This window comes from Melopsittacus undulatus, chromosome 6 (genome assembly GCF_012275295.1).
Source record: "Melopsittacus undulatus isolate bMelUnd1 chromosome 6, bMelUnd1.mat.Z, whole genome shotgun sequence".
Lineage (NCBI taxonomy): Eukaryota > Metazoa > Chordata > Aves > Psittaciformes > Psittaculidae > Melopsittacus > Melopsittacus undulatus.
Genome location: NC_047532.1, coordinates 28,906,297 through 28,977,498, shown reverse-complemented (window position 1 = coordinate 28,977,498; position 71,202 = coordinate 28,906,297). Strand labels below are relative to the sequence as shown.

At 45.7% G+C, this 71,202-nt stretch overlaps 1 protein-coding gene across 3 annotated transcripts; it reads left to right on the top strand.

The window, feature by feature from the left end:
• The first annotated feature begins 60,003 nt into the window (after positions 1-60,003).
• On the top strand, positions 60,004-69,912 carry GORAB (golgin, RAB6 interacting). Of its 3 annotated transcripts, none has more exons than XM_031047289.2 (5): positions 60,005-60,187; positions 61,064-61,409; positions 63,519-63,620; positions 65,444-65,584; positions 68,169-69,912. In XM_031047289.2, exons 1-5 carry the CDS (start codon positions 60,034-60,036, stop codon positions 68,638-68,640), a joined length of 1,215 nt encoding a protein of 404 aa, XP_030903149.1. In that variant the 5' UTR covers positions 60,005-60,033; the 3' UTR covers positions 68,641-69,912. The 3 variants fall into 3 exon arrangements, with proteins under 3 accessions (XP_033920205.1, XP_030903149.1, XP_005147136.2); XM_005147079.3 differs by having other exon boundaries at positions 60,006-60,187; positions 61,064-61,397; XM_034064314.1 differs by lacking the exon at positions 68,169-69,912 and having other exon boundaries at positions 60,004-60,187; positions 61,064-61,397; positions 65,444-65,588.
• Positions 69,913-71,202: the final 1,290 nt, after the last annotated feature.

Below are 71,202 nucleotides of genomic sequence, written 5' to 3'. Positions count from 1 at the left end.
TCAGATAGGAGCTTTTAGTCAGTCTTTCTTCTACAAATGCTAATAAAAATACATCTTTAAATCTCTTCCAGGAAGATGTCAGAGCTCTCCTGCAGAGTTAATATGCCCAACACAGAGAACAGCTTTGTCATTATAGGATAAGGCATAGGGGTTTAAGTCTTCCTAGGAGTTCATATATCCTGCAAGCTTACTACAGGAGGTGCTGCTCATTCCATGATGTGTATAAATGTATGTGTGTGGGTGTATATATATACGTATGTATGTATGTATGTATGTATCATTGTGTATAAGCTTATGCAGCTATCTATTTTCTCCCCATAATTCAGTAATTTTGCCTTCAGCTTTACAGACTTCAGGATCCTGGCCAGCTGGAGCAGGAGAGGTTGCCAAGTCCATCAGGTTGATGGAGCCAGCAGGCTGCTCCACCTGACTGTCTCGAAGCATTCTTTTGCTCTCCTGAGAGGTTCCCAGTGCATCTCCATTTCCTCTGAAAGAAGGTTCACCCATGACTGCCAGCATCTGTGTCGGGTATTATTTCCATGGGTGCTGCAACTGCAAAACCCAGAGACCACAGCCCTTCCCAGCACTGTTTTAGCCATCTCCTAGCTGAACAAGTCTTGAAAATTCACAAAATATAGCTAGTGAAGCAGATGAAAAGACACAGGCTCTTGGCTAGTGCTGTAGCTGCTTTATAGCTATATGGATAAAGGGGATGATCTTCTCAGGAATTCTAGCTCACATGATGAAGACAATAACAAACCATATTTTTCTGCTCTTTTAAAGGAGAACTTCTTTGTCAACAGCTGAGAAGATCCTGAAGAATTCTGAAGTGCATGAGGAGGTAACAAAGGGACAGCTGAAATTTATGTTATTGTTAATTCTCTATGCTAGTCTCAAGAATGATCATGCTGAGAAAGTAAATCTTTTGCAAATGTTCATGAATCTCTGGCATTCAGGTACCCTGCAGGAGCGATGCAGACACAGAAAAGATTTTCACCACTTGATCTCAGCAGGTGACTCTCATCTGGTGCTGTGGTCTGCCTGCTCCTTGTCTGGGACAGTGTTCAGAACAAGTGGGAAATTAAAAAGTGATCCATATAGGGGAGGGCAAGAATATTTCTGTTTTCCTCCTTGCCCAGGCTAAACAGATTGCTCCTTCTGCACCTCCCCTTCTGCATCCTTCTTGATGAATAATGGTTCTTCACAAGACTTGGAAGCAGAGGCTTGCACATCACTTTCATGGACAGTGCTGTTACCCATCTGTAGTCATGTCCTGCAATTGCACAGCCTAATGAATAATGTTATCTATTCCTGTGTTTCAGGCTCATCTTCCTATGAGTAAGTGAATACTTATCCTAAGTATGTACACAGGAGTGAGGTGGAGCTCCAAAACCTGAAAGAGGGTCAGTAGAAAGAAAGTAGAAGTGAAAAAAAGCACCAGCAACAAGCTCAGAAATTTCAGTGAATGCGTAAGCAGTACCATCAGTGTGCACTTGTGAAATATGGAGCAGTGAGTAGCCTTACTATTTCTTGCTGACTCAAACACTAGGTCTTTTTTACCTGTCATTAACATGTGAGATATTCATCCTGGTGAGGAAATCCATCACTTTTTGTTCAGCTCACTGTAGCTTATCACACAGAAAAAAGACATGCAACTCTCTCTTTTCCTTAACACAGAGGTTCCCAAATCATGGCAAAGATTCTGTCAACCTTCTTTATGTCTTTTGGAGCACTTACATTTTTATTGTTCAATTTTGAATAGAGAGTTTTTAAAAATAGTTGGTTCTTCAGACCAATTAGAACTTTTGTAACCTTGCCAGCCACTCATAGATCAAGAGTGGGAAGTGCTGTTTTGGCCAAAAAGGTGCTGATATTTATTATTTTCTCTTTGATTTTTCTAAAAAATGTAACAAGAATTCTGGTGAAGAAGAACTGCATCTAAAAATGATCTGGGGATTAATGAAGAAGCAAATGGGTGACATTTTTTTTTGCTTAAGTGGAAAGGGAGAGAAAACAGCTGCTTATGAAAACATGGAAGGTCTCCAATATAATGAATAATAAGAATAATTTCAAATATATTTTCTGAGATCTGAGCAGTATTTATATGCAAATACTATCTGAGAAGGTAGTGGAAAAAAATCAGTTTTCCTAACATTGGCTGGGAAACAGAATTTGCAGTTCTGGAAGACTTGTGATTTCCATAGGAACCATATGGGATGAAGTAGAAAGACTTAACAGAGGTGATTAAAAAGTATTTTGTACTGAAACCAAACTTTCTAGCTGAATGATATAAATTACATTGGCTTTCTAGTAAGCTTAAAAAAAAAACATGCCAGTATCTGCCCTTTGGTAACTCTGTTAGAAAACCTTAAAGAGCAGAGAGCTGAAGTGCATAGCATAACCTTAGAGGGACCAAGGGCACACCTTGGGGGAGGCACACTGAGCTGATAAAAATCTAGTTTATGCTACCAGAATTTTTACATCCTCTTAATATTCAAATACATTAAAAAATAAGTGAAATTGTTTTGAAAACTGTGCTTTATAAGTCAAGCAGGGTTCTTCACCATTTTCCTTGTTTTGAACAGAGATTGGAGGTGAGTGATGGGGGGAGAATTTCATCCTCACTGTCTGGTGTTCAGGAATTTTAACAAGCAAAAGAATTATAGATGATATCCTGCATTAAATATTTGCCTAATTTTGTGTTTCAGTTATCTTTGCAGTAATAATTTTGTGGTTTCTGTATTCACCTTTCCAAAGAAGGGAGCCATCCCAAAGAAGCAAGCTACCTCCTCTCGAGTGCTATTTATCTTTTGTTTCATTTGTGAAAAAAAAAAAAAACGCTTTGCTCTACCCCCTTGCTTGATATGTAATAAGATATTTTCATCAAAATCTGCTCTTGATTGAACTCATATTAATCTCAGTAGATTAATGCAGAAACAGGTTCTGGGTTTCTGGACAGTCAGGTGGATCTTGCAGTTAGACTTTGCTGGTGTGAGTTCAGTGGATACCACTCTAGGGACAGGGAACTTTCTATAGAAAATACATTGCAGGATAGAGGCACAAAAGCAAATGCATTTGGCATGAAGCACAATTAATTAATGCGTGGCTAAAGCTTGCTTATATGTGCTGGTTGTTCTCCCACTGAAGTTGATGGCAAAGCTCCCATGGAGTTCAGCAAAGTGGGATGGAATCTATACATTATTTTTCCCAGAACAACTTTGCAATAACCAGTGGATTTGCAAACTCCTCACTCTGACACATTGAAATAATCTGGGACTTTCATTCCATTTTGCTTTAATTGGACTTATACTACATCTGAGTCTTCCTAAGTGGGTTGCTGTGCCTAAAATATGTGCAGGCATGCTTGCACTCTCTGAGGGACCATGGAGGTTAAACTAGAAGGTGAGGTTACGTTAGCAAGGATATTTTCCTTTTATACTGCTTCCAAAGGCAACCCTGTTTTGAGTTTACCACTCTGCCTTGACTGCTCTGTGCTTCTCTGTACCAAATCATGCTGGGATTTGATGATAAAGCACATCCTCTTTCCAGGAGCCAAGCCAGCTCCTGCGTCCTAATTCACTGGTGTTCCAGTACCTTAGGCACTTTGTGGTCAAAAGACAGACTGCAAATACAGGTATTAGCCATGGTGATGCTGGAATGTCCAAATCCTCTGTAGAAAGAGAAGAAATTTCTGACAGAGCTGCTGTTGCCCACTTGATTCTCATTTCCTTTTTTTCATGTTTCTTGGACTGTGCCAGGTGAGATGATAGCTCTTAGCTCGGAACTAGATGATCTTAAAGTCCTTTCCAACCGAACTATGATACCAGCACTTTCAGGGCCTGATTTGGTTTATGTCTTCTATAAAACTTTTCCATCTCTGACCAACGTATTTCAGATCAGGATAAAAATGTGAGTAAATCAGAACTGGCATCTATCCCAGACATATCAATTCCCTTAATTCCATTTTTCCTGTGGCTTTGGGACAATCAAAACAGGGAACATTTCCATTGCTATACCTTTATGAAAGTACAATATGTGAATGCCATATCCTGAGTGAGTGCATCTAGTATGTTTCCTTACCTTAGTCGTTACCAACTGCACAGCTTTCTCTGGCAACTATGTGAAATGGAGCACTGCAGTGGAGTAAATCTTCTGGCAGAACTTGGTTCCAGGGAAGATCAAAACCCCCAATGTGACAGTTAATGAAACAAGGAGAAAGAAGATGGAAGCTATCAATCCCAGCCAGCCAGCACTAACAGAGTCTGAAGGCAACTGGAGGTGCCAAGGTGTCTGCTTGCAAAATTTGGAGAGAGCTGTGGGGGTCGTAGAAAGAGCTTCACTGAGGCCAGCTTTCCTGGCAAGAAAAGCTGCTTATGATAACAGAGTAGCAGTGGAGACAGATCATCCCCTCCAAGAACACACGTACTGTCTTTTTTAAGGTGCAGAATAAGCTGGCATTACTCTTCATCCCTTGAGCAATGATACTTTTTCATGGTGCTGACCTGGGTGGAGTACATGGAGCACAGCATGGATCCAGGGATATAAACTGAATGCGCAGTAATTAACAAGGACAGGACAGCACAAGCTGAGCAGTGCAGAGCATCTACTCCACAGAGGGAACAACCAGTGCCCTTTGGTGGGCAAGGTAAAGGAACTGAAGACACAATGGTGCAGTGTGCTACAGCATGAGCCAGAAAGCAGAGCAGAGAGCAAGGGCCTCCTGTGATGAGCCTATTTATCTCTAAAGCAGTGTTTCTCAGACTGTGATCCATGGGCCTTTGGTGGTCTATAAAACATCCAGTGGTGGCTCACAAAACAATAGTAAACCCTCTGTCCTCCCCTCCAACAGCCACAGAAGCAAGCACGCAAACAAAATGGGGGGAAATAAAAGCTACTATAGATTAATTTCCAAATTTTAGTCTTTTGTTTATTTGATTTGCTATATGAAAAATATACAAGATGGTCTTTGGATGTTTTTTTTTCCTGAAAAAAGGCTAATCCTTGGACTTGAGAAGTTTAAGAAATGTGTCTCTGAATGTGCTATTTTTGGAGCCAATTACAACAGCATTGAAATGTTGAAAGATTCCTTTTGTTTGTTGAAAGATTAGGCTGAAGCCCTTCGCTCTATAAAAGAATAATAAACCCTAGTGGGATAAAATACTTCATTGCGATGAGGATACAAAAGCCACCTCAGAGTGGTATGTGGGCTGGATGGAGGCACAGGGCTGTATGAGCTGGGACTGGTAATTACTAGAGCTATCAGTGTCCATAAAAAAAGAAGGCTGTGAGCTCTCATTTCATTCAAGTTATACAATCTCATCCTCCACCTCCTTCCATCATCTAGAGCTTATTTGGTAGCATTTGCAAAATGGTGAAACAGTTTACACAGTGTTCCCAGTCCCTGTAATTATCCTTCAGTCTTGTACAATCTACTCTGAAATGAGTTGTTAGAATGGAAGGATTGGCAAATTCATGTCTCGTGAAGTCTTGGCTTGAAAACAAGCTGACCTTTTCTTCCTTGCCAGTATTGTCATCTGGAATGTTCCTGGTTAGGGGACCAGGCACTGTACATCTTGCAACGGTGTGGAGTTTGCTTTTCAGATAATCCCACTTTGACAATAGTTTTGGGGTTTTTTGTAAACCATCTCAAGCTTCATCAGTAGTGAGGATTTGTGTAGCTTTGCCTGCCTCTGATGTTGTGCAAGTGAGGTGCAAGTGCAGCTTCCTGGAGGGGATGGCTGAGCTGAGGACCTTTCTAAAGTAGGTTCAAAGAGAGATGGGCAGTTCAAGGTGCAGAGGTTACATGAGAGAACAAAATTGCATGTGAAGACTTCATCTTGTCTGCCTGAAACAACATAAATTCAGCAGCAGGAAGGCAAAAAGCACTTCAGTGAAAGGGGTGGGGATGTGTGACATGAACAGCAGGTGACAACAGTATCATGCATTGTGGGCTGACACCCACATGTTTCTGCCCTCACAAGGAGCAAGAATTTCACAGCTGGTGAATCAGTAAAGGTGCTGCACGCAGGCATCTGCCTGATGCTTGATGGGCATCAGTGGGTCATGTCCCACAACCCCAACCACACTGTTGTTTTTGGAAGTTTTTCCCAGCCCTTCCCTTCCCAAGCTGAGTACTGATCCTGCCACAACATCCCATTCTCCTGGGGTGCTGTATTACCTGTCACACTGACATACGAATGGAGCACTAACAAAGCCTGATAAAAATCATATGGCGCCTGTTGCTGTTGTCTTAGCCAAGTTTCAGTGTGATTAATCACACTGTTCCTGCCTGAAGTTCCTCTCATTCACCACGATTTTAATTCATTTCATTTCTGACTGGTGTATTATGTTGAGCAGCACTGTTCTCATCTGTTAAATACTTGTTTCACGCCAGAAAGTGCCCCCTCTCCATAGCAAATGAGGTGATTCCCCTGTGTCTCTTATTTCTTCCCAGAACTGTGGTGAGGATTAACAAGTAAGCATTTGCAAACCACTTTGTGATCCTCTGAGTAAAGGGTCTACACAAGGGTGAAATGTTGCTGACCTTGTGCTTGTGACCAGGTCAGACTGCAATTGTGCACACCTTTTGGGCTGTAAGCGCGTACAATGTGTCATGAGCACAGAAAGGAAAAGCTGCCTTCATTCCTCAGCCATGACCCAAACCATAATTATCTCACATATCCTTGCCATCAAAGCTTGGCTTGGCATGCCAACAGGGATGAATCTTAGGGTGTGTGACAGACAGCTGGGGTCCATGGCACGTTCAGGTCTTACAAAACCAGTCTCAGTGGGGTTTGCAAAGTAGAAGGAAATCCACCTGCCCTTCGTGCCATGAGTTTGGCAGCAGAGTGGAGCCTTTGGGAAATGTGGGAAGCAAAAGGAGAACTCCAAACAAACTGATTTCTATCCCAGGTATTTCCAGCAGAAATGGAAAACAAACCTAAACAGAAAGATCCCACAAATGAAAAGAAAAACTAATGTTCCACAGGCATGACTGGGTCCTGCTCACGTGGTGTCCCTGCCTTTTATTGGGTTTACTTCATCACGCTTGTGCTGAGTCAATGACATCGGTTTGGAAGGCAGTTTAGACCCCTGAGCAGGATTAAGATCAGGAGACTGCTGGCTCCCAGCACCAAGAGCTACCCTGAGCAGAGTTGCTCCCTGGCCTTGTGCATCTGCTCCTGGACTGCTCTGGGGTTGCTGCCAGGAGGGCAGCCCAGAAGGGGATACATCCCTGTGTCTGTGTGACTCGGGTAACTCTTGGCCAGACTCATAGGAAGCTCTGACTCCTTCCATGACGAGCTTAGGGTTGGAATAAGAATGATACAACATGCCTAATCCACACTTACTAATTTGGTTAAATTTTGAAACTCAGCCTACCCTTTGCACTGAAGCAAAGCTATAAAAGCAAGTGGGTCTGTGAAATCGATGAAACCAGCTTTTCCTATGTCTACCTGCTGGCGTCTAATGCAAGTGAGGTTATTCTTCATTGCTTAACATGGGCCCCCAGTTTGGATCTCTTTCCCTCATTTGGTACTTTATTGTCATTTATTTATTGCTTCTGAGATGTCTGCCCCTTTGGCCCAATGGGTTTCAAAACTTACGAACTGATTCAAGTCTGATTAGGAAACCCAGGAAGAAGGTTAGAGCATCAGTGGTGTTTCTGTAGGAAACTGGCCTGAAAACCCATCCAGCCACTTACCACCTGCCCAGTTTCAGCTTTGTTTTGGCTCAGCATTGAAGCCCCTTGGTGAGCAGCAGCTCCCATGAGTGGCAGAGACCATCTCCACCATGTGCAGCCATCATGAGCTTCCAGGCAGCCCAGTGTGGTTCTGCTGACTCCAGCCAGCTCAGAATTTGCTCCAGCCGTCCAGTATTGCATGGCAGTACTGGGCAGCCGTATCTACCTTCCCCCTTCTCACCACCAAGCTGATGATGAACCTGGGCTAAGCAGGTGATGTTTGGATGGCTGAAGTTTTTTGGACGTGTCCTACTTTTCTCAGGTTGCATGAATGGTGCTCCAGGGGCAGCACTAGGAATCACTTGTCTAATTCTGACCTGCCAGATTTAGAGGATTTGGGATTTCAAAGTGTTCTAATGGATAAGAGCAGATTATAACTTCAGGCCACCTCTCCTCCCAGTGCCAGCCCAGCACAAAAACACATGAAAACACACATGCACACATAAACCCTGAGATGCAAAGATGGGGCTGTTGGATGGACCCTCTTGATGACAACAAAGCACAGACCTCTGTGGGTGACAGTCAGTCATTTTGGTACAGAAGAGAGGTGGTGAGAGAGATGACTCAGACACTTTGCTGTGGGCTGGGAAACCAGGAAGGAAATCAGGGGTTTCCAGGACTTGAATTAATTCCAGAGAGGGAGGATTTCATGGAAGGAGGAGAGGTCAGTTATTCTGGATAATGCCTTGGCTTCAACTCTTCTAGGAAGCTGCAGCCTAGAAGACATCTTCCCTGCCAGCAAGGGCCAGTACAATGACTCCCTTCCCCCAGGCCTCCACCCTCTGTAATGCAGTAACTGAAAAGGATGATTATTTTTTTCTGTGCCATGCATTAACACTGCAGCTGCTGGAGCAGTGTTCCTGTGCTGGGTCCGTGCTGCCATGGCACACTGGCAGCGCTGTAGGGGAATGTGCCTGTTGCTTCAACTCTGCTCCCTGCTCCACGGTTGCAGGGTTGAGTGAATGGGGCAGTGCTCTGTTGGCCTCCAAAAACCACTGCTGTGCTGGAGGCAGCAGCAAAGGGTGAGAGCTGCCTCTCCGCAGCTCACATTGCTGTCCCCTTAGCTCATAGCTGCTGAGCTCTGAGCTTGCACAGAAAGGCTTCTGCCTTTTCCTCTGTGTTTCTTCCTCCCCTGTTGCCTTCCATGTCCTTTTTATCACTGCAGTGGGTCCCAGCTGCATGGATCAGACTGTGAATCTGCTCAGAATTAAAACCACCCCATGGCTGCAGCTTATCCCCTGGCAGAGACAGGCTTGTGGGGCAGTGAAGTGTGAGTTTCTGTCTAATGGGACTTCCAAAGATAGGAGCCAAGCGCAGCTCCCAGTAACCAGCCATGGGCTCCCAACAGAAGAGGGAAAATCCACCTCCAGGGTCTGCAGCCTGGCAGGGGGACTCTTTGGAGAAGCCCACTCTCCTCCTGTCTGGGGGAGGGCTGTGGATAGCCAGGGGAGAAGATGCCTTTTGGGGAGCAGGGAAGCATCACTCAGTGACACCATGTGTCTTGTAATTCTCCACTGTATCCTGGCACTCTGTTTAGGGAGCCTAGGAGAAGTGTATGGCTGGGAGGCTGCTACTCTCCTTCCCTCAAAGAGCAGCTGTGCTTACTAGCCCCCATGTTTCATTTCCAAGTGAGCTCCTCTACAGGATGCTCTCTGGGCATGTGAAAATAACCTAAAGCCTACAGCTATGGCAAAGCGCAACACAACTACTGTGCAAGCCCTGCACAAAGAAATTAGTTTCATCCCTGACCACTGCCCCTGCAGAGAGCTCCTCAAAAACATTCCCGGGTTTGCACCAACGCCTCTAAGGCAAAGCTGCTGCAATTGTTAACCCTGTGCTCAGAAGACCCAGGGTACCAGCTGCACAGGACAAGTGTTGCCCATTTCTTTGTGTGCCATCCATCGCACTGGAGGAATAGACAATAATGTCATTGTGGACATCCCTGGTGTGTCACAGCCACTGGGACTTGTTCCACATGGCTTCTTGGGTCCCACTGTGGGACAGGCAAGGGTGGGAGCTAGCTCTGCAGCTGCTTGTGGCAAGTGATGCTACTTTCATCATCAAAGGAGGACCCCTGGCAGCATGTGTGGGGATAAGTGTCAGATCCTCTGTTTGGACCAGAAGTTTCAAGGCCTCCCAGCTCCACCCCATCACCTTCACCAGCCATGTTTGCCCAAGCTGTGCTACCGCTTCTCAAAAATGAAGCAAGGTGGCTGCAGGCTTCCTGGACACAGCCACCAAGATGCACGAGGCAATAAGGACCCTGTCCCCCATCTCCAAGCAGAAGGAGCCAGTGGTGCGAAAGGGTTAAGCATGTTGTTGATTGTCACATGGTGCTGGGAATGCAAAGGGAGTGAGAGGCTAGGGAGCCCAGAACAGCAGCACATCTTGACTGCACATGTGGCCTCTACCACAAACACTTCAAAGTGCTTCCCTCAGACTGATGGAACAGCCTGACGCCGACTGTAAATGCCCTTGACACGCAGAGTGGAAAATATCAAACGCTTCAGCATTCCCCCCGAAACGCTGCCTGTTTTTGCTGGGGAAAGCCTTAATGAACCTGCGCGGGAGAGGAGGAGGGAGGACAGGAGGTGCTACGGGTGGTTCTCATTTAGCCCGTGTATGGGTATGCGCCAACCCGGGCAACTGGACTTAATCTGATGCAAATCCAAGTGCTCCAGGACATTTTAAGAGAGACTGGGACATCAGCTCCATGAGGCTCTGTGTCAAGACCCCACAACACCTTCCCCCCCCCACCTGGCCCAAACTGTGCCTGTGGGAACAAAAAGGATTCCAAACTGGAGGTTTTTCCCTTTCCTCGAGGGAACCCCATCTTCTTCCATCCCTGTGCTGCCTCTGCTCCACTGTCCCCCAGCCCTGAAATGTTCACCCTGACTGGGTGCTTTTGTGACACTGATATCCTCTCTAACCCTGGCACAGAGTAAACACTGGAGGAAACCTCATTGTGGCCTCATCCCTTTCCTGGGGCTGTGAGATAGGGCAGACCTCTCATCTGCTCTCAGCAGGAAAAGCCTCTCCTGGGACACAGTCTTGCTCCAGTGAGAATGAAAGCCTTGAGGATTGCAAGGATGTATCTCCATCACTGGTAATATCAAAGATTCACTGAGTCCCTCTGCCGTAGCCATGCCTGGAGGCAGCATCTGCTCCCAGTTACCCTTGACATTCCAGGACATGCACTCCTAGCTGGGGATACTCATGGCAGGGTTTTATCTCATACCTGTTTGTTGGGTGATGCCTGCCAGGTTCACTGCTCTGTGGTGGGGCAGGCAGGCAGCCTCCAGCTGTGAGAACAAGCCCCATGTCCATACCACAGGACATGACCCCCATCTTGTGATAGAGGGCATCAGCCTCGTGGTTGCTTGAGAAGCACGCAGAGATACAAAACCCAGGGTAAGGGCAGCAGCTACAGTGTTTGGTTCCCAAAACAACCAGTGTTCCCCATAGGCTGTGCCTTCTCCTGGCCAAGGAAGGAGAGGGGCAGAGAGCTTGGCACAAAGCAGGCATGGCCAGGTAGGCCACCCCTGTTGGGCCAGTAAGTCTCTCCAGCCCACACCCCCATGGCCTCAAGATGCAAACACGATGTTGGCAGTCTAACTGGAGCAAGACAGGCGATGGCCCATCTCAGCTGGTGGCTCTGGCTCCTGTGGCTGCATAGATGTCATCAGCCAAGCAGCACAAGGGAGCAGGGGAACATGCCCAAAGCTTTGAGGCCATTTCCCCAGGATGGAGAATGAGAAGGGACTCCAGTCCAGGGAGAAACACCACATCCTCCCTGCTGCATGGAAACCTGTGGGCAGAGGCCAAGGCACTGCCTGTGCTGGTTTGTGGAGAAGACATGAGTTACTGAAGTGTGGTTCTGGGGACTGAACCAGCATCAGAAAGACACTGTCTCAAATGTCCCCTTTAGAGGGTGACCCAGCAAACTCAAGGGGAGTATGAGCTTGATTAATGGCCAATGGAGCAAACGTATGAATGCAGACACAGATCTTCTGCCCAGCCAGATGCAAAAGAGGGGACAGAAAGATGACAGGCCTGTGTGCTGTCTTCTTGGCTCCAGTGCAACACACATCACTGAGAGGCTGAACAGGGCTCTGATGACTGTAGGCAGGGATCCATTGGTTATGACACATTTGGCATGAACAAAATTATCTCATAAAATACTGCTCAGATCAGCAAGAACTTGGGGGATCTCAGGAGGGAATTGAAGGAGAGGAAAATTCAGGCAAACGGTGGCAAGTTCCCTCCTTGCATTTTGGAAGCAAAAGCAGACAGGGTGGGAGACCACCAATGGGCAGAAAGTGTAAAATGGAGGCAAAATGAAGGTGTTTCAGGTCATGGAGCATCAGGTCTGCTTCCTGAGGGAGCATATGAGCTGGACCACCTTCATCTGTCTGGGAGAACAACCAATATTCTGTATAACCAATGAGGTAGAGCAGTTAAAAGGTCTTTAATGGAACATCTTTGGGGAACAGTATTAAGAGGGTAAACAGAAGACGTAGGCGCCACCATAAACTGCTGAGTCCTGGCAGCACAAATGTTAAAAAGCAAACCCAGAAGCCTGTGCAGTAAACAACAGGAGGTAGAAGTAGCCCCTGATGGCAAAAAAAGAATGGCTTGGTATTTCTGAAGCCTCATAGGAGGGTTTAACCCACACACTGGTCATACCCTCCATTTGCAAAACATGCCATTACCTTCTTAAGTGTTGGCTTTTCGGAAGGGCAGGAGGTGGAGTGCCCACTTTGATAGATCACAGGAGGATGAGCTGAGGATGAGCTCAGCTCAGCTGCTGTGCTCTCAGCCTTCTGACTGCAACACATGCTGGGAAGCGTGAGCCGATGGTGCCCTAGACAGTGGGCGCCTGCTCCAGGGGAGCAGTGTTGAGGGTGTTGAAGGAGGTTGGGTCCGGCACTGGTGAGGCCCTGGGGTGCTGCCGCAGGCAGCTCTTGGGTTCATAGGCTGGCACAGCTGAGGTCCTCCTGCTGACAGATAAAGATAGATTGATCGCTGAGTTGCAGATTGATGACTGCTGTCAGCTGGTGGCCTGCCTCACCAGCCAGGGAACGGAAGCTGACTCCATGCCCAGTCCTTTAAAGGCTTTTTGCCTGAGGATATGATTTATTGTTAGAAAACAAAGGATGTTTAAGAAAAAAAAGCCAACACAAAATAAAACATCTCAATTGATGAAAGCTGTCTTTGGTCCCCAATGGCTTTTCCCCCTCTTTTTGAGCCTGGGAGCAGAGGAGGGATACATCTCTCTCTCGCTCCACCCCCATAACCCAAAACCAGCTTCCTCTGCCTTTTAGGTATGCAGCTCTCTGGTCTCATGATGGGCAAGGACTCCATAACCTATCCGCAGGCTGTCTCCCTGCCAGTGAGCATGACACTATGTGCAAACACAGAAGAGCTCTGGCCAGTGCTATTTATATGTGATAAGAGACCATATTTTTAAAAGCACAGAGGTGCCCAGCCTTAGCCCCTGATTCTGGAAAAAGAGCAACTTCCTTGGGCTGAAAATAATTAGGAGTAAAATGAAGGAGTAGAAGGAATTATATAAACAAAATTTAATGGATGATAATCAGGGAGTGTTTAAGGCTATCTTCTGAGATGTTGTAAGGTAATTGTGATTCTAGAAGCCTGAATGCTGTTTTCCATAAGCAAGCCCAGCTAAGAGAGAAGGTGGAAGCAGTGGTACTGCAGGTTTAGCATACATACATATTCTGATAAATAGCATCATAGGCATAAATATGTGTCACTGATGGCACTGATGTGGGTGTAAGTTAATGGCAAATAAAAAAGAGGACTCTGATAGCAGTGAATAGAAATTGGTTAAAACATGCTGATACCTGGGAAGAGAAGCTAAAAGCGGGAGTGAAAGATTTGTGGCCACGAGGGTTAATGATATTAAGGAATTGTTTAACTGTATCAAGAAAAGCCAAATCCTACAATGATATCACAGACAATAATGGGAAAATATTCATCGTGTGAGTAGAAGAGACAAAGTTATTTGTTCAACATTTATTTTTCTCTTTGGAAGGAAGTAGGATGACACATTCATACTTTACAGAGATAATAAAACACTTTGTATTCTACCAGTGACAAAGCTGAATGTTGAACAGCAGTGATTAAAGTTAGACATTCTGCAGGATCAGATAACTTGCATCAAAGGATAAACAAATTGGCCTGAGAGCTCTCTGAACCATTACTGTTGATTTTTAAACAAATCTGGGAACACTGGGGAAGTTCCAGAGGACTGGGAGGAAAAATCTAACACTGGGCAAATAATGCAGTAAATACAATGGGCCATGAAAACAAGCGATGTTTGGCAGGATGTGGATCCAGAAAGACTGATCAAAAAAAAGTCTTTGTGGAACACAGTCCATGCAGACTCACAGTATGTCACATAATTAACGTCAACCAGCTGCAGTTTGCAGAAAATAGAGCCTTTTTACTGGTTGTGCCAGTATAACAATCTTAAGTGACAAGGTGGCATCATCCACTTAGGTTTTTCCATGGTGCTTGGCTTACATCTTCATGGCATCCCAGTAAAAAAAAAAGAAAAAAATGTAATTCCTGTATGAAACCAATGCAGTTGGGTTTTATGGCTCTATAATCAAGTTAGTTGGAAAGTTTGAAATGTTGTCTGGTGGGGTAGTTCCTCATGGGACCTTACAAGGCTCTGATTAATAAGAGGGATTGATCACTGCTGGAGAAATGGGCAGAAAGTCAGGAAAGGGGTAAAGCTCTACATGGCCAAACAGGTCACCTGAGCTCTGTCTATGCTAACCAGTCCTTGTGTCTTGGTCTCCAGACCCTGCAGGGTAGGGGGCTATTGAGATGTGCCAGCATTCCCATCTGGGTTTCTGCTGTCTGCAAACTGAGGCTCTGGGGTTGTTAGTACATACCCAATCTGGAGTTGGTACACAGCCAAAGCATGCCTCCAGATCTGAGATTTGGGAGGCATTCCGGGATAACTTCATCTAGGCACAGCTTGGGTTCCTCAGCCAGGAGGACTCCCCTCAACAGTATGTGTCTTAACCCAGCTGCATGTGGAGTCTTCTGTAGCTTGTGGGTTTGACCACCTGGCACCACAGCAAATCTGTTAAGATCATCAGAGCAGCGCAGGTCCCTGCAACCTCTCAGGCTTGTGAACAACAGGATCTATCAGCCAGAGCAAAAATGTGTGTGATAACAAGCACTGTGCATCCTTCCCGGAACTGCCCCACAGTTCAAAACCAGCTGTTCCCAGTCATACCCATTTATTCTTTCAAGCTGTGATAATGATCATCTCTATTTCAGTGTGTGTGACAGTCTGTCTATTCCCTTCAGCCAAGTTTCCACAACAGCGGTATTTACAATCAAACGCTTGAACCCAGAAGTATAGGCTGAAAGGCTGGAACAAATGTTTTGGGAAGCAGAGAGCCCAATTATTCTAGCTATGCTGTTTTCAACTTACTATTTGGGCAGTTTTCTTGAGACCTAAATGACCCTGCAGGGCATGGAGAAGGTCAGGCTAGGAAGCAGCTCAGGTTTTACACAGTGCCTTTGAGCCTGGGAGCTTTCAGCAGTTTGATGCTGTAGGAACACCACTCTATGCATGGCTGGAGCACACCCACCCATCCTTAGGAGCAAATGCAAGTGGAAAGCTGGGTAGGCAGAAGGTAACTAACCCAGGACAGCATCTCCCTGGGGTGACTCCCTTTTCCTGGGGAATGGCCTGGCCTGGAGCATTGTCATTTGTGGGAGCTAGTGGCCACGACCATCTGGCTCAGTGATGCATTCAGGGGGTCAGAGAGACGTGAAACCGAATTCCTTTTCCCTTGGCGAGCTGTGTGCTCTATAACTCAGGAATGTGAACGACCACATGTTTGGCTGAAAAATGATTGTCCTCAGGAAGGGAACAGGTCTATCATGCTAAGGGATGGGAACAACTCAAAGCATGACGTGCAGAAATGACACCTCAGGGCTTCAAATTTGTTCCCCATCAATGCAGAGGAAGAAAACTGATCTAGATGCTGTTAAGGTTGACAGGTCTTAAATTTAATCTGCTCTAAAGGCAAGATGTGACCCTGTTCCTGTGTGCTGCATGGCTGCAGCTGTTTTACCCATCAGCCACCTCACAACCTCTCCAGCAGAGCAGAGAACTATTCCTGTCTGTGCACTGACTGTCAAATGTGGACTGCAGCTAGGACCATCTGGACCAAAACCCAGCCCCAAGAAGGGGGCTGTTGCCTGAAGATGCCATCTCTTTCTCGGACCTGGCTGCTCTCTGCTGAGCAGGATGCTCTCGCCAGAGCTGAGGCTTTCCTGCCCAGCAATTGCCAAGGTATGCCAAAGCATCTCCATTCACCACTTAGCCCTTTGGAAGAGGTCAGGTGGAGACTGGCTTTTGCAGAGCCCTCACTCTCTCCCATGCTCAGCCTTCCTCAAGCAGGCACATTTTTCCTGGAGCCCCAAGCTGGGGTTTTGGGATTGGTTTGTCTGCTGTTGCTGCTTTTGCCTTTCTCTCCTTCTCTGTCATATATTTCCAGGCAATTCTAAATTTGGATCCTGATTTCTGCAGCTAAAAGTGGACTCTTGATCTGTTCAGAGCCATGCCAGGCAGTTTGACCCCCCCAGACCTGGGAGGCTTTTACTGGTGCTCCCTATGATGCTTAGGGATCTGTGGGTGCAAGACCTTGCTGATGGTCTCAAAGCGGCCTGAGGTTACTGCAGGCATGAAGGTTACCTTTATTGCCCTTCAGCTGCAGCCGCTGGAATAACGACAGGGTTATTTTGTTTTACCAACAGAGCCAAAGCTCTGGAGAAGAAAAGGTTCTGCCAAGGCAGCAAAACACATCCATCTTCCCAGTGAAGCAAACAAAAACAGTTTTCAAGTTAATCGATCTGCCCCAAACAAAGTATTTTGGTTTGGCCTTCCTCATGTCCTTGTTTCCTTGTCTGTTCTGTTGTTGCAACAGTTCGGATCTAGGATCTGCTGGAATCAACCCAAAGCCACCAAGGGGTCCAGTCCACTTGAATTAGTACTTCCCAGCAGAAAAAATCCGTATCTGAAAACTTGCATATGCTTTTAGGTTCACTAATTTTCCCTATCAAAAATTCTCTCCTTTAACCTTGGTCCAAATGCTGAGCTCTGCAGGGCCTTTGTTTGTTTGCATAAGATGCTTTTCTCTTTCAGGACTGATTGCTCATCAAGGCAAGAACTATATTTAAGTCGTACCCTGTGTTTACGCAGTTGGCCAACGTGTTGTTGTGAAACCATTGATTGAAGTCCATTAGAAGATGGAGAGCACTCAGTGCAGATGGGCTTTGTGCTTCATCCATCTACCAAACTCCAAGCAGCCTCTGCTGTTTCAGAGGCTTGTGATCTGACTGACTTCGGGCGCTGTCACGGGGATGGAGAAAGGCCCATATTCTCACTCAAAGGGCACTTCTTGCCAAGCCTGGAGGCAGTGCTGCTTCTCAGTAAAATGGTTGTAATAATATTTTAACATGGGCAAAAGAAAAAAAAAAGAAAAAAAAGACCTCCCTAAACCTTGTTCAAAGGGCTGGTGGAAATGGAGTCATGGAATCTTTTGAAAAATACAAAACAAAACACAGCCTGAGGCAGAAACCCAGCATGGAAAATTGGAGCTCGGTTAAAGTCTGGCAAAATTGTAAGTGGAAAAACTTCTATTCTATTCTGTTCCATTCTAATACTAAAAGTTGCCTGATGTCTTCTCTTGGCTGGAGTAAGTACATGATGGGTACTCACCTTGATACGCAACTAGAAGGTGTTTGCATTCATCATGGGATGATGCAAGAGTACTGGAGAGCAGAAGAGTATGAGATGTTCACCAAAGGTTGGAGGCCTTGTGGAAGGAGCAGGAAATGAAGAGACACCAAGTCCCAGTCCCAGTTCAGCCACTGATCTCAAGGTAGTGTGGGAAATGTCAGAATTCACCTTTCTGTCTTCTCTCCTGACTGTCCTTTGGACATGAACTAAGCAAAGGACATTCACAAAATCACAGAATCCCAAGGGTTGGAAGGGACCTCGAAAGATCATCTAATCCAGCCCCCCTGCAAGAGCAGGATAACCTAGAGTACATCACACAGGAACTTGTCCAGGCAGGCCTTGAATATCTCCAACATAGGAGACTCCACAACCCCCCTGGGCAACCTGTTCCAGTGCTCTGTCACTCTCACAGTAAAGTTCTTCCTGATGTTCACGTGGAACCTCCTATGCTCCAGTTTACACCCATTGCCCCTTGTCCTACCACTGGATATCACTGAAAAAACCTAGCTCCATCATCCTGACACCCACACTTTACATATTTGTAAACACTGATGAGGTCACCCCTCAGTCTCCTCTTCTCCAAGCTAAAGAGACCCAGCTCCCTCAGCCTCTCCTCATAAGGGAGGTGTTCCACTCCCTTAATCATCTTTGTGGCTCTGCGCTGGATTCTTTCAAGCAATTCCCTGTCCTTCTTGAACTGAGGGGCCCAGAACTGGACGCAATATTCCAGATGTGGCCTCACCAAGGCAGAGTAGAGGGGGAGGAGAACCTCTCTTGCCCTGCTAACCACACCCTTTCTAATGCACCCTAGGATGACATTCCTACCTTCCTGGGGCTAGTTTGCAGAGCAAGTGGGCAGATGGGGTGAGAGGGGGCTTCAAACATGGCCACAGCCCCATGTGCCTCTGTGTCCCCTTGCAAACAATGCACCCCATCTGCCAACACATCAAGAAGGGAGAGTCAGGGCAAAAAAGACTGTGTAAGGGTAGTGACAGAGGGGATCTACTTAGTAAAGCCAGGAGGAAATGTGGTTTATATCTGTAGGGACATGGGGGGACCAAGTAATATTCCTTGCCCAGACAATATCTCTGTCCGGACATCGCCATGTGCCCACAGTGAGTGAGGAGGGCTGTGAGCCTGCATGTCCCAGGCCAGCCTGGCCACTTCCTGTTTTCTCCATCTGGGACATCCCCTGCTAGTGACTCAGAGGCTCTCAGGAATGCATGTCTAAGCTGCTTCCCCTCAGCCATCTGGGAGTGTCCTCTTCCTGGGATGCAGCCTCATCCTCATGAGGCTGAAGCCTGTCCCTTCCTCCACCGTTGGTGCAGCTCTACTTCAGGCACATCTACACATGACCTCCCTCTGCTTGCTGTCCCTATGGCTGCATCCGAAGCTCCTGGATTGTCTTGCATGGATTCAGTCACATCTGGACTGCTCCATTACCCTGATGAAATGAGACTTCTCCTCTCACTGTTTCAAACCTGGGGGAATCAGTTGTGGGAGAAGGTGAGGGAAAAACTGCCACAGGATATCCCAACACTCAAGAAGCAATGGGACCCCCAAAACTGCCTCAAATGGGGAAAGTGGGACAACAGGGAAGGCATGGCTTCTGTTGATTAATGCACAAATAGGTCAGAGGAATTGGTGAGCAGATCAATCTGTTGCTGCAAGGGGCCAAAATGAACCCAGCTACGGTTCATACAAAACTTGATGGATGCCATTTCTTATACCATTTGGGTTCGTGTCTCATGTTCAGATTAAGCTGAATCAGAGCCAGCACATTGCCATTTGAGCTACTGCAAATGCTGTGGCATATGAAGATGAAAACAAACTATGAGTCTCCTGTCTGTTCAGGCCCTGGGAACACCAAGCCTTTTTTGGGGGGAGGGGAAGAGGGGGAAAGTTAGGAATAGGAGCCTTACTTGCAGTCTTGCCTTTTTTTAGGTACCAAGGTCCAGCTCGATGTAGATATGTTAGAAGTTCATCTCCTGTGGGAGCTTTAATGGACTCTTAATCCTAGAATGAGCTCCTGCTTCATCTTTTTTTTTGTTTGCTTAGGACCAAAGCATTGTGCTGGCCAGGGAACACCCAGCCAGGAGGACTAGGCCCTTTCTTGGTCCTTTCTTAAAAAACCCCATCATTTAATCTCAGATCCTCCCTGGATGCTGCCTGCTGGCATGAAGACAGTGGAGTTTGACTGCAGACATACCAGAAGTGGTCTATTGTACTGGTCTGGACCAAAAGGGGACAGACTGCCAGCTAGAGCACCTGGACAGACACACTGTGGTTAAAGTAGTCTTGAGTTTTAGATGGCAATGGTATTAAATGTGTGTAAAGCAGACAGACTGGTGCTAAAGTACTTACTGGGAACATTAATAAATCATGGACCACCCTTCCTCATCATATGATGTGGTTCTGTCTATAGGCAAGATATGTAAAAACAATTTAAAATTAATTTAGCTTTTAAACCTTTTAAAAACATATAAAACCCCCAACCTTTTGATATAGGATTGGGCTGTTTTTCCAAGTGGGAAAATGTTCACATCAGGATTGATTTAATTTTTTTTCCCCTTTTAAATCATAAACAGTCCTGGTACAAGAAACAGTAGCTGTTATTGATTAAAAGTTCATTTGCCTTGTCTTTGCTGATGATTGATATTTGGGAAGGAGGGATAGAAGAAGGGAAGGGTGTTGTACTTTGGAGAGAAAAAGAAAATGTGTCACATGTTACCTGCATCTTAGAATAATGTTAGTGTTGGAAGGCGTATGGGTTGGTTTAAGGTTCAGTAGATCCTGGTCCTCTTTGCGTGTGTGCATGTGTTTTAATGTGTCGGACGCGTCCTCTTTAAATAGCAGTGTGATGCAGGAGGGGAGCAAGGCAATTGCATTTCCAAATGGGATTTTTATGGCCCGTTGAAGGAAGGCAGCTACCCACTGAATAACACCGCGCACTTTCCAGTGGCAGATTGTAAATGCTTCCTTTTGTGAGCACATGTGCCACGCTGCTGAGCAGCATGCACAGGAGGTGCCACAGCACCACAGGATTCTCAGGAGCTGGCAGGTTCGCTCTGACACCTCTGAATCTTTATTGAGTCCAAAACCCCCAAACTGGTGCATGAGAAACTACAACAAGCTGGGGGTGCAGGATACTGGCACTGAACTGCCTGGTTGTGAGCTGGAGCTGATACAGGCTGTGGAGGAGGGACTCTGTAATTGGTTCTTTGCTCCAGGGATGGCGGGCATGGGTGCACCCACTGTTCCGAGTGCTGCTGTGCATGTGATAAGCTGGTAGCACACAGGTTTTATAATTTATGACCTTCAGGAAATCTCTGGTTTCAGACAATTTACATGGAAACCACACCAGGATGCTGGAAGTAGAAGACCAATTCACTCCAGGGCCTTCAAAGGACTTAGACTCAATGGGGCATGAAAGGCATTTTTTGGTCAAAACATTTTCCATACCAAAAAGGGTGGATTCAGAGAAGGTGAAATTCTATGAATTCATCTCCCTTCCCCAAATTGTTGAATAGAGGAAGAGGGCAAAAAGGGAAACGTTTTGTTTAGACATTTTCAAAGCAGAATATTTCTGAGGGTTTTTTTTTTTCTTGGCCCAGTCTTTGGTTTCAGGACCTCCTTCAGTTTCAATAAAAAAATAAAATTCTTAAAAAAATATTTAAAACATCTGTCAAAACAGCAACTTCTCAGTAGAACCAAAAATCTGCTTTTTCCAGGACTTTGTAATTTGCTGAAAATATTTGTGGCAATTTTTCTTCCCAGCCCATTCTCAGTGCAAAACGGTTGTGAACTGACAGGGTATGAGCATGACATGATTTGCAGAGCTCTTGGGTGCATTTTCCCAGCACTTCTCTGAAGGTCCCTCAATGTGTGAAGAAACTGTGGCAAAAAAAAATCCTCAAAAAAACAACAGATTTCCCAATAAAGGAGCACCAGGATGTGTCATGTACTTTCAGACTGATTTACTGGTTATAAGTGGAGATGTGTTATAATGGGAAGTGGGATTTGTATCCATCAGCTTGACTTGCTTAGAAGTTAAAGACTTCATAGAGATGTTGTTGTCTTGAGTGCCCCTGCCCGTCCTAGGATTTGCATTTAAGGGTGATGGGGTGGCTTGCCTCTCTGTTCTGTTGCAGCAGGAAGCAGATCCCTGGGGTGGGGGGAGAGGGTAATATCTGGGGAGATGGCCCTGGGATGACTCTGTCATGCATCACCTACCTAATGTACCCTGCATTTGCACTGATTCACACCTCCACACAACAGAAACTGACTGTGCACTCATTACAAACAGTGAATAGGTCAGAGGGAGGCTTTCACCTAAACAGGCAGAGTTAAGGGTATCTTAGCCTTAGGCTAAGGTAACTTTGACTTGAGCTGATTCATTACACATTTTCTAAAAATTATTATGTCCATAACATAGAGGCATCTGGAATTTTATTACATTTCCCTATGTTTTGAATTGATTTGAAAAGGGAAGACATTCCTCTGTCTGACACATGTGGATGTTTTCTGGCCTGCTACCTGTGTAGGAGCAGGCTCTTTACATCCTCCTGATTTTACTGCTGGCTTGCCCATAAACAACATGCCCTGCCTATTATTTGCTTATCCAGGGAACTCCACCCTGCTCTTCTGAAGCAGTTCACAGTGGTGAGAAGCAGAAACCCATCTGAGCCACAGATCTGGAGCCAGGGTCTCTGCAAGGGCCAGGTCTGCCCTGATTCATCCCAGTGGTATTGGACAAGGGGGCAGATCCTCTGCCATTAAATTGGTTATTGACCAGCACCACAGCCATGCTCATTTACAGGAACAGTTATTTGGGCACATCAGTTCACAAGCCTGAACCTCTTCCTGTTTAAATGATGCAAAATCTCAGTCCACAGGGGTGCAGGGTCTGGGATTTTTTCTAAGTAGGACAAGTTGGATCAAAAATACTTGGGAAGACCCCTTCCTTCCAGCTCATTAATGACTTGTGTTAATTACCATTAACCTTTTACTTGGCCTGGCATCATCCCCAATGCTTTTCATCCTACAGTGCTAGGATTGCATCCACATTGGAACATCCTTTTGCATCCAGGATTGCATCCTTTGCATCCACTTACCCAGCCACCTCCAGAGACAGAGCAAAACAAGGATCTCACCTGGCAGAGAGGTCTCAGTTGTACAGGCAGGCATGAGATCTGGGCAGGAGTGACAGGGGACAATTGACACAGGCAAGTCACCCTCTTTCTAAGGCATTGCCCCATTGCTGCCCTGCACTGAAGGGGCTGGCACTAACCCTAACCTGCTGAGACATCACCCCCTGTCTCCCTCCCTTCTCCCTCTCTGGAGGAGATGGAGTTTCAGGCTTTGCAGCACATGCACCCGTGCCAAATCTCCTCTCCAATGCAGGCATTCCTAATCATGCATAAATACGGCAGTGGATATAACCGTCTGTGTTGCTGCAGAGAGAGCCTTTGATCCTGGATTGAGAGCTCATGTTTCAGGTGTTTGGGCAAATCAAAAGTACAAAATAGAAACTCCAAATTGCCTTGTAATTTTTAAGAGGCAGATCAGGAAGATACTGCTCACTGGATGTGGAACAGATGTCTCTCCACCAACTTCACCGCTGTCCAGAACCAGGAGGCAACATGGCTCCCCTTCCCTGCAAGCAGAGATGGTGGGAATTTGAGGAATATTTCTCAGAGCTTTATGGATTCTGTCTTGGGAAGGGATAAGTCTGTCTCTCTATTCAAGCACCAGCTTCAGTTCAGAGGTAGCCATGCCCTCCTGCCCTCTTTCATCTATGTCTTTTGGTACCCACAGCTCATGGGCAGTGTGGTAGACCTTTGCCCCAGAGGCTTATCCAGAGAATCAAATTCACCTGAGAAGTAAATAAACTCTGTGTAAAGCAGGTGAGGTTGGAAGCAGGATGGTCATTGAGTCAGGGACCAGGGGGAGGCTGGTGGAGCCACCTAAGGGACGATATAAAAGGGGAAGGTGCACAGCTTGCCTTTATTTAGATAGAGCATTGATGAGGGCTGGGTGAGGAGCACCTTGCTTAGGGACTGTATGAGATTTCCAGTGCTTCCCTGTGGGCTTTGTCCTTCTGGAAGATGATATAGTGTTTAGAGATGCTCTCATTTGAAAGCCCCCTCAAGCAGTCAGGGAGGATACAGAAGGAGCACCTCATGGCAGGGGTGATCCAACAATGCCACAAGGATGCATGTGTTTGAAGTGGGGCTGCACTGAAAAGGGTATCTGTCTGCATTAGAGGTAGAAAGTGTATGAGGTGATGTGCCTAGACCCCATTACTGGTTAGTGATTAGCCCCTGTGCCAGCAGAGGTGAGACAGCCTGGTGACTGGATGTTGTCCTAGAGCCTTGTAAACCTGAGGCTGGCAGCTTGGTGGGTGCTCCAGCAATCATGGTGCCTTATTCCCTTTGCTTTGGTGCCTTGTCTGGATCTCCAAACCACTTGAAAGGTGCCAGGGCTGGTGCTCATGGCTGCCTGAGTCAGCAAAGGAGGCAAGCAGGAACCTTGAGGTTAGAGCAGAGCCTGTGAGTCACAGCTGCTGGAGCCGCTGGAGCAGCAGCTGGGAGCCAAGATGGTTTTTGACAGAAAGGAGCAAAAACTGCTTTTGGCATTGAGAGAAAACCTGAGCAGGTCAGGCCAAGGGGATGGGAGGGGACAGTTCCATTCCCTACTGAAGGCTGATGACCAAAGGAGGTCTCAGTGCCTGGACAGTCCTAGGCTGCCCTGGTGTTGGTGCAGGAAAGGGCTTCCTCCTCTTCCTTGCTGCTAGGCTGGTGGATGCATGGGGACCTGGTCCATCCATGGGACTAGCCCTTCCCCAGGCAGAGTAAGTCAATGTTCTGGAGACAAATGGGATGTGGGGGAAGATTTTCCAGCAGTAGTGATTGTTTTCTTCCCTTAGAAGCTGTTGGCTGTGTGGTGGGAAGCCCAGGTAACCTGACAAGACATGCATGGAATAACCCAGCAGTTGTACCTGAATGCAGGGACTGGCCTTGCCAGTCTGATGCCTGGTGCCAGGGCTGATGCTGTGGAGGAGTGTGAAGGTCTGCATGGAGGTAGTTCAGGTCTAAGCAGTGGCCAAAGTGCTGGGGTAGAATTGTGATGAAGAGAGAAATGGGGTCATGGTACTGGTGTTTGTTCTGGGAGAGCTGGTTGCCATCCACACTGGGATCCCTGGATGGCTTTTAAGGAAGAGTTGAGAAGCCAGTAGTGGTTTGTCCCCAAATATCCCTGATTATATCAAAAGGGTTTCAGATGGAGATTCCCAAGCTAGGCTGGAGAGGAACACCATCAGCCTTGTACCCAATGTGGTACCCACCACTTGGTGTGTTGGAGAACTTGAGTCCATCTTGCAGGACCATAGCACAGTCCTCTTCATCATCCTGGGAGACCCTCTCTGCCTACTGCTCTACAAACTGTCACCCACAAGTGTCATGTTGTCTGCAACCCCCACAGCATGGGATGGATAGACTCATGCTTTGGCCTTCAGCATGCATGATTAAGGGTCCGGGCAGGAGGTCTGTCACTAAGAGCACAGCTTGGCCAAGATCCTTCAGCTGGGAGCAGACCAAATATCTCATCCATGCCTTGTCTGACCTCAAGCTGATGGATGCCAGCTCCAGCACTAGATTTGTGAGACTTCAGTTCTGTGCTCCCTTAAATCCTCCTGAGCATGGGGAGGGGATGTGGGATGTGATGGGGCAGCTGCTGTGAATTAGTTGCCTCTGCTAATTTGCCTCTGAGCCCACCTATTTCCCCCCTCCCTGAAAGGCAAGCTGCAAGCCCCTCTGAGTTTATGATCTGTGAGTTCATGCAGCCTCCATTAATTTTATGAGTAGATTTTCTTATATCTACTCTCATATATCAGCCCTGGGAGGAAGAGGGGGAGCATGATGCAAGCCCAGTCTGACACACATCACTGCTGGGAAGGAGGACATATGAGCATCAGACCTGCCTCTCCCAGCCTTTCCACCTTCTCCTGATGATGCAGGGAAGATTTGAGGCTTCCCATATGTAGAGGGTTAAGCTCAGTCAGCAACAAGAACCACCCAGCCACTCGCTCATTCCCCCTTCCTCCCCTGCTCCCAGAGGGATTGAGAGGAGGATCAAAAGAATGCATCTCCTGCAGGTTGAGATAAGAACAGTCCAGTAACTAAGGTATAACACAAACTACTACTGCTGCCACCAATAATAATAAAGATAAGGGAATTAACAAGGAAAGAGAATACAACTGGTCACCACCTGCCAACCGATACCCAGCAGGACCCGAACAGTGATCTGGGCCTTCTGGGTAACTGCCCCCAGTTTATACAGTGGGCACAATGTGCTGTGGTATGGAATACCTCTTTGGTTAGTTTGGGTCAGGTGTCCTGTCTCTGCTTCCTCCTGGCTTCTGCTCCTCCCTGGCAGAGCATGAGACTGAGAAAGTCCTTGGTCAGAGTAAACATGACTTAGCAACAACTAAAAATATCAGTGTTATCAGCGCTGCTCTCAGGCTGAGAGTCAAAAACACAGCACTGTACCAGCTACTAAGGAGAAGAAAAATGACTGCTGCTGCTGAACCCAGGACACCAGGCAGAAGGGAACACTTCTGAAGTCACTGTGGAAGAAAAGTAGCTTGTTACCTGAGAAGCCCTGGGGAGAGGAACTTGATGCTGTGGGGTAAGGGTTGTCCTCTCTGGTGTCCCAGCCTGCAGGATAGGGGACTATGAAAGCCTCCATCCCTGGTCAAATTGGATGAGAAATGGGAACTGACCATAAATGACTGGGGAATATAATAAATGGGAAGCAATGGATCTGGGAGCCCAAAAGGGTCCAAGTTCTAGAGCACAGATTGCTGAGCTAAGTATCCTCTGAGCAGGGCCAGCTTCTGGCCAGCAGAAGTGGTGTAACTTGTCCATGCTGCGTTAAGAGTGGCTCTAAAAGGCTGAAGTATAGTGGGAAGCTGGGATGATGTTCCATGGGATATAGCCCTAGAGGGCAAGGGGGCCCAAGACTCTTGGTTAACATTCAAAGATCACCTGCTACAAGCTCAGGAGTGTTGCATCCCAACTAGAAGGAAGTGCAGCAGGAGGGGCACAAGACCCCCTTGGATGGATAAGGAGCTGCTGAGAAAAATTCACAAGAAAAAAGAGACTTATAAAAGGTGGAAACAAGGACAGGTGGCCTGGGATGAATACAAGGATGTTGTCAGTGTAGTTAGGGACCAAGTTAGGAAAGCTAAGGCCCAACTGGAGCTAAACTTGGCAAGGGATGTTAAATATAATAGGAAGGGATTTTATAGGTATTTAGTGGCTAAAAAACAGACTAAGGACAATGTAGGCCCTCTCTGGAAGCTTTCAGGAGAACTGGCTACACAGGACTTGGAGAAGGCTGAGGTTCTGAATGGCTTCTTTGCCACCGTCTTCACTGGCAAAGGCTCTGACCGCAGCACCCGAGTCTTGGAAGGCGGACGCAGGGACTGTGAAAACCTAGACCTTGGGCCCACTGTAGGAGAGGATCTGGTTCGAGACGATCTTAAGAACCTGAATGTACACAAGTCCATGGGCCCTGATGAAATCCATCCGCAGGTCCTGAAGGAGCTGGTGAATGAAGTTGCAAAGCCACTGGCCATCATATTTGAAAAATCATGTCAGTCAGGTGAAGTTCCTGATGACTGGAAAAAGGAAAATACAACCCCCATTTCAAGAAGGGGAAAATGGATGACCTGGGGAATTACAGACCAGTCAGTCTCACCTCTGTGTCTGGCAAAATCTGGGAGCAGATTTTCTTGGAAGGCATGCTAGGGCACATGAAAAAGAGAAATGTGCTTGGTGACAGCCAGCATGGCTTTACTAGGGGGAAATCCTGCCTGACCAATTTGGTGGCCTTCTATGGTGGGGCTACAAAAGTGATGGACAGGGGTAGAGCAGTTGACGTCATCTACCTGGACTTGTGCAAAGCGTTTGACACTCTCACATGACATCCTTGTCTCTAAATTGGAGTGTCATCAATTTGATAGGTGAACCACTCGGTCGATAAAGAACTGGCTGGATGGTCGCACTCAAAGAGTTGTGGTCAATGGTTCAATGTCCAGCTGGAGACCAGTAACGAGTGGTGTCCCTCAGGGATTGGTGTTGGGACCGGTCTTGTTTAATATCTTTGTCACTGACATGGACAATGGAATTGAGTGTGCTCTCAGCAAGTTTGCCGATGACACCAAGCTGTGTGGTTCTGTTGATACGCTGGAGGGAAGGAATGCCATCCAGAGGGACCTTGACTCACTTGTGAGGTGGGCTGATGCCAACCTCATGAACTTTAACCATGCCAAGTGCAAGGTCCTACACCTGGGTGGGAGCAATCCAGGCACAGCTAGAGGCTGGGCAAAAAGGACATTCATGGTAGTCCTGCGGAGAAGGACTTGGGGGTGTTGTTCAATGAGAAAATGAACATGAGCCAGCTGCAGTGTGCACGCACAGCCCAGAAAGCCAACCGTATTCTGGGCTGCATCAAAAGGAGTGTGACCAGCAGGTCGAAGGAGGTGATCCTGCCCCTCTACTCTGCTCTCATGAGACCTCCCTTGGAGTATTGTGTTCAGTTCTGGTGTCCTCAACATAAAAAGGACATGGTGCTGTTAGAACAAGTCCAGAGGAGGGCCATGAGGATGATCAGAGGACTGGAGCACCTCCCATATGAAGACAGGCTGAGAAAGTTGGGGCTGTTCAGCCTGGAGAAGAGAAGGCTGCATGGAGACCTCATAGCAGCCTTCCAGTATCTGAAGGGGGCCTACAGGGATGCTGGGGAGGGGCTATTCATTAGGGACTGTAGTGACAGGACAAAGGGTAATGGGTTGAAACTTAAACAGCAGAGGTTTAGACTGGATATAAGGAAGAAATTCTTTACTGTTAGGGTGGTGAGGTACTGGAATGGGTTGCCCAGGGAAGCTGTGAATGCTCCATCCCTGGCAGTGTTCAAGACCAGGCTGGATGAAGCCTTGGGTGATATGGTTTAGTGTGAGGTGTCCCTGCCCATGGCAGGGGGGTTGGAACTAGATGATCTTAAGGTCCTTTCCAATCTAACTATTCTATGATTCTTTGATGTGTTGTCTTGGGTGTATGCAGGGGGTGTGAGCTCAAGACTGGCCATGAGAGCCAGATGGGTGGCACAGACTGGTTTATCCTACTTGGAAAGCCTCAGGATCCTTCCTCAGTGGATAATGAGAAGGGGCTAGGAAAATCCCCTTTACTGCTTCAATTTGTTCAGCTTAGGCAGCATAGGTGCCTCTGGCATGCAGGGAGAGTTAACCATCCCCAGAGCCCCTGGGGGAAATGGGCTGCATGGGCAGAATGAAAGAGAGATATAAAGTCCCAGACTTCCCTATAAAGTTGTGGGGTAATTGGCAGCATTGCACTTGCTATGAAACCCAAGAAGGAGCTAGGCCCTCCAACAGGGGAGAGCTTTGGGATGAGGGTGCAAGGCGCCTGTTGGAAACCCTGGTTGTATTTCAGGTTCATTCTCTTTTGCTCTCCCCTGAGGACTATCTTCTTGTGTGGCTCCAGCCCAGGTGGGACTTGCTCCCCATCCTGGGGAAGAGCAGCTGGGGATGCAGGTGTGGGGACCCCTGATGTGACTCCTATGCCTTGGGAACTGCCAAAGCATCCTTGTCTGAAGCTTTGATTCCTCAAATCACTCCATGTTTGAGCAGGGTAACCCACCAGTAAATACAGTCTTAATTTTTTTTGCAGTACTTTATGCTTGATGAGTTGTGGCACAAGGACTATGTAACCATGGGGCTGCCAGGAGCCTGGGGTGGGATGGGCTATGCAATGGCACATGTTACGGGGCTGCATCCATACAGAAAGGAGAAGACACTTGGTTTTGCTCCATGGTGTTTGCCCATGCCATCTCCAAGGTGGTGGAGAGCCTTCTCCATGATGCTGGAGTGGAGGGTGTGCAGCTGAGACAAAGCTGGCTCTGTCCTGAAGTTACCAGAGACTTTTCCAGCAGTGCTTTGTTTCCACTGATTACCAGAGTCACTTTTAGTGACACTTTATGATGATCTGGTCATCCATTTTGAACAAAACCTGACCATTTTTGTTCATCTCTCCAGCGCTTTGTATCTTTTTCCCTGCTGGCAGTGCTTGGGAATTTTTTAGCAACTTTGTGTTGAAAGACTTGTGGGTTTATACTTCTTTTTTTTCCCAGCATCAATTGTGCAGTGGAAAAATCCCATTTTTCAGCTACCTCTGTGCACTGACTGACAGAGTACCCTCTCCCAAAACAACAGTAACCAACCCACAAAAATTGTTCTCAAAGAAGCAATCAAAAAGGAAAGAAAAAGGCACCGACCAGGGGCTCTTTTTCTTTCTATATTCTGAGAAAGCATGTGAATTATCCTGCTTCCAATTCTTCCCAGAACATTGTAGTAATGTTACAAATTTAGTCATAAAGCTGCGGTTGAATTATAGTTATCATTGTAAAACAATAATAACTATGCAGATACTTATTATGGTGCATTAAGTTACAGTGATAGTAAATCTGTCATAATAACCATGGCAACTCTCTTAGCCGCACAGTAGGGATCCTGCGATGTTATTGATAAAATCTGCTGAACTCTGCTGTCTTACCCTCCGCAGAGCCGCTGTACCATTTTATTGGAAATGGTGATTAAATGATGCAAACCATATCTTCCCCCGCAGTCATTTGTTCTCTTCGTTTGCATGAAGCCCCAAAGACAAGGCATTAAGTGCTCTGTCATCTAACACATGGGACCAGCAGTAATTGTAGACCCTGGGTGAGACTCGCCTCTCCAGGAGAAAGATTTGTAGGATGGGCTCAGGCCAAAAGGAATGGATCAGGGGGTAGGTTTGGCTCCCTGAGTGCTTTTGGGGGGATGGCTGGTGTTTGGCTGCATGGGATTTGTTGTATCTCTACTGCTTGGGTGCTGGGATGGGCTCTGAGGTTGGCTGCTAGCCTATGGGTGGTTCTGCAAGGGGCTGCTGCCTGCACCTGAAAGCAGACAAGTCCCCCCAAAAGCAGCACAAGTGCAAGCACTTGGTCTGGAAGATGATGAGTCCTCCTTTAGGCTGGAGATGGTTAATGGTGCTGGGCTGCTGGGCCAAGGCTTGGGAGTGTGCTGGCAGCAGGTTGGTGGTCATGGGCTGACTCAGGCTGTGGTTAGGCTTGAGTGCCCAGCATAGAGACTCGCATCATGTGGCTGCTGCTCTGACATGTTTTATTGACCCTGTGTCGTCTCACTTCTGGTCCTGTCCAGCCCCACCACTGCCAGAATAACCCACAAGAAAGGCTGTTCTCATGAATCTCTGACTTGTTTGGGGTGAGTGAAGATCACACTCCTTTGGATGTCTCTGGGAGCCAAACCACAGCAGCTCCTTCCTAGTTTCCATTGACCTCATGCATGTGCAATCTTACACAGACTTGTGAGGCAATGCCAGAGTGGGCACTGATTTGCCCAGGCAACAATGTGTGTGAAGGCATCAACAGCTTCCAGCATATCCTAGTCCCATTTGTCCAGACTGTGACAGCTTGGAGAGACCCACCTGCAGTCTCTCCCGCTCTGTTCCCTGACAAAGTCTTTATCCTAGAACAGACTTTGAGTTTAACCTGATTTCCCAAGGACTGTGTGCACTGCTGCTGCTTGAGACTTGTCTCAGGTGAGCATGGCAGAGGGCTGCAGTTGGTGGAGATGTGGGAGCCAGCAAGTTTCTGGGGTGGCAGGAAGCTGCCTTCATGCGGGGCAGGGGACTCCTGGGCCCAGCTCAGCTGTATTATCCAGCTCTGCTTGAGCTGTGGCATGGCTCGTTGCATGCTTGGGGACATGCTGGCATGTGCTGACTGCTGCGCCCACAGGTGATGTCGGCTGCCTGGGGCTGAGGATCCAGGGGTGAGGGTGCCCTGGGGAAGAGCCTCCTGCCTGCTCTGTCCTGCCTGCCTGCTGTGCTGAGCTTGCTCTTGCTCCCTTGCCTTGTCCTCCTCCCTGCCAGTGCTGCCAAAAATGGGCATGTTTCTCCTTTTGTCATTTTTCCATTGTAATGTTTCATGCTAGTTTAGGAAAAAAGGCTAATAATTTATTGCTGTAATAAGGATTTTCTGGCTGAAGAAAAGCCCATTAAGGTCTTGCTGAGTATAGGAACCCAAGTTTTTCTGTGAGTGTTTATGTTTTCTAATTACTTACAGATGACTCCAATTGTGTCAGTGTGCAGCTGGGTACCGGATTGTAAGTGCTAGCTGTTTTCTGCCCCATTTGTTTACTGGCTACTCCATGCAAGTCTTGGATGGTCAGGGAGAAAGTCAGAGTTTGTTTGGAAAGGAGAGAAGATGCTGGCATGTACCACCAGCCTTACCAAGCTGCAACAGTCCCACTGGATGCTTTTGGTGTTTGCTCTTGTTTAACCACCCTCTTTGCCCCAGGAAGGGACTCTCCAGGATCTGCTGCTGCCTGAGTGCAGCTGGTATAGGTCAGTGAAGTTGCAATGAAAGGAGGCAACCTCAGCTCTTGCCAGGGAGAGAGCTGGCCCTCCTGAGTAACATTCTTTATTTCTAATTAAATTGCTTTAATTTTAAAGCAGGGAGGAGGGAGGAAAACCTTGAGGAAAATGCTTTGTTTGCTTCTGTGCTCCAAGTATTCAACCAAACTCACCAGCAAATAGTGCTGGTGGGGCATTTTCAGTATTTTAGTTATTTTATTTAAATATGATGTCAAGGAGAGTATATCTCGGTATAGGATTGCTTTCTCCATCCTTACACTGGGGAGTTTCCCAGCCCTACATCAAATCCATCTGGGCACCTGGACATACCAGCAAAGCAAATGCTTTCAGAACAAAGGTGTATTAAGGTCACTGGCTTGGGGTGGGAATAGCTTTGTGGAGCACTGGGATGCTCTTTCCATCTGAGCTTTCTCACACCTGAGCAAATGCAGGTGTGGGTAAGCATGGATTGAAGAGGTTAGTGTGGAGGTGGGGGCTGCCAAAGGATGGTCTGGCAGGATGGGTGTCAAGTCCTTATCATTGCTGTTCTGCAGTCAGTGACCATCTTCCTCCCGAGATGCACTGTGCTCTGCTCCAAAAAATCCTCTGCAGATTTTGCTTTTGACTGCTGGGATCTTTTCAGTTTTGTGTAAGGATCTGTGGACAAATTTTATCTTTGTTGCTGATTAGAAATTTATCAGTATAGTTGCACAAATAGAAATTTATCAGTATAGTTGCACAAACATATGTTTTATAGGTTGTGTTTTAACACTATTAAACGGAAATCTGATATTTACTGTAAGTTACATTAACTGTTACTAATTACTATTACAACAAATGTTGACATAATTATCAAAGGAAGGCCATTTTAAATTGCAAGCTCCCTATGTATGCCACTGTGCAATACTATTACTGAACTGAGCACAGGGACTTCAAGTAACCAGACTCTTTGGTGTATTTGTGTGGCTGAAGGCATCATGGATTTCATGCACTGCAAAATCTGAGCTCTCATTTAAAAATAACTGGGCTCTCCATACTGCTACCTCTGCTCAGGGTCCTCTTTGCTCCTTACCTTGAGCATCAGAAAACCCCCAATAGCCAGTGCAGCTTTCACAGTGCTTGAACTCAGCCAGAGTTGTGTGGGTTTGGGTTTTCTTGGCTTGCCAAGTCTGCAGACACAGTCTCAATGGTTTTCAGCTTTCAAGACAGCTTTCCACTGCACAGCAAAGGCATGGAGAGATTTGCCATGGACAGGGAATATTGCCATGAAGCATGACTGCCTCATCCTGCCATTGCCGAGGGACTGTTTTAAGGTTTGGATCATCCTGGAGGTGAAATGTGTAAAAGTGAGGATTGCTGTGGTGTGACGCTTCTCTGTAGTGGTACCCTTGGAGCAGGCCTGATAAGATGCTGCTTTGCATTAGGTCTGATGGGGAGGAAGGTCAGGGAAGCTGGAAAGGTTTGGTACGTCAGAAGAACAGAAATTTGAAAGTTTGTTAAATTGGGGAGGAAGAATATTGGTTTTATAGAAAGGAACTTTAAATGACTCAGGATGCAATAAAAGCTCCATTTCCACCTGAGTAAATTGGGTTACTCTTTGGGTTGCAGAGCAGGGGGGAAAATAATCCTGTGCTCCTCATTTGGATGTGTGTGCTGGGATGTCTCTGCAGAGATGGGGCATGACCTTCTCTTGGGCTCATGAGGGCTTAGAAGGAGATGAGATACAGGGGCTGGAGCTGGTCTCAGGATCTCTCCTGTTCCATCTTTGTGTGGGATGGCACCAGTGCTGCCTGTGATGGCTGCTTCTTAAGGAATGTGCCTTTGATGATATAGGGCACCTGGGAGCACTAAATAATGACTTATAATAGGCCATATAAAAATAAAGACTCATTTTGTTCTGGCTGTGGCTCACAAATGGAAGTTATCATCTCTCTGACTCTGAAGGGGCTGGGAAGCCTTTGCTATCTTTGTAGTATGAAACTTTGGGTCTCGGGATGGGAAATGGAGGCGGGGAGCAGGTCTTGTACTCTGGGGCTGCAGAGCCTTGAATCTCTGTGTTGGAAAACTTTCTCCCTTGCTGGATCTCTAAGGGTAAGATGGGTGATAAGGAAGTCTCCTGAATGCTGTGCTGAAATCACCCAGCAGGGACCTGTGGTGGGACAGCCATTGTGGGTAACTCAGTCACGGCTGTGGCAGCTGCATGTGGCTTCTTAGCTGCAGAGCTCAGGAAAGCAGCTTTTCCCCATGGTTTTCCTCACTGTGGGGTAGAGTGGGTGACTGAGGCAAGCAGCATCCATTCAAGCATCCTGTCCACTAGAATAGCTTGCCCCAAAGTAATGTGAAGGGCAAGGACTGAACTTGTGTGCAGTTTAACCACCTGACCCTGGAGCACTAAAGCTTTGCTTGTCTAGTAAAGACCTTCCCTGTAGAGCTGGCTTCTTTAGGTGGCCATGGTAATCTTCTTTGGATGCCCTTGGCCAATCATGGGAGAAAGATCTGTGTGGAGAGGTAGCTCAGGGCCATGAGGGAGGCATGGAGGAGCAGCTCCTGCCACCATGGAAAGACATCTCTGCTTCACATGCAGGTTTGGGAGATCCTCTCAGACCAAATGAACCACAATGTGGGAGAGGTCCAGCATGGCCTTAAGATGTCTCCATCCCAGCCCAGGGAAGGAGCATCCAGCTTCTGCTGCCCTAAGTCTTGCCCTACCCAAGATGCATTAAAACCCCAGCTTGTTGTGTGCTCTTTAGTGTTACAAACTCATAGCTCACTGTGCTTATTGTGTATTTCTAGTCTGCTTTCCCAAGAAAATGAGTCCTTTGCAAAGGGCTTTCTGCCTTTTTTCCCCTTTTCCACCCTATAATTTGCTTCCAGATTTGAACCACCTGTCAGCAAGGCAGAGGTTTTGGTTTCTATGAGTTTTGTGAGAAACAGGAAGTGGTGAGTGGAGCAGTACTGGAGATACCCTGCCGAGGGCAGGCTGGTATGCATCAAACATGGAAGCCCTGAACTTCATGCCCTATGGTTTCAATCCATGGATGTTGCTGGGGCTGGGAAGTGATGCTGGGCTGCCTTTTCTTGAACAAAGCACAGCCCAGGGAATACGGATAAGCACAGGCAGGTGCTGTTTGTTCTCAAGGTGAAAATAAAGCTATCAGGTAAAGGAGACATTAGTGCTGTTGAGAAAAAGCTGCTTCCCTGCCTGCACCTTCATTTCTGGAGAAGCATTAAGGTGTACAGAGCAGACTTGCAGAAGAAGACGACCTGCTGGCTTGGCTGTGGGATGCTGCAGGCTTAGGGCATCACCTGCCAGTGCTAAGGGCTTGCTCATAACATATTGTTTACATCTAATAAGAGGAAAGAATGGTAAATAATCCATGAGGAGACTCCCACAGCATATACTATTGGAATAACAGATGGAAATATTATATTTTTGAAACATTCTTGCTACAGAGCTGCCTCTTTGAAGTGTGTTTGAGCAGAACACATTGTGCCAAGAACAGGGGAGAAATTATTTGTGTCAGCAGAGCTGGGAGGTTGCACATCCCAGATGCTCCAGAGTCTCAGCACCCTGGGCCACTCACCCTTGCCAGGGAGGAGGCAGCAGGGGGGATGGCAGGATCTGTCCTCTGGACAAATCCAGTGGCTGTGCCCAGGTAAGATTGTGAATGTGGGGCTTTCCAGAGATATTACACCGTGAATGTGGTGCTAATGGCCTCTGCTCACTAGCAGTGCTGCCTGATTACATTTGCATTTATATATCCCCCCCCCCCCCCCCCCCCCAGAGGATAAGTGGCTTTTGGGAGAGGGGAAAGGGAAAAGATTGAGGATTTTTGGGATCTTTCTCCAAAAAGCCTGAAACACACCTTATCCTTCCACCTAATGCTCTTGTTCTTGGAAAGAAGCTTCGTATTCAGTCAATCTGGGGGAAACTAAAGAGGGAGCAGCACACTTCAAGGGCTATGCCTGGGAATGTCGCATTAAATCAGAGGCTGTGAAGGAGAGGTGAAGGAAATGGTGATGGATGCAGGTTGCAAGCATCCAGCATCACTAAGGGAATGGGCACAAAGCTCTTCAACTGGAGAAGAGCCTCATTGATCAGCACCCATTGGGGTGGTCCTGCAAGGCTGGGGGACATTAGCACCATGTGCCTGGACTCAGAGCCAGGGGAGCACCATTCCTCAGTCTGCCCACCTAGCAGGGATAGGTTTAAGCTGAAAGAAGCTTCCTCCAGTACATGCAATGAAGGAATAAAACATGGCCAGGCAGAATGACAAGGCTCTCAGCTCTGTTTAATGAGTCCCTTTGGGTGAATAAATACTGCTTTGGTATTCAGAAGCTTTTTCCAAGCCTGGCTGTGGAAGAAGGTGGCTCTTGGTGTGGTTTGCTCTCAAGATGCTTGCAGAGAGCTCCAGTCCCAGGTAGTGTTGACCTCAAATCAGGTGTCCTGGGAGAGCACACACCATCCTCCTGCTCACAGGGATGTGCTATAGTGTGTGTTGTCCTGGGCCTGGCTTGGCAGTTGGCATGGCTGGTAGAAGAGCAGCTATGTCTCCTGCACCAAGACAGGAGGGAAATGGGATCCCTGGGTGGGAGAGGAACCAGGCAGTGCCTTTTCTTGGGCATGTTGGGCAAGCAAGCATTCATCTCCAGGGTGCTGGGAAGCAAGGGAGGTGGAAGACGTGGGTAGGCTGCAGCAGTAACAGTAATAGCAAACCCACACTGAAACCAGAGGCATTTTTGCTCCCAATGGCTGGCATCTGGGCTTACTGGAGCAAGGACAGCTTTGAGGTACCAATCTTATTCAGCAGAGCAGTTCCCTGGGCTTGCAGGAAAAGTGCAGTTTTTATGTGGAAGGTGGTTTCTGCTATTCCACCCTCCAGCCCTCTCTCCACTGGAGAGGATGGTTGTGTGTGTTGTATGTAGAGAAGCTGCATGTCTCCAGCTTGTCCCCAGATAAGCCTGGCCAAGCTGGGACATTTGCAGTTCCCAGAAACATTTCTCTCCCTCTGAGTGGACAGATGCAACTGCCCTTAGAGCTGACATGTGCTACAGGTAAGTGGAAATGTGTAGGTGCTGAAGGATGCTGTGCCTCCCAGGGATTAGCAGGAGGCTGGCTTTGTGCTGGTAATTTCCCTGAGCTGGTATGGCTGTACAACATCAGGACAAGCATATGTGGGTCCTCTCTACCATGCAGCTACAACATGTTTTCCCTTCACAGCATGGAGCAGTGCTAGCTGCTGGGGGCCGTCTTGTGACAGCAGGCTGCAATGCCATCCCGTACCTGTTTGATCTCATGGTGCAAAGATGTATGTGTTATGAGCTTGTGATAAAGTTCCTGTGATAAAGCAGTGAAGATGTGACAGCTCCAGAGAGGCCCCCATCCCAGCCTGCACTCTGGCATACAGATGTTGGCTGTGCCACGGCACACACTGCTGGTGGATGTTACCAGCAGAGCTGTGGTAAGAGCATTTAGGACTTTTAGAGGTATTTGGGAATTTGGTTCCTCTTTAGTCGGAAGTAAAGTTTGTGAAGGAAAGTGTGGCATGAGAGCTGCTTGCTGAGTTACCCTAGCACAGCAGCTACAGTCCTGGGTCCCCCTCATCCTTCCAGGGGTTAGACAGAAAAGCCTGAGGAAAATGGGCAGGTTTCCATTTCTGGCTTGGGTTATAGTGCTTGTTAGCTAAGGCTCTGCTACTTCATCATGGGGATTTGATTTGGACACGGCTGCAGAATGTGTGTTGGCTCAGGGATTTCCTTTTCAGCTCTAACACACATTCTTCCTAAGGGATGGGGAAACTGAAGCAGAGGGACTCACCGATGTCCCTGTCTTGCCACTGGGCATGGAGCAAGGTCACCTGCATTCTTGGCTCAGTGCAGGAGAGCAGCTGGATGCAGCTCTGCTCTTGAGAAGCCCTGATATTCCTATGTTCTCCAGCAAGCCCTTGGGCAGCCAGAGACATCTTTGCTTCCTCCAGCCTGATGGCAGTTCTGCTCCTAATAAGTTAATCTGATGGGTTTTGTCATGAGCAAAACAAGAAATCACGTTTTTAATAATAAAAAAGGGTCCTGCATCTTGTTAACATCTGGAGTTCAATCATTTCTGTGCTCAAAACTGTGGAATGCTTCAGCACAATATAAATCTTGCCACTTGCTGTACATGGGCTCCAGATGGGGAGGGAGAGTTCATGTTCACTTGTAACCCATCTGGGTGCTGGCGGCTCCAGTCGGAGCCACCACAGCATGTGGCTCCCCCGGTCCCACCCTGGGGAAGAGAAGTCAACCTTCTAAATGGGCTCTGGCACCCAGTGCTGGGTGTTTGCATTTGGCACAGTAGGGTTGTATCGTGGAACTCCCATACCCACGCTGCCCATCTGGAGAGTGGTTTGCAATGCTGAAGGTTTCCCAGGACCACATGTTGATGGATCCACAGCCCAATGTTCCCATGGGACCAAAGCAAAGACCAGGCTGGACATCTCCACTGGGTGATGCGCAAACTGGTCCTGGAACCCAGCATCAGGGCTGGACCTGTGTCTCCCACCAGCTTCATAACCATTGGTGGTACATAACCTGTGGTCAGGGTGGTGGGACCCTGGGTCCCTGTGGGCTTGTGCTGTCTGCAAGCATTACCACCTTGGTTTTCACACAGATCACTGATAACTATTAAATCCCAGAGCAGAGCTGTGGGATGCCCAGCTGTTAAACTAGCATTTAGGCTGAGAATGAAGTATTTATCTTTGCTCCTTTGCCAGACTATAATCCTGAAAACTTCCTTCCCTTTCACGTAACTAATTTCCTTAAAGGCCTCTTGAGGTGGGCTTTCTTTGAAAATCTAAGTGTAGCCATCACACCATGAACATTTTTAACGAAAGCATTCTGGAAGTTTTCTTTAATTTTCACTAAAAAAAAAAAACATGAAAACTTCTTCTTTTTGCTAAACCAAGATTTTGCAACTTGAGGCCAAAACTCAATCTTTTCCTAGGTTTTTTGATATTTCAGACAAGTCAGGCAGATTTCCACAAAAAGAGGTTCTCTTTGGTGGGGTTTTTTTTCTAAGTTGCCTTTCACTGAAAAATGACCTGCTAAAAACTGCTTAGATGGAAGTTTTTCAAGCAGCCACAGACAGGGCATTGATGTGAGAAAAGCAGTTGTGGAGCTGCAGGCAGGAATAGGAAATGTATGCTCGGAGGGTCTGAGAAGCTTGTTGGTGTTATTGGTGAAGCATGGCTGTTTAGCTTCTCTGTCTTTAGGCATGTCTGGTCAAATAGCTCTGGGCAGAGTTCAGATGAGGAGTAGGAGAGGAGGGAGGCTGGAGGTGATGCACAATAAGCAGGGGTCCACAGCTGTCCTGAAATGGCAGGACTTTGCAGCTGGCAGCATGGGATCTGGTCTCCCTGAATTTGGGGATGTCTACAGCGAAGACAACCTGTTGCATTAACATCATGCTACATGTCTTGCATCACAGCAAAGCTGGAGGTTGGGTTTTCCCTTGCAGGTTTACAAGCATAAAGGTTTACAAGCCCTGGTGCACACAATGTGTGCCTAAATCTTTTCAGGAAAGTCGCTAAAGTGTGCCCTTTGAGACAGTATTGGCAAAGTTACGTAAGCTCTTTATTGCTGTTAAAAACCTTGTGTCTTTAAATACATTCTGAGGGTCTGGGTTTTACCGGCTGGTATCTAGGTCTTATCTAATGTTCCTTTAGGCATTTTGATATCTTTAAACTTCCTGGCCCTCAGTTCCCAGTGGCTTCAAAGGAGACCAGAGATGTGCCTGCCAGCTTTCCTAAATAGAGATGCTTTCCTGGATAAGGGCTAGATCAGTGTTCTCAATGTGGCTTTGACGGATGATCTACTGCTTTGACAACCCCCTTCCCCCGATTTCCATCACTGCCTTATTTATGGGGAAATTGAGTCCAAGCATATGAAAATAATTTTTCATTTTTTATCAATTTGGCTGGAAAATTCAATCTGTTCCTGTGTGAGGGGCGATGTGAATTCAGTACTGCTCATAGGCAGCTCTTGGTCCAGAGGACAGTGGCGAAGTGAGGGTTTCAGGGCTGGATGGACGCATGTGCTCCATCCTGCAGGACAGGACCTCTCCTTTGTTTTCCAGGTAGTCTGGAGAGCATTTTGGGATCTGTATGGCTGAGATCACCTGTGGGTTTTAAGCAACGTGTTTTCCTGTGTCAGGCTAAGTCTGCAGAGGAAGCTTTTGAGATTTGGTTTGAGGCATGGAGCTGTTCTCATCTGAGCTGCTTTAATAAACATTGATCGATGTCAGGGTGGTGGTAAGGAGGGTATGTGTGTCCCTGCCATGAGTGGAGGGAAGGTACCAGCACTTTGGCATGAACTTGGAAGAGATAGCTCTGGGTATGTGTGAGGAGGCAGATGGCAGTCACCAACACAGCCAGACTTGTATGCTGGTCAAAACCTGGCCTTTGAAATATCTTTTTCCACCCCAGAAGGCTTGGCTTGTGGCAAAATGAATGCTTCCACATAAAATGTCAGTCCTCTTTTTGATGTGCTCCAGTTTTAACTGGAAAACCAAAAAGAACCAAACTGGAAATGAAAGTATTGGGGCTGGAAACCATTAAATTCCCAGAAATAAAAAAAAAAAATAAAATCAGGACAAATTGTTTTGGTTTTGGTTCCCAGCTTTTCTTCCATGGGAAACAATCTACCCCTCATTTGACAGAGGAAGAAAGAGGCAAGCAAAATAAATCCATGGCAATCTCTGCCAAACTGATCTGGGGGGAATATTCCTTTCTGACCCTAAAATTGAAGATCTGGTAGTCCCTGATACTAGCAGGATGGTCAAAAACTACTGGGGTGGTTTCCCATCACCCCAGGACTCCCACCAAACTCCCCTTAGCTAGGACCCTCAGAAGGGAACAGGGAGAAGATGGGTTGGAAATCATCTCCCTTTGATCAAAGCCCTCTGGTGTCTGTCAGGATTAAGCAGGTGTTAAAGTTTTATCTGTGGTTCCCCAGGGTGGGTTTGCTGTTGCTGACCAGGCTGTGGCTCTTCCATGCACTGATAATCCAGTGAGGAAGGGTCCCAGCTTCTTCCTCAGCTCTTGTAATGGAGATGCATAAAGCAGCTCTCTCTGTTTGCTTTTCTCCTTGTCTATGGTTGAGTATCTGTTGATGTTGTTTGCTAAACAAGAGCGCCGGTGGCAGAGGAATTAGAAGAAATCCCTTCTTAATTGGAAACAGTGAGTCTGTGTATTTTTTCAGTTGTCTATTTTGGGCCTTGTAAAATTAAAGTTATTAACTGTAATGCAGTGGTTTCCAGATTCCCACAGCCCTTTACAATAGTGGGGAAATTCATCCCAGGTCACTGGGAGCCTTTAATGATTACATTAAGGCTTATTATTAAAATAAAGTACTTGCAGCTTTATGGGAGACATCTGGCAAGGATGCTTGTCTCTCTGAAGGCAGCAAGGCTCCCTGAGTGTCCTCTCCCGGCGTGCACCGCATCCGCCCCAGCAGAGGCTTCCAGGAGTGGTTCCCTGCACAAGGATTCCCACAGGCGTGTCTCAAGGATAGAGACCTCATTTGCTGGATATGACAGTGGTTGTACCAGTCTGCCTCTGTGATTGCTCCATTGATATTTCCAGAGCCGACTAGCCCCTTGCTGGTGCTGCAGGTACCAGCACAAGCCCTGCTGGATGCTCAGCAGAGCAGCTGCAGTGGTGTAAAGCTTCTTCATTCACCAGATAGTAATACACAGGCAGAGCTCAGCTTCAGCTAACCCCAGGTAGGAGGAGAAGAGACTGTGCAGAGACAGCTGAGCTGGGTGCAGGCAGGTCAGCTTGTAGCCAGCTGTGCTTGCCCAAAGCACTGAGTTAGGAGGGTGTCACAGCTGATGAGCGGCTTTTATCACATCCTGAGAGCTTACTGGTGTGGCTGCAACTCTGCAGCCTCTCCATGCTGCATGGAAAGCCAGAAGCCAAATCTTTGGGGTTTAGTGCCATAAATCTTGCAGAGTTCCCTGGCCCAGCACTTATGGGGGCAGGTAACTTGCAGCCAGGGTGTTCGCGTGCCGACTAGGAAAACTGCGGCTGGCGAGGCTGTGCAGGGGTCTGGAACAGCGTGCGATCTTATCACTGCTTTATCTCTATCGAGGCTTGATCCCAGCAGAAAGCAGGGCCACGTGGCAGTAATTGTGTTAGGAAAACAAACTAATCTCCAAAGGGACAGAGAGCAGCTGTTGGGCTATCGGCGCTATCAAGGGAAAGGGATGTGGCCTGCCAGCTCACAGTGCAAGGCTGAGGGGGCCAGGCAGGGGGTAGATTGGGAAAAAAAAGGGAGTAAAAATAAATTTGGGCCACTAGGTGGGATTGAAAGAGTGCTTGTCATGGTGTGACATGTCCTGTGTTACCTGCCCTGCTTTGCCAAGAAGCTCTTCACTTGCCAGAAGGTTTGTGAAATGTGGTCAGGCGGATGAAGTGTGGGAGTGGGGAGAGCTGGGTTTAACATACTGGCTCAGCAAGAGCTTGTTTTAATCTTGCCAGATCACTACCCACCCTGATGTCTCCTCTGTGCCCATTGTCTAGTTGGGCACTAGGATTGCAGAACTTCCTTTTAATGTGCTTCATACAAATCTTTCTCTGTGCCCCAGGCACCCCAAAACCTGCTGCTGACTGCAGCTGAGCCATGGGCTCATACCAGGGCTGGGCTTGCCCTCGCTCTTCACCCCACTCCCACCTCTTCAGCCTGGCCTGGTGGCTCCAGACAGGGTCTCACTGGCAGGGCACCACCATGGGAGGAAGGGGCTGGACCCTAAAGGTGCGATGGAAGGAAGATCTTGGACGTGTGTGGAGACCAGGCTGCAGAAGCCTTCCTATGCAGCCCCTCCCCAGATTTGCAATGGAGAAGAAACTTCTGGTGCTTAGGCTGGTTTTGAAATGGTTATCTCCTGTGAAGCCAATTACAATGGTTTTACAATTGTTGTGCTTGGCCTTCCACACACCTCTCCTCTACCTGTATCTCCAGCCTAGGAGCTTGAGCACTGCTGTGCAGTAAAACTCTACCACGAGATGGGGATCCCCCAAATCCTGTGCAAGAACATTTCCAGGGTGGTGCAATATGGGGAGGAAATCAAATGGCAGAGGCAGGTCAGCCCCACAGGTTACACATGAGCCTCTCCCTAAAAAGCTGAAGCAAGCCCCTGGCTTTGAATAACCCCAAACCTGGGGAAAGTTAAAATCCAGCTCTGAAATGTCTGGCTCCAACCCAACACAAACATTGTTGTTGTTCCTGGATTATGCAGTTTAACAGAAATGAAAATCCTATCATTAAGTAATGCTAACAAGATACATGCTTGTGTCTTGTGTTTAGTCTGTCCTATGAACTCTAACTATTCTATGATTCTATGAACTCTACTAAGGCTCCAGTCAAGATGGACTTAAAAAAAAAAAAGCCCAGAATTACTCAGTTTTCAAAAGTTTTCCTGAAAATATTTTTTTTGCCATGTTCCTCCCCAGCAGTTAATTAAGAGTTCTATTAAATGTTGACAGGCGCTTGATAATGTTATATATTGCAGCAGGCTCTGTTTGTGGTGTTACAGTCATGGCAGTAAAACAGTTTCCATTATATCCCTTCTTTTCATAAGCTAATAACTCGAAAACGTTCACTTTTCAGGTTAAATTTTTTGCATGTCTGGCCTTTAACCAGTGGGGATTTTTTTTTGGAAACGGGGTAAAATCCATCCAGTCCTTTTTGAGTTATAGAATAGAGGGGGAGAAAAAAAAAATAACACTTTCTTTGATAGGAATATAGGTGGGGGAAAAAGGCAATAATGTGATTTTTCTAAAAGGATGGATAGCAAAAGCATATGATACCTGATGTGTGCTTTGGAAACTGATAGGGTAGGCTTTGCAGAGTGCCTGGGGCATGTCCCATCAGAAAAAATCCTGTCTCTGACTTAAAAGCCTTAATGAGAGCCTCAGGAGAATCTGACTGTCACCCAAGAGAAGTGACTCTTGGTTACAGGTTAAAAATAGGGGTTGGTAATTAGTAACTCTTTCCCTCTGGCAGCATTTTTGAGGTACTAACAGTATTTCTCATCTCTCGTGGGGATGAAGAGTCAGTCCTGAAAATTTTTGTGAGCTAAAAAACCAAAGGATAGGATCTGTTTAGGTCAATGAAAATATTTTTCTTTGATAATTTTAAGCTTCCTGTTTTGATAGGCTTTTTCCTACAAGCAGCCCAATTCTGAAGAGAAAAGACCTTTTCAACTAAAACCCTGGGATGTGTCACTGAAGGAAATGTAAAAGCCAAACATTTGGACAATTTGGAAACGTGTGTCAGTGTTTTTTTCAAGTTGAAACAACGGTTAGAACCACTCTCATCTGTGAAAAGTTAAATGGGCATTTTCCCACCAGCCTTCCTCCCTTTCCCAAGCCCATTGCGTTGGGAGTTTCCCAGCTGGCTCATGTTAGATGGTGGATAAGATGCAGTGATGGGCAAATGAGATGGAACAGCACTGGCAGAAGTAACTTGAACCATTCTGAGATTTCACTGGACTCTTGACTTTAAGTATCTCAGGGGAATAGCTCTGGGTGGCTTTAAGTATTTGTCCTCCTTCCCAGCTGCCACCATCGTGATCTGTCAGGAGGAACTTCAAAGGCACGTGGTGATGCTGAAGATACAGACAAACCTCTGCAACCTTCAAAAATATCTAGGATGATCTACCTCCTGATGGGGCTTATAACCACGCTGGAAAGTGTGATTTAGGCTCTTAAATTGTTCTTGTGCTTTTGAAAAAATGCTTGTAGTCCTCATTGAGGCTAGTTCTTCTTAGTGGCAGTGATTAAAGGACACGCAGGAGTGGGGTCAAATTAGAGTAGGGCTCTAGAGTAGGAAAGTGATGCTTCTGTAGCATCGTGACACTTGATGCACTGGGCTGTTTTACAGACAGAGCTAAAAGAAAAGGTGTCCTGGAGAAGGATGTGGAGGATGAACGGAGGCACAGATCTGATCAAGAAGAGAGGTTTATCCCCGAGAGATCGCAAATGCATGTTGGCAATGGCAATGAGTGATAAAGCAGAAGTAAACTGGCCACTCTTAGCCACCTCTTTTTCAGAAGTGGATGAAGGGGACATCTAACACTAAACAGAGCAGTTAGACTATTTTCTTCCTCTAAAATAGGGCACTGACTGCAAAACTTGTTTGCATGTTTATGTACGGCTTCACGTTCTCCAGCAATTGCTGTAAGGAGTTTCTAAAGACTGGCTGGTTTTTCTGCAGCTCCTCTCCTAACTCACTAGAGAAGAGATGACTGGTTGGGACTGTCTGCATGGCAGCTGGGGGGCCCGGGGAGGGGGGTCTGCAGCCTGTGCTGCCCCATGTGAGCTGGCTTTCCCTGCCACTGTGCCTCTGCATGAGCGTGCAGAGGGACTGCTGACCTCCACAGTGTGCTGTGCACAGCCCCTGGCCAGCCTGGCTGCTTTCTTTGGCATGGCAGGAGCTTGCTTTGCTCTAGTGAAAAGCCCTGTCTTGACACTGATGTAATCGAAATCCAAATACCTTTGGAGAAGGCTTATCTCTAAACGTGCCCAGCTCTGGAGCCAGCATCCCTGGTGCAAGCCTGCTGCCTGAAGCAGTGCCAGGAGGGTTGTGTGGATGGTGTTCAACAAGTCATAGCGCTCAAAGCAATGGCTTGCAAGCATGTTGCTGAGATCTGAAAAGCAGATGAGGGATGGAAAAATCTTCACTGACCTGGACCCCTTTGTCTTTAAGTTTTGCTTCCTGGGGCTTTCCCAGAGGACTGCCCTGTCAAGGCAGGGGATAGCAAGAGGGATGCATACATCAAGTGCATACCCAAGCACCCTCTCTGGGGTGGCTTCAGCAACTCCAAGGAAGCACAGAGACAGAGACAATGGAAATATTGTGCTGGGTAGCAGAACCAATGTGTGTCCTTGCTAAGGACTGGAGCTAAATGGGGGGATGTAAGATGCTAGGTAGGATTCAGGCCAAATGCACATACCAGGAAGAATAAAAGAGAAAAATACCTCATTGATAATAGAAAAACTTGGAAATGCTCAAAAGTATTGCCCAGGGTATTTGTTGGCGGAAAAAGTTGATGAGCAAAGAGGGATCAACCGGTGAGAAATGACACTAGTGATGCTCTTGTTGAGTAAGAGGTCAAGTCCACGGAGTAAAATTTTGAAAAGACTTGTGAAGACGGCACATGCATTGAGAAAAATACTGCATGCATGGGATGGTGGAAAGGAACTGCAAAAGGGAGAATGTCAGAAATGTAGCATTAGTAACATTAGGTTCAATTAAAGGTTTCTGGTGTCCATCCACAGGCAGCAGTGACTCCTTGGGGACAGAGCATTTATACTGTGATCTATAGAGCCAAGGGTTGCACCTGGCCTGTAATTTTCAGATAGTTCCCAACAGATCAGATTCTCCCAAGTGTGAATCCATTCCTTTTTCATACCTCCACGTCATCCTCTGGCCTCAGATACAACAGGATCCTGTGCTGCAGGATGCAGTCTGTGCTTTTGTGTGGCTGGCAGTGGCATGGTGCTATTTTTCAGCTTCTTACCCCAAATTCCCACAAGAAGTGGAGGAAAGTTCAACCAGTGCTGTTCTTACTGTGTCCATGTCACCAGTCTTGGTGCCCTCAAAGGTGGTTTGTCACCAAGTCCTTCTCCCCACAGTGGCATGAAGGCATGGGGAGACGAGCTGCTTGCAAAGAGCTTGCTAGTTGTCTCTTGGTTATGTGCTGGCACTGCACTCTGCTGTTAGGACTGGACTTCTCCACATTCTAGCTAACCTGCTCCCTCCATCCCAATTGTTTTTCCAGACTGCGACAATAATTGAGTGAGCAGAGGTAGTGGGGCACAGGTCTGAGTCTGAGTCCCGTTTGCCTTCAGTACCCTAGCATGCCTTGGGGGAGGGAAGAGGAGAAGCAGAGGGGAAGGCTTTTATCCCCTTTTAAAAAGCAGGAACATGGGATGTGCATTAGGCTTTCTTCTCCAGAGAGTATTTCTGCATTTTGCCTCTCACAGCTGTCCCTCAATGTGTGCACACTCCACACCCCTCCCTGCACATTCCTGCACAAACCCCTTTTGTTCGCTGCCTTCAGCCAATATACAGGCAGCAACAGCAGCCCAGATGTTCCCTATCAAATTCAGAGCCATGCCAACAAACTTTGGCACACATGAAAGTGTGCTGAGGAATGGGCCTCCACAAATACCATTTATTCCCCCCCTCGACTTTCCCATTCCTGTAAGTATTTTTAAATGCTAATAGCTTCCACACTGCGACAGCCAGCGGGGGGCTGCCAAGCTGGGCTCCAGGGGTGTCTGGCAAATTAGTGGTGCAGGTATCCCAGAAGTCTTGTCGGGGCTGTGCTAACCTTGAGCCTCTGCCCTGTGTTTTCCCTGATGGCTTTCCAAGGATGGGGCTGAGCCAACAGTGCTGTCTCATGGGTGATGCTGTTTGGAGGCAGCAGTCCGCAGATCAGCTCACAGGGAATGGAGGCAATGGACTGGTGGGAGTTGCAGCAAATTTGTTTTCTCCTAGTACTGCCAGAGTTGGCTTGTGATGACCTAGAAAAGCACAGCTAAAGATGCTACAGGGGCTGAGTGGCCCCTTTAGGCTTGGCTTTGCCACAAACCCAGTGCTTGGTAGGTGTGTGGAAGAATTAGATGGGTTCTTGGCTGGTATGGGATGAAGTTTTTTATCCTTTCTTTCTCAATGGCTTCCCTGCAGGCGAGTCACACTGCTATTGTTCAGCTGTGAGCCCTGGGTCATGGTGCAGATGGGGCCGCTGCACTGCTCAGGGGTACTGTCAGCACTGAGAGCTGCTGGAGATCACCAGTACACATCAGGAAGACTTGGAGTCAAAGAACAGTGTGGCCAGCACTCTGCACTACAAAGCAGAATAGGGTTGCCTTTGGCCATGAGTGGATGGGTAAGTTCACAAGTGAAAACTTTCCTCTGTCCATATGAGCAACAAATCCATTTTTGCTGAGTAAAAGACAATCTTGAGGCTGTGCACGCACATGCTTCAATGAAAGCGCTCCGGCTGCACCCCGGTGTGCAAATGTGGTTAAAAGCTGCTGCAGGCAGAAGCTGCCACCTCTGTATACTCTTGTGCTGGCTCAGCTCTGCCCCTTGCTGCAGATGTTTCTCCTTTCATCTCAAATGGCAGCACCATGTCCCATCTCTCTGGCTCTGCCACTCAACCCCTTGGGGTCTGTGCCAGATTTGTCGGCCACCACCCTGATTGCAGAAAGACAGGCTTAGGCAGGAGATGGCAAATGATGCCACTCACCCGAGCTCACTGAAGCAAGAAAAGGTCATTTCTTCTAACAGACCCATTCTCATCTAATTCAAGAGATGAGCTCATTTGTTTCAGCACCATGGCTCTTGAAAGAGAGCCTGAATCCCCACTTTTTTTTCACTCCACTATAATAGCAGCAATGCATTTTTTCACTCCTCTCTCACACTGTAAAGACTGAAGCACTTTTGCTCAAATTAACTAAAAAAAAAAAAAAATAAAATGCCATCTGGATGAAGACTGGACCTTGCAGAGTTTCCACAGAGTGTGCAGTGGGCTTGTCTGAGGTCATCTCCAGGAGTGTGCCAAGATTTTCATACTGGAAAAAGACACTTCTCTGGGTGTTTTGTACAGGAACGGATGGCATGAGCCATTGCATGTTTGTTCCAGCTAAGAGAGGAGGAGGCAGACAAGGTCTCTGGAGAGGGAGAACAGCTACATTTCCAGCCTGAACAGAGATGAAGCAATGATTGTGGAGAGGTTTAGAGAAACATCCAGATGTGCATGTGATAGCCAGGACTGCAGAAGAGAGAGAATACGGGTTTTCACAATCCAAGTGCAGGAGTCAGCTCTGGCTACACAGACGTGCTCTGATGGGCAACAACAGCCACTGTGGAGGGGCCTGACTGGGTGAACTAGGCATCATACTGGGCTGGATGCAGGTAGAGGCCATTTTCAGAGACAGCCATCCCCTCAGGCTTTTGCCTCTTGCAGCGGTGACAGTGACCCTCAAAAGCCAAACTCTGCACCCTCTGTATCCTTGTCCTGGCCATGGATCTCAGAAAATGAATGCAACCTTTGAGAAAAGGTTAAGACAAAGAGCTAGCAGAAGAAAAATGGTCTGAGTTAATGAAAGCCCTTCCCTGAGGAGACAGAAAAGGGGGAAGAAAGACTGGGGTTATATTTTTACAAAGGATTTGTAGGAATTGTTTCTAGAAAGCAGGAGAAATTGAGCACCAGGTCCCTGGTCCTCTTCATTAAGGAGAGAAGGCAGCACACTGAATTTGCCATTAAAATAGTAATAATGATAATAGGGGAAAAAAAGCACAACTAAATTATCCTATTTAAAAATAAAATAAAAAATTAAGAGGCAGTTGCCATTTCACATGTGGTCTGATTTAAAACCTGGGAGCAGCATGGCCCCCGAGATCTAACCTGTTGGAGTAGATCCCCGCTGTGTTCAAAGGTAATGGCGAACCCTTGAATTTGCTTTCAAACTTGTGCTGGGGCTGCTAAGGTTTTTGAAGCCCTGAGCAGGTTTGAGAAGATCTCTTTTCATGACCAAGCAATCTGTGGGAAGAGCCATACTGGTAGATTTGCATGAAGGGAAGAGTCTGGGATGTGAGGCAAGTCTCTCCAGATGCTTGCTGGATTGTTTCATGGCTTATGCAGAAAGTCTGCAATCTTTGGGACTTTGTTTAAAACCTGCAGGACAAAGTTCCTCTCTGTAAGCGCAGACACAGTCAGATTCCCCAAATGAAGCTGATTGAACACTTCATTTAACACTCCCAAGCCAGATGAAAAATTGTCAAATGACTGAATCTGACCATGTGTATTTAAGAGGGTTACCTAGCTGCTGGTGCACAGGTGTTCCCACAAGGAGGATGCAGATATACCCTGATACATGCTGGCTAAATAATCCTGCTTTTCTAAAATGGTCAGTACCTACTGGATTAAAAGATAATACTGGCTTGTTCTCAAAACACAGGATATCTTTTTGTCTTCTTCAGTTTCTCTTTTTGTGAGTGCATTGCTACACTGAGCATGTGGACAGGGATTGCAGAGCCATTTCTCCTGCTAGGAAAAGAATCTGGAAACAATTACAAGCTGCTCATGCTTAATCACTCGGGTAAATCTTAAATGCCTGTCTTAATATTTTGCAGGACTGAAGATGGCATCTGAATTTTTGCAGTGCACAGGTTACACAGCAGAGCACACATACTTTGACAGTTTTGCTCTGTGCATGTTTCAGGGGTCGCTAGTCCTGAGGACTCCACAGCTTCACTGAAATTCAGGTACAACTTAAAAAAAAACTGAAATGCAAAGGGAAAAGAAACCCAAAGTGTTTGCCTGATATTTGTGCAAATCATAGGTTCCATTATGTTCTTATGAACCTTTGTTGAACCTGACCATTTGTACCTCAAACTGCAAGACAGTATTAAATTAGTTGTTTGGTTCTTTTTTTTAAAGAAGCCCCCTGTAAAAATGGAGGCAAACAAAATAACTCACAAATCTGGACTGAAGTCACTCAATGACAAGACACAACAATAGAAGTCCTTCTTTCCTTCCTTAAATATTCTAATGTTTTACTTCAGCATTTTCAGACTGAAGCAGTTTGCTTACCTGAAGATTTATTAGTTTTGTTCTTTTTCTTTTCTTTTTTCTTTTTCATTTTTAATTTTCAAATGGACCTAAATTTTAAAAGAGTTGTGGGTTTTAGTTTTTTAGTTGTGGGGTAGTTTTTTTGTTTCTTTATTTTATTTTAAAAAAGGGGGTTAAAATAGTCTCCAAGTAATCCAGAACATTTTGTTACTGTCAAAATATTTTTGTTTGACCTAAAATTAAATGAGCTTTCCTCATTATATCAAGCCGTTTCGCTTCAGCTCAGCTCCAAACACAGAATTTTCCACCACTAGAAGAAACTGGTCATCCTTGTTTTCACCTTACTGCTTCAGCAGTAAAAAGTCTTATTTAGATTGCCCCTATATTAATCAGAACTTGCTTTATTAACTTATCAGTTTCTTGCAGGCTGAGATCTGTGTGATATCAGCATTTGCAAACAGAGTGTGGTACAGATAGCTCTGCAACTATCTTGGATACCTCATCAAAGAGCTACTAAGCCTCTTTGGCCATCAGCCTGCTTCTTTACAGCCTTTATAGCTACAGCTCAAACCCTGCAAGTGACACCAACACCTAGAACTCTTCATTAAGATGTGGCCCTGGTAAGCCTGTTGGGTGTGCAGACATGACAGTATTCAAAAATTTAAAAAACCCCAACATTCTCCTCCCACAGAAACTTGAAAAACATAGAATCAGAGAATCATAGAATAGTTAGGGTTGGAAAAGACCTTAAGATCATCCACTTCCAACCCCCCTGCCATGGGCAGGGACACCTCACACTAAACCATATCACCCAAGGTTTCATCCAACCTGGCCTTGAACACTGCATTCACTACCTCCCTGGGCAACCCATTCCAGTACCTCACCACCCTAACAGTAAAGAATTTCTTCCTTATATCCAGTCTAAACCTCTGCTGTTTAAGTTTCAACCTGTTACCCCTTGTCCTATCACTGCAGTCCCTAATGAATAGTCCCTCACCAGCATCCCTATAGGCCCCCTTCAGATACTGGAAGGCTGCTATGTCTCCATGCAGCCTTCTCTTCTCCAGGCTGAACAGCCCCAACTTTCATCTACACAAACATTGTGAAAAGCAGCTGCTCACTGACAGGGGTGACTCCAAGGTCATATTACCTACTGAAGTTGAAATGAAGTTACCTCTAAAGCCTTGGTGAGAGCCAAGTGCCCTGCAACTGGGCAATCCTTTGCAAACCTCCTCAGAGATCCAGCATCAGCAAGTAACAGTTGACCAAGAGCATCCATAAACACATGGAGGTTTACAACTTCTTTTTTGTGCTTGCTGCATAGAGAAAGCATTAACATTTTGTGAACTTTATTGCAGGAAAGACACAACGTTTCACCTTAAGACTTCCAAATTGTGGCACAAGTTAATCTGTGGCATGGTTAGTGGACAAGGCTGCAAGTGAAAGTAGAGGACCATCCCCGGGACGTCAGTGAGTACTCATGAGTTGATTGGGTGCAAGCACTCCCAGACACGGTGCACCAGGGACAGTGTTTGTTCAAAGTAATGCTGGAGTGCTGCACACACAATTGGTCATGCTATCCCCAAGCACGTTTACTGTGCTGAGGATGACCTGGCCGATTTGGCCTCCCCTAGCCTCTCACTGTGGCATCAGAGAAGTATGAGGCAGCAGAGGGGACAGCAAGGTCCTAATCCTACATATCTGTCCACTGTAGCTTAATTGTTTGCAGGATAGAGAGGTGAAGCAAGCTAGTATGTGTTCTGAAGAGCCTGCAATTTGGTGGTCTCCCAAATGGGTTCCTCTGCCATGGAAGATGCTTGGTTTTTCTTCCTTAACATTTATGTTACGGACACCTCCAGAGATCCTGACCAAGGAGGGGGTGGTTGTGCTCCATGGAGAAATGTCTAGTATCTTATGGTAAGGACACAGGAAAGGTGAGGGGACGGCTTGTTTTGCAAAAAGGTAGGTGTTGTGTCACATCCCCCTTTGGCACTGAATGCATGACCTGATGGGGTGTCCCTTCAGCCACCCGGGCTGAGAATAAGCCAAAACAGTGTATGCTGACTCAGCCCTATGCCTTCATCACATGAGCAGCAGCATTTTTGGGGTACCTTGTTAGGGTGCAACAGGATGGTAGCAGGGTTCTGCTCTCTGAGGGTCACCAGTTACATAAGGGAACTGTCTCATCCCATCTTGCTGAGTTACAGTGGCACTGAGCTGGAGAAGGTGAAAGGACAGCATCTTCCACCACATGGCTTGCGTAGCTGGAAGGAAATACATCAACTGGCCCTAGCACACACTGGATTTGGCTGTCCCATTGGGGATATTTGGCCCTTTATGGTAATGAAGTGATTTTCACATCATATAATACTCTACTGCAGATGCGTATTACAAGCACTGTTGGCTCTTGGGTTTGGCAACCATCTGTCCTGTCTTGCCATGAAAAGATGATGATTTCCCACACAGACTTTTGCAGAGGTGGCAGCAGCTAAACAGCTGGCTGGCACCATAAGTGGTACAATCAGTGATGCAGACGTGCATGTCCACAAGAAAAGTGATAGACAGCAGTGGAAACAGGTGGGAATGGCCACAGGAACAAGGCTGGGAGAGGTGTCAGGAGCTGGTCAATCCTCAGCTGAAAGCCAGGACACCCCGATAGGATATGGGTTACCTCGAATGGGCCAATGAAAATGATTCAGCAAAGCAAGGTCAAAGAAGTTGCACAGCAGCCTGCACCCATGGGGTGTCTGTGAGGCCTCATCTCCTCTAGAACCTGTGTGGGGATCCACACAACCCAAATCACCAAAAACTGCATCTCATTGTCCCAGGGCTACATTGACCTTTCCTCTGCCTTTCTCAACAGATGTTTGTTGTTAAAAATATCTGGTGATGGACACTCTATAGTGGTCTTAAGTCAATTCTCTCTATGTTTTGCTGCCATAACTGCTGGGAAGCCATTCTTAGTTTCTAGCCTGAATCTCACTTTCTTCTTTACCTGTCTACCATGGACACTGAAAACACATCACCCCTGTCTCTTTACAGCTGTGTTCTATATATTCAAAGACTATTATCATGTCTTCTCCCCCACACTTCTGTCCTATCCAGACTAAACAACTACAGTTCATTCACTTGAGCATGTAACAACAATGAGTATGTTTGATGAAAATTCAATTTGTTTAGCACAATGGTTCTAATCACTCATGTTATGCCAAAGATAACAAACATTTAGCAAATTTCTCTTCAAATCTCTAGTTTTATCAACTGTTTTGACAGTTAGATTACAATTTTTACACAAATGGTTCAAATTGAAGCAATTGTTTTCTAATTTTTCTATATAAACATTTGAATTATGACTTTCACATTGAGCAATGCAATTAAAAGCATTATAGGACTCTCATGACATATTTAACTTGGGGTTTAAAAAGTATTCTTTTAAATATATTTGAAAATCTATTTAGAAAGTATCTTTTTAAAGTTGCTAGCTGCAAAAATATTTCTTTAGCTATGTGAAAATATATATCAGTAATTGGTCATTTTCACTTGTTTTACTGCTCAGCTCTGGTTTTACCATCCAAAGTGGTAGATTTATAGTATTCAGGATATTTCTGGTCAAGATAAGTTTTATTTTATTTTACCTCCTTTCTTATTAAGGTGATTTTATTTATCCAACTTTAGTTCTGTTCAGAGTTTCTCTTTTTTTTCATGCAAATATTTTAAGATGAGGAATTACAACAGAATATTTTTTGTCTGCATGGAAAAGTTATCTTAAGTAGTCTCAGTGAGGAAAGAAAGACCCCAAAAATGTCAGTAAAAATTATATATATTTTTTTTAAAGACAACATTCACATTTAATGCTGAGCTTCCTTTCAGTTCAGATCTTATTTTCTGAAAGCTGAATTTCTCTTAAGATATTTATCTTAAGGACTTTATCTGTTGCCCAAAGAGGTGGTAAGTGCTCCATCCCTGGTAGTATTCAAGGCCAGGTTGAACAGTGCCTTGGATGACATGGTCTAGTATGAGGTGTCACAGCCCATGGCAGGGAGGTTGGAACTAGATGATCTTAAGGTCATTTCCAACCCTAACTATTCTATGATTCTATAACAAAGCTCAAAAGTTGAAACAAGAAAACATGTGGTGGGGGCCCTAAAAACTGAGATGTTTTGAGGCTTGGTTTCAAAGCAAACATATCACCATAATGAAAAATGTCCTGGAAAAACACACAGTTCTCCCCACCTAGCTCCACTTGTCACCAGCCCTGTTCAGGATGCACAGAGGAACGGGTTTAGCCCTGGCATGGTGTGGAGCCCCTGTGCCCATAGGACTATTCATCCCCCTGCTTTGGCTCCTGACAGCTCCAAGCACTCTCAGAAAGGGAAAAGAGGTGTCTTCAGGCCTGGATTGGGAATTTGCAGCATGCTGGAGTCCCTGGCAAAAATCATATTGATGTTTCTAGCCCTGCACTGCGCCTTCATATGCCATACCCCTGGTCACAGTGAGAGTTCTGAGTTTTTAGGCCCAGCCCAACTGGTGCTGTGGACAGCCCTCCAGCATCCTCAAGAGAGGAAAAGTATCTGCTGGGGAACCCTGCTAGCATGTTTCCTCCCTTTCACAGGGATTTGAGAAGCAAAATTTGGACCTTTTAAAGTAAAGCAGCTGTGGTTTCAAACCACAGCCTTAGCCCAGGGGTCAGGAGATTACCCCTAAGGTCTCTGTGAAAGGTAATACAGAGGAAGCAAGGTCACAACCTTAAACTTGCTGCATAAGACTCTGAACTAGAAAATGTGTAAAGATCCACAAATCAAAAGATGTGGAGAAGCATTGGTTTAGATGGTTTCAAAAGTAGGTTCCCAATGTTGGGGTTTTTTTCACTCGGTAGCTTTTTAGATATGTGGATTTTTTTTCCCATCTAAGGAATTCTTACAAACCAAAAGACTCCCTTAGTCCCAGAAATGACAATGTCGACTTAATTCTATTTACTGGGCAGTAAAGGGGAACAGAAAATGGGGGGACAGACTAATGCTGTAGTTTTTAATTCAGCTTTCTCACCTTATTCCAGTATGAGATTAATTAATTTTACAGCAGAAACTCTATTTCCATTAGAGATACCTGCATTTTTTTATAAATCCTCAAGCCAGCCCATTGCAGTCCAGATGGCAACTGCAGGACAATGCTAGGGCTGTGTTCTCGCAGTGTTAGAGGGGTTTGAATCACTGGCTATGGTTTTAAATCCAAACTAAAGCAGCTAAGAGGTAAAGTAAAACACACACTACCCACTGTTAACACTGTTATATTATCTTGTTGCACTCAGAGTCACAGATTGCTGTGGGCCAAGGTCTGAGTTCCTGATGCAGCTACAGCCTCAAACACATGGTTAAGAGCAGGCTGATGCTAAGCCAGTATCCTGGCACTCCATGGATCTGCCCAGTAAGGCCTGATTAAAGAGCAGGGTGTTAGCATGTGACTGAGGTTAAAGACACATGCATATGCTGGTCTGGATCTGGGCCTGCAGGCCATGCTCAGCCAAATTGCCTTCTGCCTTGGTTTCTGTGTCTGGTGCTCCTTATTAATGGACAGCTCTCAGCTTTCAGGGTATTTTAACCAGTAAAAAAACTCACTGTACACAGACCAGTATTGATAAAAGGCTCTAGGCAGAATCTAGTCCACAGCCCACTAAAAAATGGGCAAAACCTGATTGCCTTCAACAATCTGCAGGAGCTACAGCTCCATACATGGGTCTTTGCAGCCTTCAGTGCCATGCTAAGAAATTAAATTACTCATTTCAGGCTTGGAAGCTGCCTGGATAGTTCAGCAGAGAATAAGCAAAAGAAACTTACATAGTGTGGATGTCGAAAGCACCCTTTAAAAGACAAATTAAATCATAAGTTATTCTCAAAAGACAGGGCTTGCTCTTTGCTCACATGGTGTCAAGGCGTGGCTGGACACGGTGGTACTTCCTAAGCCAGCCTGCATTATACTTCAGTAAAAGATGAGATAGTATTGACATAGGTACAGCTTGATAGATTCTTTCATTAGAAATAAACAGATTTAGGAGATTTTGGCTCTATTTCTTTCAGGATGTTTTTTTCCCCATGCTTTTGAATTGTGTGTCAAAGTCTTCAGGAGCCTGTGGAAGGGTCTGAAACACAAGCAGAAAGGAAACTGTCCTTCCCTATGCATGTCTTTCCCTGTTTCACATTAGGACTCAGGCGTTTACTGGGAAAATGTTGTTTTGTGTGTTACAGCATGCACACCCATGAGCAGAATTGGGTTTAAAATATACATCCAAGTCAGGAACACTGATGGAAGAGCTTATTTGTCTCTTAAAAACCCAAAACATTTCCAATATGAACTAAACCAATTGTCCTGGGTTCAGCAGTAGCAGTCATTTTTCTCCTTATTAGCTGGTGCAGTGCTGTGGTTTTGACTTTCAGCCTGGGAACAGTGCTGATAACACCGATGTTTTTAGTTGTTGCAGTAATGTTTACTCTGACCAAGGACTTTCTCAGTCTCATGCTCTGCCAGGGAGGAGAGGAAGCCGGAAGGAAACAGACAGGACACCTGACCCAAATTAGCCAAAGGGGTATTCCATACCACAGCACGTCATGGCCAGTATATAAACTGAGGGGAGTTACCTGGAAGGCCCAGATCACTGCTCGGGTCAGGCTGGGTATCAGTCGGTGGGTGGTGAGTGGTTGTATTCTCTTTCCTTGTTGTTTCCATTATCATTATTATCATTGGTGGCAGCAGTGGTTTGCATTTTACCTTAGTTACTGGGGTGTTCTTATCTCAACCTGCTGGAGTTACATTCTTTTGATTCTATTCCACATCCCTCTGGGAGTGGGGGGAGGAATAAAGAGGGGAGTGAGTAAACGGCTGCGTGGTTCTGAGTTGCCAGCTGGGCTTAAAACCATGACACCGATACAAATTGAAGTTATGTCCCGGTACAAATTGCATCTGTCCTGGGTTGATATGTCATCTAAGGGCTGACCCGGAGGTCTGACCTGGAGAATCCAATTTGCCAGCCTATTTCCACACTGATTTGTGAACTGCACAAAGGAAATAAGATGGTTTTGTTGATGCATGCTGCTTCTAGCAGCCAATTAGACCAAAAGAAAATGGATGCAGTGGTCACAGAGGTCTTCAGGTCTGCTAGCAAGAAAGCAAAAAAGATACAGGATACTAAATCCAGTTGCAGATGTAAAAAGAAGGTTTGCTTTGCAGCTTGGGATATTGGTCCAGAGTATGGAAAACAAGGTTTCTATTTTCTCTTCATCTAGCCAGATGTTGTAGCAACATTTGCTTGAAAACACTTTATTCCTAGGTGGCAAATGTGCAGTGTTATGTTATGCTCATAGGACTTTAACCAGCTGGAAATCACAGTCAGCCTCCGTTTTCTAAATCTGCTGTTGGTAAGTGCGCCATGAAATGACTTCATTGCATTACAACTGTTCCTGGAGAAAGCTGGCCCAATGGCTGGTAATTAAACCTTTGGCTGATGGAAACTGTTAAAATGGATTGCTGCTTTGCCAACAGCGTTACAGTTAACAACTCAAAAGCCTTTATACTTTTTCTATAAAACACGTGGAAGTTTTATGCCTGGAATATCTATGGCAATAAAGTGAATGTGGTGCTTCATTTTTGTTTGTAGCATTAAAACTTGGAAGAGAAAAAAGAACTATGGTTCAAGAATGAGATCTGGAGTTTGTACTCTGCAACGCATGTTCAGTTGATATCTATGGGTTTGGTCTAGTACAATGACTTAGATATCAGGAGAGATTTAGATTCCAAATTCTTATACAGGCATCTAAAAGAGAACTAGGAGCCTGCACCTTGTTGTAGGCCAACCCTTGTTGGGCTGGCCAACACTGATTCATTGTAGAATTCAAACTGACACCTGGTTCTGCCCTCTGGACTCCCTGGGAGCATTTGAGTCAAGGCTGGGTGATAGTTCTTGTTCAGACCTCTTCCGTGCTCAGTCAGGCTTCCTAAAGGAAGCCATAATTCTGTCTGAAGGGCTTCTCAGCACCCCTCTGCTCCAGGCTCACGCAGGAAGGACCCCCTGGTCAGTGCTGACACAACCAAGATAACCACAGTCCCCTTCTCCTATGATGGATGCCTGCGATGCCTCCACTCAGTATCAGGGCCTACAGTTAAGCTGCAGGTGAAAAATTGTGGCATTTCTGTTCCCCAAAGGCACTCGGCCAAATTCGATCAGAAACATTTAACGCCTGCCAGTGAGTGGCAGTTCAGGGCCGCCTCTCCTCTGGCTGGGGCTGGTATTTATGGGATGCATTAGTCACGCAGGAGTTCTTTAAAGTGCTGCTGCGATAAATTGCGAAGTCATACATGGTCATCGAGTTATGAGTTTGCTCTGGGAGACAGCAATACTTCAGAGCTTGACTAATCCCTTACAGATTTGACACGGGGAGGGATGTGGTTAGGCACTGAAAATGTCCCCGTTTTATTGCTGATGATGTATTATTTAAGCCTCCAGTCCCCTGGACTGCTTCAGTTAAGCCTGGGGCTCGTGCCTTTGTGTTTCAGCGGCTTTCTCCCAGTGGGAGGTCAGCTTGTCTGCAAGACCTCTGATAGGCTTAAAGCGGCCAGAGTTTCGGCTGGATGGAAAAAAACCACACGATTTGGTAGCCACTGAGAGAATACTGCCATATGCTGCAGGATCTCTTCAGTTTACACCAAGGGATGGAAATATGCGTGTGCATCCCTTGTGCATAATGATCAAAGCAGGCATTCAGAAACATCACCACCGGTAAATACTTTTCCTTGCTGCTTTCTTCATGGTGTTGTCACTTTAACTCACTGAATCACATCGGCACTCACCCAGCTGTGCAATGTCCTGGCCTCACTGCTCACTTACTACACAGGTCCCAAAGACATGCTTTGTATACCCTCCAAATGCAGCTCTAGATGTGCTGGAGCAGGTATCTCACCTGCTCCTATAACTGCTTAATTACAAATCATAAATGACTAGGGGTTATACGTGGTGATGCTCCTTGAGGCTTGCTCTATCTGGGAGCTGCTTCTCCATTTATACCTCATTAGCGGGAACCCACTAAGCTCTTTATTCTTTGCACTCTCAGGAGCCTCTGAAAGGTGCCCCACGCCCAGCGGGGCTGCACATGCCGTGCGCCGAGCGCCCTGCAGCTGCACCAAAAACTCTGTCCCACCGGCTGAGTGCTGGGACTACTCTACCGGTGAGCAGCAGCTGCAGATAACCCGCGATCTCCGCCCGCGCTCACCTCCGCAGCCGCCCCTTCTCCCCTTGCTTCTTCCCCCTCCCTTCAGTGCGCCATCTCCCAGTCCCGCCCCCATCGTGTTGCCGTACAGGCGCAAGGCTCCGCGGCGTTGCCGGCCAGGGCTGTCTATGGTATTTGCCTGCGGCGAGTGGGCGGCGGTGGTGGGGCAGCCGCGGGCCTTGCCTGCCGGGCGCCCGTCAGCGGAAGGAGGAAGCGTCATGGCCGAAGCCTGGGCTGGCTTCTCGCAGGAGGAGTTGCGGCGCTTACGGGCCCAGCGCCCAGGTACGGACCGCGGCTGGGCTCTGGCGGGGCCGGGGCTCGGGACAGGGCCGGTCGTAGTGCCTGTCCCGGTTAGCGGGGGGCGGCGGTGCTGGGAGCGGCGCGGAGGAGCTTACGGGCCCTCGGCACCCGGTCAACCGCCGCAGCTGCACCTACCTCCCTTCGTCTCCTCAGCCTCCCCGCCCCTCAGTCCCCTACATCCACATCTCTGTCCATCCTTTCAGCTCTTCCAGACCATCCCCACATCAAACACCTCGGGTTCTCCAGGGAGTCCCTTGTTTCCCCCACCCAGTCCCTCGGCCCCTCCTGCTCCCATCTCTCACTGCTCTCGTCTGTCTCCCATCCGGCCCCTCTGTCTCTCAACCCGCAAATCTGATACATTTCCAGATGCTCTAGCTCTTGCGCTGCACCTCCATCTTCCTGTACGCTACTCCACCCACGTACCTAGCCTCCTCTGTGTCTGTCAGCTTGTTCTTCCCTATTCTTCACTTTATAAGCCCCCAGTTTGTCCACTAGTCTGTCTGGCACCTTTAGTCCTAGATCCATCTCTCCATCATTGCTCTAAGAGTCACCTCACTCCTACCTATGGTTCTTCCTTTAGTCTCGTAGTCCAGGCCTCTTCTTATTTCATAGTCACATAGTCCAGGCTTCTTCTCATTTTGAATGTTCAGATCCTTTAAAACTGTTGATTCTTACGCTAACAAAATATTTCAAGGTTCCTGGGTGTACCAATATTTTGCCTTCCCTTGACACCCTGCATGTTTTTTCCTTATGTTGGTTTTGCACCAGTTGGCTTGCCTAGAAAAGCTTATTCACAGAGCGTGTCTTTGATCTTAAGACTTTATTTTAATCTTATTTCTGCCTTTTGTCCATTGATAGATTTGTATGGACCCTCAGAGCAGCAGCATCGACCCCACACTGCAAATAAGAGTCGGAAGCAATCCCTGCGAGAAAAAGCTCTCCAGCAGCAATGCCAGAAGCTGGGACTGCAGGGTGGAGCAGCTTCTGTGCCTCCTGAGCAGTTACTTTCTGTACCAAAACACAAACCTTGTCATCCTCAGCAGCTTGTGCCACCACCTCATCCTCCTTCAGCAGGAGATCAAAGGCAAAATAACAATGGAGACCAGCAGAAGGAAGTGACACTGGTAGATCCCTGTAATGGCAGTAACAGTGTCCAGCCCAACTCCAAAGTGGGAAAAAAGAAAGTGGAATTGTTAGTAAGTTGGTAAAATCAGGTTTATGAAGACTTAGTCTCACTATCATGCTGTATATGCAAGCCAGCAGCCACAACAGAAAGCCCTTTTGGGAGTAGATATGCTCTGATTTGTGTAACTTTGTGTTTCCTTTACAATATTGCTGCAGAACTGTGACTATCAAAAGTCTTGGTAAGGATGTAAAATTTCAGGTTTAAGCAGTTCTCTAGCTTTTATGATTCAAGATGAGACCAATCTCAAGGCTCTCACCCTGTGCATCAGCCAACAGCGACTTGCTTCTGCTTCCCACAGAAGCTTCAAAGTGATATTTGTAAAAGAGAGAAAGGAAAAAGTTCTGAACATGGCTCTCTGGGAGTCTGACTGAATGTGGCAATTACACTAGTTTTAGGAAGGAAGCTGCTGTCTAGCTGCTAGAAAGAGCTGTCATTTCTAGTGGGGGAAATTACTTGGTTTTACCTCTCTATGTTTGTCTTGTCTGTATCCACATGCTAATTTTATTTTCTTCCTCAGCAGGCAAAACAAGATTTGAGGGGCAAAAGGATGAATTCTTTTTCTAGGGCATATGGTTTATTTTTAAAGCACTCTATTTTTAAAACAATGCTGCTGCAGCTTTGAGTTCCTGTGCGGGTCCGAACTTTTCTGCCCAAGATAATCAACAAACACTAGCTAGCCACTAACTTCTTTGCATGATTTGTATTCCCCCAAAACAGGGATGAGCAGCTTTTCAGGTGTGGTGTGCCAGACCCGATGGCTGGTTCGATCTGTCTGTAGACTCTCAGAGGTGACTGAAGGTGCTTCCTCCTGGAGAGGCAGGACTGTGGCAGTCAGCAGCACTTGTGTGGAGAAACAGTACATAGCTTCTCTCAAATTCAAAACTCAAAAGGATCCAGGAGGTTCTGTTTTGCAGAGGTTTACCTTGAGAGGCTGGAGCTGCTGGCCATGCTGCTGCCATTTACCTGATGAGCTCCAGGCTGGAATCACCTACCTGCCAATAGCTGTCCCGTCAGCAGAAGAGCAGCACTTTGAAAAGCAGTGCTAAATTCCCCTTGTGGGTGCAGCTCACAGTAGTACTGGCTGCTCAGCTCCTTCCTCATAGTGGAAAAATACACTGTTTGACTGGGGAAATGATACCTAAAACTTTGCAGAGAGGTTTTCCCTCTGTGGGGAGCAAATGACACTTAATTGCAACAATCACCCCCTGAACCTGCTGAATTAATCTTAGCCTGTGCATTTGAATTTAGTCTTCTGAAAATATTTATATGAAGTTGTAGGAATAGGGTGTTGAGGAGAGCTCTGAAGAGATACTCTTGTGCAGATATGGTTAAAATTAACATAGCTGAGTTACTTGGGTGTTTTTAAGCTAAGCTATTTTTAAACTGAGATTTCTTGAATGAGGATATGAAGAATACAACACGGTAGAAAAGTGGCAAAGCAGGTTTTGTTTCTCCTTAATCCTGCCCAGCTGTGTTGACGTATGTTGTCTCCTCTTGCTTTCCATCCTCTGGGACTAGTTGTATCTCTTAGTAGGTGTAGCCAAGGAAATGGAATCCATATAACTCTTTCCCTGGTGGCAAAACTGAATTCCTGTTCTTCCTTGTTGCTCATTTTCACTGCAACTTATACCAGCCTTTCGTTTGTACCAGTTTAAATATCTGTGGACTGTATTATAAAACAGATCAGTGAAATTACCGGATTTATGGAAAAAACATTTCCAAAAAAGAGGCTGTATTGGCAGACTGAACTAATGGTGACTAGTAGCAAGTCTAGAAACTTGAAACTGCTTCTACCTAGTGGGGAAGCACATTCTTTAAATGAAAAATTCAATCAATTTCTGAAAAAGTGCTCCATGCTCTTTCTTCTAGCAAAGCTGAATTAACCAGCAGCTTACTTGCTTATGGATATTTTTGTTCTGATCAGCAGATTTCATCTGGAAGTGTTTTATTGGTCTGAAAGACTTCTTGCAGATGAGTATTGTTTCCTCAGAAACAAAACCTGTTTATTGTTCCTTTGACATTTTTAGAGTTTACTCTAGGAAATATGATGGTGAATATTTGTGTCATTTGGGGAACAGGTGGAGAAATGAACTTTCTGTTAATTTTAATCTTCTTGTTGATGAGCAGGCAGGAAAAGTCTCGATGGGAAATCCTCCAGCAAGAGCAACGGCTGATAGAAGAGAAGAATAAACGGAAGAAGGCACTCCTGGCCAAAGCTATTGCTGAGAGGTAAGGGGCTATGCTAAACATGGGCTGAGGCTGAGGAAAGGATTACTTTTTATCTGCAATCAGTTGCATATCTTCTGTTTAAATCTCACTTTTTCCTCTTCTCTATGCTCTGTATGTGCTGCTCCACAAATGAGCAGCTGTGATTGACATTTCCCCTTGATGACAAGTGCTGGCTAAGAAGTTGTGACAAGCTTTTCACTCTTCCAAAGCTGCAGCTCGTGCCCAGATGGAAAAGTTATCTCAGAATTTGAGGGTTAACTGACGCTCTTGTACCTGTTAGTAAGGGCGTATTTGGAAGTTGAGCTTGGATGCTCATCCCTGCTCCATTCCTGATTTGTTTTCACTGGATTTAAGGAAAGTTTATTTTATTCCTAACCTATGAAGGGAAATTATAACTATGCCTGTTTGGGCTTTTGACTTATTAGTGTGTGAAAAGTGTTGAAAGGAGAAGATAATTCACTTTAAGAAGGTATCATTGTACCTCTGGCTGATTAGAAATTATAAAAATTCACATGTGCTCACAGTTGTTAACTCTTGCTCTTCAGGGCACCAGACTTTAGCCATTGTACAGGGTTGTCCACCAACACAGTTTAAGACTGAGGGAAGGCAAGGTATGTAGGGAAGTGTATTAGAACAGTTGGTAACACTGTATCAAGGAAGGACGTGTGAAGCTTTCAGACTCACAGTGCTCTCCCAGGTACATATTATGTTCTGTCCATCTAAGTTCTTCGGTAGCACAGGTGAACATAGCCAGTGCTGTGCAGAATATTCTCTTTGGGGTTCTGAGGGTTTTATTTACCTTTGCCAGGGAGAGATAAAACACATTTGATCTGAATCAGTCTAGGACATCAAACATGGGTGTGACCAGGCTGGGTACTTCCTCCTGGAAGCAGAGCATGAGAAAGAGAAGAGGACTTGGGACGTGATAATTACGTCTGACATTCAAAGGCCTTCTTCAGTCTCTCAGCAGTACTATAGGCTGTCTCTTTCTCTCCACCTGCATCAGCTGGTCTAATAATGAGAGATGGTGTTACTTCCTACATATAGAATTGTAGAATGGTTTGGGTTGTAGAAGGGACCTTAAAGATCATAAAGATCACATCTAGTTTTGCTTTCAAGTACTTGCTTTGGGGTCTGAAGCAGTGGCTAAAAAGCATGGTTTCGCTGGTGGTGATGAATGACAGCAAAGTGACCTGGTGTAAAAGCTTATTGAAAGTTACTTAGCTTGTCTGGGAGTAAAATCTGTCAAAGCTTGCTGCCCTTAGCAGCATTTAGTTTTCAGAACTTAGGAATTAATAAGCTGAGTTGAAAAAGGTTGCATAAGGCTTGATTGAAATCCTTTGTGTTTGATGTAAAACTTTCCATTGACTTCATTGGGATTTGGCTAGGCCTTTTGGGAATAATTTTACAAAATGGAAATCAACCTTAGGTTAGGTGACTTTCTGGCCCCTTACTAACTGGGCTTCTTTGAAAGGGGATATTTGTAGGGCTAAATACCCTTCCCCCTCTCACTTCCCCCCCCAAGCCATTTCCTGTTTCCTTACACTGAGAACTACTTAGATACAGCAGCTTCTTGTGTGTTTCCATAGTAAAGAAACACAATCCATTTTAGGCACTTTGATTATAGTCATTACATAATTTTGCCATAGTTCTTTAATAGCAGGCATTTTAGATCCCCATGGATATTAAAAAAGATCAAAAGTCTTAAATCGTAAAGGAGAAATCTTCTCTTAAAGAAGTTAGTTGCTCTGCAGATTAAATGGGGCCTGTTGTGTCAAGAAGATAGGCTTGAAAAGGAAAAAGAAAAGCTCTTCCTTTTACAGATCTAAAAGAACTCAAGCTGAAACAGTGAAACTGAAAAGGATTCAGAAGGAGTTACAAGCTCTGGATGACATGGTGTCTGCTGACATTGGCATCCTGCGGAACCGCATTGATCAGGCCAGCTTGGACTACTCCTATGCCCGGTAGGTGACAAACAGGGAGGAGGGAATAGTCATGCTTGAGTGGAGAGAGAAAATACTGTTTCCTGTCACCAAAACAGTAAGGGAGTTTTGTCATTGTAATAATGTGTACTTAAACTGGTCACAGTCTGGGGGTCTTTCAAATCTTGAGGTAAAAGTATGCTTTTTATTTCCTAATTTTTCCCTTGGAATCTGGAAACTGAAGAGGTTTTCTGACTGCAGACTGTGCTTTCCAGCTTCATGCTGTCACAAGACATACTTTACTACTTTAACTGTGCAGTTGTACATAAACCCTGCTTTACTGTTTCAAGGTTATTTCTTCTCAGGGGGGTAAGAGTTGAGGTTTTTTAAACTCCTAAAAGGAAAGTCCTTTTCAGGGAAACTTGCTTGTCGATGACAGCTCTGGTCCTGTTGGAATCAATGGGACCAATTAAGCTTAAAACATGTAACACTGCTGAAATGCTTCTGGAACTGGGACCAAAAATTGAAGAAAAAAGCAAGCTTTTGGCCTTCACAATGTGCCTTTAATTACTCTGGTTCTGATGAGTTCCTGAAATGCAAGAAATTAATCGGAACACACTATTAGTTGTGGGTAAACCACAACATCAGTAGGTAAACATCGGCATGTTTATGTAGCCATTTAATAAAATGGAAATGTTTGGTTCCAGTTTTTAGTTCACGCTTCAATGTGTTAAATGTGTATTTCTCCTTAGGACTTCTGCTATACGTTGTCCTCAGGCCAACAAACATAGTAATTAGTCTTTGAAAACAAATAGCAGTAGCTAAAAGATAAGTATTTCTTTTGTGTAATTATCATTTGAAATATCTAAGATTAGCTGTTTCAGTAGCTGAGTTCATATTAATACAGAATTTCATACGCTCAAGAGGTAAAACATTTCAGCCTATTTCAGGTTTAAGTCTGATTTCTAAAACCATTAAGTGCTCCTCGAAATTTCCTTACCTAAATTTGGTAATAATTTGTCTATTTGAAATGCTTACTCTCTTAGGAGTGTATAACACAAGTGGCTCTGATGCTTAGAAAACGATTTTTAATGAAGGTAACAAAAGGGCATGCTGGTATGATGATAAACTTTACAAAATACTCGATGACATTCATGAACTTGGCAAGTGTCTTTTTGTGAGGGAGGGAATTGGAAATGTGAGCTAGGTACTTTGGTGTTATAGTTTTTCTGCATTATGAGCCAAAGCTTGTTTACTTTTAATTGGTGTCTTTTTAAGCAGTTTTTTAGTTCTTGCCTTGTATTTTAGGGCTAAAACACAAATAATTTCATTAGGACAAAAAGCACATTATTAAATAGTCCTGAACACATACATAGCTAAGGACATTTGACAATTGCCGTGGAATGCAGTTTTCATAAATATGATATGAAGAATATGTGTGAATTCAGCTCAAAGGTTTAGCTATGCAAAAGCTTCCAGCATAACATTAGTTTTTCCATTTCAGATACCTCAGCCAGGTAAATCTTTACTTTCTTGAGAGGGAAACATAAGTGGGCATCTTCTGCACACTGCAGACATAACCTTTACAGCTGGGTCTGAGTTTTGTGGTTATAACGGAGCATATTTGGGAAGGGGTTTCTATGTCTTATTTCCTTCTGTTTCCCTAAGCAAGGGATTTCTTCTGTCTTCCTGTTGCTTCATTTAACCAGATATTTGAATCTAGTTTTACAAAACATCTGGATTCTTTATTCAACCACCTTAGTTATATTAATTTTATGAATGCTCTGTAAGATACATCATGTAGTCATTGTGCAAAAGCTTTTGCATGTTCCCTTTTCTGATGAGCAAGACTGCATCTCTTTCTACTATGTAAATCACCACATATGGATTCACTGAATGTAGTGGAAGATGCATCACTCATGTGGTCACTAACCGTTAAAGTGCTAGATATTCTGAAGGTGTTAACCTCAACAAATATTTGGAATATTTCTTTTTTGCTATATTTGTGATGACAAGAGGTGCAAATTGGCAGGTGTGTGTTGGGTGGATGCTTACAAGAAAGTTCTACATCTGTTGCTATGCAAAAGTTGTGATAACTATTGATGTCATATGCTGTGTCAATCTGTGCTGCTCATAATTTTTTGAACATACATATGGATGTCTGGAAGGGTAGAATTTTAGACCAGATCTGCATCTGTAGCATCTGTAACTGTTGGGTGGATGGCTGGATTAGAAAAACCACTTGCAGTGTTTCAGTTCTCTAGGTAGGTGTTCGTTAGAATTGTAAAGTACTAGAATTCTGATGGTTTCTTTCTGCTGCTAGTGATGCATCTCTTAAAATAGGCAGTAAAATGCTTGTTCATTATTCAGTCTGTAGATTTCAGACAAGCAAATTAACTCTTGGAATACAGCAGCAGTGGAGAGACTGATGTGTCAAGAGGAGAAGGTCTGATTAATTCACACTTGCTTTCTTCCCGTTTACTAACATAGAAGCATATCATAAATAGCTGGCATAATGCATTGCAGAGCACACTGCATTTCAGGGATGCTTAAAGTATCTGTCAATGTGTCAGATTGTAAAGTGTTTGGAAAATTAACCCACTAGAAATGATTATGATTTTTGCAGGAAGCGGTATGATAAGGCTGAGTCGGAGTATGTGGCAGCCAAGCTAGACCTCCAGCACAAGACAGAGATTAAGGAGCACCTCACGGAGCACCTGTGCACAATCATACAGCAGAATGAACTTCGCAAGGCGAGGAAGCTGGAGGAGTTAATGCAGCAGCTGGAAGTGGAGGCAGATGAGGAAAATCTGGAACTTGAGATAGAGGTGGAGCGGATGCTGCAGCAGCAGGAGGCAGAAGCAGGGAGACAAGCCAGCCAGTCACACAGTCATGCTGGGACAACTAAGGAAAACCTCACTCCCAGTGTTACGGTGCAGGAGAATGAACATGCTAATCATGCTGGTGCTTCTCCTGCTATTTCCGAACAGTTGCTTCAGTCTCAAAACTCCAGTACCAAATCCCTCTCCAATATGGATAGTCAAACTCAGGCAGTAAATGTGACTCCAGGAATCTCCTCAGCTTGTTCTGCTACATGACTTAATATGTTCAGATAAGCCAGCCGGTTATGGCTGATATACTCTCTGCAGGCTTGTGTGCTGTATGTTATCTGGGCTTCTACAGTGCCAGTAATATGCACTTAATTTTTCCTTTAATATGGTTCTCAAATTTTAAAGGTGCCTTTTTTTTCTTCTTCTGCACAAGACTCCCTTTTGGGGTTTACCGTCTGTCATCATCATTTTGGTTTAAGTTCATGTTCTAATACTCAGCTTTTCATGGGGCTTTGTACCTTCCTGAAAGAGGATACTTGGAAGCAAACAGTAAGGCTTTTCCAAAGGCTTTCAACATATTGCTATTACAGATACCTGTTGCAAACAGTGTGCAAGAGGTACATATCTACAGGAGACAACATCACAACTTAGGCTTCTCCTGAACACATTCCACCCCCTGACAACTGCATTAGGATGTTTGTCTTCCTTTGTATCTCTAAGGGATCAGTTTTCAATGTTTTTTAATCCTTTGAAACCCATGTGCTTGCTTTAATTGTCTTCCTAGCTGATCCTCTCTCTTGATTTAAAGGAAATTTGCATGTTGAAGCAAATTGCGAAGTCTTTTGTAATATTTCCTATTTATCACTTTGCCTATTTCTTCCAGATAACACTAGATCAGACAAAAGCTATGTATTGTTCACATTATCTATGAAATCACAGCGGCTATGATTTAGCAAAAATTAGGGGTTACAGTTTAAGACATTGTAGGATATATCATGTAGAAGTAGAAACACACAAGAGAAAGTATGTTACGATTAAAACTGTTCCATTACAAACATTTTTCCTCTGTCATAGTTGCCTCAAAGTTCCAATAATTAGACAGGGATCTTGAAATTAATAATTCCCACAGGATATTGGAATTGAGCCCATTTTCACATAACGTTCAGTGCATTTTCTTGCCTGAAGCGCAAGTGTGTACCCCACAAGAAGTTCATCTGGTTTGTTCTGTTGCCACTGAAAGGCTTTAAGAAGTTATTCCAGGTGGACAAGGTCTCAGGAATTAAAATAGAGGACATAGGCAAACCTCCCATAGACTGATTGCAGCTGCAGACCATGGGGACTGTGTTCATATTTACTTTGTAACAGAGGATGGCTACTTTCATTGTAAAAATGGTTTCTGTAGTACCTGACCTGAACATGTCAGAGTTTATGAATCAGTTACTGAATGATGGCATCAAGTATATAAATGGGACACTTGTATCTATGGCTTTAATAGTGGAAAAACATGTCACTACATTTCATTTTTATTCTATTAATAAATCGGTGCATCTTCTATGCAGTGTGTTTACTTTCAGTTGCGATATCTGACCCTAATACACATATTCAGGATTGTTTTTCCACAGGAGCAGATAAATGACAGAATCAGATACATCCTGTGGCAACTTGCCACTGTGTGAAAGTAAACCCTTGAAAAAGGCCATTCCAAAATATAGAAACGTATGAAGCAAAGACATAGCAGGATATGGTTTGGCAGGAATCTTTTCAACTAACTATGGCCCAAGGCAGCAGTGGAAAATCTCTACTGGTGAGTCCCATACAGAGGAGAACAAGAAATCTGTTTCCTAGCTGCTCACAATCAGGGCTGATTGAAGTTAGAAAACTCCAAAATAACATTTTAGGTATGTATGAAGCATTGCTCTACTGCTGCTGATACACGGCATTCACTGTTACTTTGCTGGAAAATGTAGTCTGAAAGCTAAAGATTTTACTGTATTGTGAGAAAATTGTGACTGACTTCCTTTGCTCTGTCTGCAGTTGCAGAACAGCTTGTAGCAACCTGATTATGGCTTTCAAAACTGGATGTCGGTAAGTGCAATAATAATTTAATTGTACCATTCTTGTTTCCATCCTCTGCAGCTGTCCCCAGTTGCTCCTCAAGTGAGTCTGAGTCCTAGTGGATAGGTCTGTTCCTTGTTACAATTGTATTCAGCCCATCAGGGGACATACGGAAGAGCATCTGACAGAAGAGTTGAATTGTAATGGTGTTTACAGGAAGCACATGCATACATTTTGCATATAATTTGTGGTTCTCTAGTAGGCTAAAATGTGGCTAAAATAGTCCTCCTAAATGCACCTTGTTACCACAGGTGAGGTTACTTTTTGAACTCCTCAAACCAAAAAAGGCAAAAATTTGTAAGTCCAAAGTTCTTTCTGACAACTACTTAAGAATATGAGTTTCCTAGAAAGGGGTAAGTTTATATCCAACAAAACTATTTAGAAACTGAAAGTTCTCATGTGCCATCCTGACAATGCTGGTGCTGTTTCTGCCTGACAGGAAAGATGCTGTTGTTACAATCAGCAGTTTCTGTTCTCTTACAAGTCCCTCATCGAAGTCCTGCCTATTTCTATCTGTCTAACTTCTGAGCTTGCAAAATGAAATGAACTGGCTGGAAGCCACATGAAACAGCCATGTGAAATACAATAGGCAGCCTAACATTTGGTTGCTCTCTCTAGACAGGGAGTGCAAGAGTTAAATTGTTTGATCTGAGTTATGAAGCCTTTCTCTGACATATGATATAAACCACTACCATGGTGTCAGTTCCACTTTGG

What these genes read in the sequence shown, in the direction of transcription:
- GORAB (XM_031047289.2), top strand. Translation starts at nt 60,034, where the DNA reads ATGGTATTTGCCTGCGGCGAGTGGGCGGCGGTGGTGGGGCAGCCGCGG. An exon ending in CTTACGGGCCCAGCGCCCAG is followed by an intron (nt 60,188 to 61,063) that starts GTACGGACCGCG and finishes GTCCATTGATAG; the next exon opens with ATTTGTATGGACCCTCAGAG. An exon ending in GCCAAAGCTATTGCTGAGAG is followed by an intron (nt 63,621 to 65,443) that starts GTAAGGGGCTAT and finishes TTCCTTTTACAG; the next exon opens with ATCTAAAAGAACTCAAGCTG.